The following is a 72,089-nucleotide window of genomic DNA, read 5'->3' as shown; positions in this document are numbered from 1 at the left end:
AAACTGCCTTTGCCAAGAATGTATGGAGAGTCTATTACTGCTCATTTTAGTGCTTCTATTGAGTCAAATAAGGTCAATTTTACTTGCTACATGAAGATGTGTTGAGCATAACAGATTAATTACATGCACTGTGCCATGTATGTAAGGGCGATCAGAATATTCAGCTGACATAGTACCAGGACTTTATACTTCACTCAGTGGAAATTGTGTTTACATAAATTAACAACTTTGAGTAAATCGGTTCTAGGATGATTATACCCGTTTAGCAGATTAGAATAGTGAATCCAGAGATATTAGATGAAGTCAAATGAATCAGGAAAGATTATTATTGAGACGTAAGATTTTTGGATCTTTCTCTAGTGCTTCTACCACTATCATGTATCGGCTATCACTGATGCTCTGCTAGTAACCATTCTTTCCTCCTTCCCTCCTGTCTGTGCTGTACTGAAACTCCATGTGGTTCTATCAAGAGGCAGTATAACTCCGTGATAAAGAACACTGAATTTAAATCCTGTTGTCTACCAGTTATCAGCTGTGTGAGCTTGGGCAAATCACTTTCTCTCTCTGTGCTTTGTCTTTTGTCAATGGGGAAACTGATTGGATCTACCTCATAGAGGTAAACGACATGATCCCGATAAAGCATTTTGAGTGGTCCGTGACTCTTTTTTTTTTTTTTTTTAATGTTTATTTTTGAGACAGAGAGAGACAGAGCATGAACGGGGGAGGAGCAGAGAGAGAGAGGGAGACACAGAATCCCAAGCAGGCTCCAGGCTCTGAGCTGTCAGCACAGAGCCCTACGCGGGGCTCGAACTCACGGACCATGAGATCCTGACTTGAGCTGAAGTCAGACGTTCAACCGACTGAGCCACCCAGACGCCCCAGTCCGTGGCTCTTAAACAGGATGAAACAATTGAGCATCATTAGCATAAGCTACTGTCCTTCCCATTCCTCCTTTCCTTGCTCTCTTCATCCCACAAACACTTACAGAATGCCTGTGTGGAACCAGGTAGATACTGAATTAGACATTAGAAATATGAGACCCAGAATTTCAAGTTAGGCTTTCAGTTACCATCTACGCTACTAGCGTTAGAAAAGACCCAGCCACAGACATCAGGGAGCTCAGTGAGCAGAGAATTTACTGTCACTGATGCCTTGGTGTTGTATTTTCCCCAGTGGAAGTAACCATTCATTCATTAACAAATGTTTGAGTATACACACTCTAATCAGTATACAGTGCTAAGTGCTAAGGAGTTTAAAAATAAAGGTGAACCAGGTATGGATTTTACCTCCAAACAACTGAACCTCATTTAGTAAATAAGAAATATACTAAGTAAATGATGGAAGGCAGAGAACACAAGCTACAAAGAGGGGAAAAATTCTTTTATAGTTCATTCTCACAGTTAGTAAGACAATCATTCAACATTAATTGGACACAAAACAGTTCTTGTAATACAATCTCATTTTTTTTTTTTAATTTATTTTTGGGACAGAGAGAGACAGAGCATAAACGGGGGAGGGGCAGAGAGAGAGGGAGACACAGAATCGGAAACAGGCTCCAGGCTCTGAGCCATCAGCCCAGAGCCTGACGCGGGGCTCGAACTCACGGACTGCGAGATCGTGACCTGGCTGAAGTCGGGCGCTTAACCGACTGCGCCACCCAGGCGCCCCTACAATCTCATTTTTTAAACACTATACGAGCATAGAAAATTATCTACAAAAACAACCTGGGGTGAGTGGGATGACAGGTGTTTTTCTTCCCTTCCTTTCTTTGTATGGTATTATAGTAAAATATTTTAATTAGAAAAAGTTTTATTGAAAAAAATTATTAAGTGTCTTCCAACTTTTCTTGAGAAAGCTCAAGTATCCTTCAGGCAGGAAAGTTTAGTGAAAAATGAATGGGGCAGTCAGGCGACTTTGCTTGACCTTGAACAATTGACTTCATTTCTTAATAACTTCAGTTTGTTGTCCATTAGATAAGGATAATAATAACTGCATTACTTTGATTACAAGGATGTTAAAAAGATACAGTAAAAAATAGTCAATAGGAAAGTTCTGTAGATTCTATTGAAAGTGGGAGGTTATATAAACTAAGGCTGTTGAATGGATAATGCAAACAAATGACATAAGACTTTTGTCATTGGTAAAACAAAAGTCATGACTCTATATTAGCACACATTCCATGTTAGCACCTAGTGGTGAACACTGCTTGGAATAAGCCTCTTGGATTCTTATTTCTGGATCCTCTCAGCACCTGGGACCATGCTTTGTATATGATAAAGATTCAGTTATTATTATTGATAGACACGGCTCTTAGAAATTACAGTAATATACAGGAGTTTTGTCACGTAAATTTTTAAATTTCTGTTGTATAAAAGTAAATTTGTATTTCAATCAGTTTGAAATAATTTAGTTACCAATTATTCACTCCACTCCTATACCTGAGTATTCACTGGGCACCACATTTCTCTCTTCATTTTTTTCTTTTCCTGACTACAGAACAGACTACGCTGAAAAGTATATAATTCTCAACAGTCACAATTTTAAAAGCCAAAATCAGTGGCCTGAAAACTCACCTTGATTTCATTCTGATTCTCTTTTTCCCCCATATGACAATTTTTAAATGGCCTTGTGCATGGCACATTGCTGAAAACTCCTTACCTGTTTGTTGAACTGACCGGAATTCAAATTCTTAGAGCCAGAACTTGAAGTTAGACTTTCAATTACTAGTTATATGGCCAATACTTTGGGGTTCAGGTAATACACGGAAATCCTTATTTCTTTCTCTAACAAATGAAGCTAATAATTCAAGCCATTTATTTAATTTGAAAAGATGTGATGTGGATTCCATTTCAGCTGCTATTAAACACTTTGGTATTTCTGGGGCGCCTGGGTGGCGCAGTCGGTTAGGCATCCGACTTCAGCCAGGTCACGATCTCGCGGTCCGTGAGTTCGAGCCCCGCGTCGGGCTCTGGGCTGATGGCTCAGAGCCTGGAGCCTGTTTCTGATTCTGTGTCTCCCTCTCTCTCTGCCCCTCCCCCGTTCATGCTCTGTCTCTCTCTGTCCCAAAAATAAATAAAAAACGTTGAAAAAAATAAAAATAAAAAAAATAAACACTCTGGTATTTCAGATGGTGGAAGAGGTAATAGCACAAAATGTGATAACCATGGATTAGAACTTTGCCCCTAGGTTTCCCTATCAATCAGCTCTAGGGAAGAATAAAAAAAAAAAAAATTGCAGAGTCTCAACTTTCCCATCTGAGTGTTCTCTGTCTGGTCATCATTTACATATAAACCTAGAATATTTTTTTATAGATCCCTTGTCTCTTCTACATTGAAGTTAAGAGCCTAGACAAGGAAAGGAAGGTAAGAGCTGAACAAAAGGACAATCTATAAAAATAAGCATTTGTACTTAGAAAATACAAGAATAAAAGAGATTATTGATGTATTTATTTAAAGAACTTGAAATGCTTTGCTTCTTGTACTAAATACCATTGCTAACCCTTTACTATTCTTGAAAAAGACGGTAAAAAGAGCAGCATGTTAAACTTTCAGAGCTCTCCTAATAAAACAGAGCATTTAACTGAAGTAGAAGATGCTAATTTCTTGAGTGATTTGCTTAGAAAATTCAAACTGTCTTGAAAGGGTCTCTTGAAGTTGTCCTGACGTATTCATGGAGAACCGGGTGTAGAAGTGGGACATTGTGCCTGTCGTGAGAGGATGTTCCTGCTCACAGGGCAGTTGGGGGCTCTAAAGGAAAGGATAAACTTGTTTCTTATCCTCACCTTATTTTTTTAAAGATTTTATTTTTAAGCAATCTCTACACCCAACGTGGGGATAGAACTCACAGCCCCGAGATCAAGAGCCACATGCTCCTTCGACTAAGCCAGTCAGGCGTCCCATCCTTATCTTATTAACATTCAATTCACAGTACAAATTCCACTTACAGCCTTTCAAAGACCCTAGCATACACAGAGAGATAGAGTAATGGGGAACTCCTTGGTTAATTTCCTATACAAATAATAGCAGAGAATCATTTTCCTATGGTGAGCTCATGTGTGTCAAGAAAACAAGCTATAAAGGCAGCAGAACAATTATCAGTAATAGCAAGTAAGTCTAGAGGTGAGTATTTGCAGAATTAGAGCTCAATACAAACCTCCCTAGGTCTGCTATATATCTACCAAGAAAACTAAGGACACAGCAGGAACACTTGAGGATTTGGTAACTATGGCACAAGGGAAAGTTTTGATCACTCCCCTCAGCACCCCACCCCCACCCTGTCCCCACCTTTCCCATCTCAATAATAGAAGGTCTTTATCAACTCCACTTAAAACCATCATACAAATGGAAAATAATTGTTATATTGCAAGATTTCTTCCATATGAATACTTTCATTTTAGAATTAAAAAAAATATATATATAGGCAAGTTGATCCAAAGTGTATAATTGTGTGACAACTTTTACAGAAGGAAGCCAATGTAAAATAAGAGAAAAGTCCATCTTGAAAACTCATGTGAGCAGTCTTCTGTTTTATTTGACATTTCCATTTAATTAAAGAATTACTGCTGTAGACAGGGATGATGCAAACTTCAACACCTAAAAATGCTAGAAATTATTAATTGTCAATGATGGTTAAGAATCAATGTGTTGTTTTACTTAGTTGTTCCGATCAAGACTACCATCATTTTACCTATGGCTGTCAATTTTTATCATGAACAAAAATATACAACCTCCTTGATGGAGATGGTTCAATCTTTGAAAATTCAGCAAGCACTTTGGGATCGTTAGTACCTGTGCCTTTATGATAAGTATAGTCATCATTGTCTGGATTCACAAGTTCAGAAGATATCAAATAAATGGGTGGAATCTTAATTACTATTGACCTAATGACATGCTCTGGACATTTTTTTTTTAATCCCTAATATTAGCTGGTTTACTTTTCACTTGTCTTTAGTAAAAGAGGATTTCAAAAAAATTAAGATGAAATTATATTGGTGTTTGGGGTTACTGGGATCTTGATTATAGATTAAATTCCAGATTCTGAAGTAGTGAAAGAAGAGGGAATAGAGATTCCAGTTGTTTGCCAGTAACTCACCACACAACCTGAGTGATTCCCTTAAACTCTCTGAATATCAGATTCCTCACCAATTAAAAGAGGAAGATCGACAAAAGTGACCTCCTTAGAACTTTCAAATTCTATAATGTTATGATTGTTAGAATGCAGAAGGACAATTGTGAAAGTTTTTTTTAATGGAAATAAATAATAAAATAAAACAAAATAAAATAAAATAAAATGGAATTTAGTGGAAACATGGATAAATTTAGGTCAGGAACCTAGATTCTAGCTGAGTGACTGAGTCAAATTAAAACCTTTCTGAAGGAGGAGGGAGTATAAAGAAATTAAGGTTTTAAAAGCTGAATAATTTGATGCAAGCCCCTTTTAACCTTTCTGGATCTCACTGTTCCTATCTGAAATATTAAAGTGATTGACTAAACAATCTCTAGAATCTTCTAACTCTAAATTTCAATGTTTCTTTATCAATGTTACTAAAATGTTTGGTCATTTCTATTTTCTAGATTTACTGTATTATTATGGTGGTTAAATCACCATTTTCTCCACCAATCATTGTAAAGACTGATTAATTAGCAGTAAATCCTTTCTGATCTATTCATCACTCTTCAAAATAATTACTATGGTCCAGGTGTTCATTGCCAGGATAGCCAAATCTTGTTGAAGAACCATTTCATTCATTTATATTCATTGAGTTTCATTCAGTAGTCATTGAGTGTCTCTGCCTTCGTAAAAGATGACTAAGTTTTTTGACTAAAACATATTCCACTTTAAAAAAACAAAAACACTTACCTTCTCTGTGCTTCTTTAACTATAAAATTGTGACCACAGATACTTACCTCCATTAAAGAAGGGCTTTGATGACTCATGACATTTGTAAGGTGCATTGAGGTCCTTGATGGAAGGCACTCCATCTGTTGCAGAGTGTAATTAACATTATGAGTTTACCAAAAGAAACATAAGAGTCATTGTTAAAGAGCATCATGGGGGCAGTCTCCTCCTTTAGTCATAAGACACCTCTGATGTGGAAGGAGGTAATAATTTATAATAGCTACTAAAAGTAACTTGGACATGAAAAGAGTTAGTTGTTTTTAAACTCAACACAGTCTTTTTATTAATTAGAGAAGCAGCCATGGCAATGTATCCAACATGTTTTATTTTTGAACTAATAAGAAAAACAATTAAGTACCATGCTCTAGAGGACATGTTGGCGTCTATGAATGCCAAAGAAGGTAATATAATATTCATATGAATTAAGCAAGCTATTCTTTAGGGAGTTCAGTTGCTACAGAGCTGGGAAATTCCTGTTCCTTTGCTCAAGAATGGAGAGATACTGCCTCTGCCATCTTTTATATGTGTTTTAATTCTACAACACATTGCAGCAATGTTGAGAGAGAGGGTATCCACTTCGGGGCTCTAAGCCTGATTGGTTGGCAAAGCCGAGTGAAAGGTTTCCCTAATCTCAGCACCTCTTCTAGGAGGCAGGACAAGTTCTGGGCAAGTCTCAAGTCTCAAGGATCCAGAGAATGGCTGTCAAGTAGTTCCTTCTGATAAGCCCAACAGCAGTGTGCACATTTAGGTACTTAATAAAGATTCTTGGTAATGTTGATGCTGCTGAAGATGGTGTTACCGATGGGAGTGTATGACTTGGAGGCGAGAGGTGGTTGTACTTACCATCAACCACGGTTGACAATTCAGTACCTCTCTCTCACCTTTGATAAAAGAAGGAGGGAAGGAAGAAAGAAAATTGCTCTTCTTATTCCAGAGAATTTAGAGATAAAAATAGATGAAAAGAATTCATTGATAAGCTTCTTGAGAAATTAAATTCATATTTATCAATGTATTGTTCAAAAGCAGAACTCAGAGTAATAAGATGAAAATAATAATAGAAAATAATAGAGAATAATAGAGTATACATGTCCATTTGGTATTTGCCATGTTTCTGGCATTCTTCTATGTTGCTATTAAAAGAATATGATTCTACTTTTAATAAAATGAAACCATTGAGGCATTTGGGGAAGGGCAGGAAGGGTGAATAGGTAAAGCACAGGAGATTTTTAGGGTAGGAAAATAATTCTATATATTTCTGTAATGGTTACATGGCATTTGTCAAAACCATTAGAACTGAATAACACAGAGTGAAACTTAATATAAACTTTGAATTTTAATTAATAATGATACATCAATATTGGCTCATCACTCGTAAAAAATGTACCACTCTAATGCAAAATGTTAATAATAGGAGGAACTTCAGGGACAGAGGAGAGAGAAAATAATGGAAACTCGGTACTTTGTGCTCAATTTTTCTGAAAACCTAAAATTGCTTTTAAAAATAAAGTCTATCACTTTAAAGAAATTTAGATCATTGTCTATTTCAAAAAAGAAGAAAAAGCTTTCATGTTGCTATAAGCAAATTCAATTTAAACAAAAGGAAGTCAGGGAGGTTATATTTTTGAAAATACTAATGATACCCCCTTATTAGAAAAACAGCACATCTGGAAAAAGTGTTGAAGGCCAAACAGCCAAATTCTGCCATCAGGAAGTATGTCAGGGTCCAGCTGATCAAGAATGGTAAAAAAAAAAAAAAAAAAAAAAAAATCACAAGCTTTGTGCCCAATTATGGTTGTTTGAATTTTTATCAAGGAAAATGATGAGGTTCTGGTTGCTGGATTTGGTTGCAAAGGCATACTGTTGGTGATATTCCTGGAGTTCACTTTAAGGTTGTCAAAGTAGGCAATGTCTCTCTTTTGGCCTTAGACAAAGGCAAAAAGGAAAGACCAAGATCATAAGTTTTGATGACGAAAACATGACAATAAATTTTCATATACAAAAAAAAAAAAAAAAAAAAAGAAAAACCCTTTAACTTGTAAGTGCACAAAACATTTTCAAAAGAAGCAACACTAACTTGGAGTTCTTAGTTTACTCTGAACCGGAGAGCGGGGGAAGGGCAGAGAGAGAAGGAGAGAGAGAATCCCAAGCAGGCTGCATGCTGTCAGCCCAGAGCTCAACACAGGGCTTGATCCCACAAACGATGAGATCATGCCCTGAGCCAAAATCAAGAGTTGGACGCTTAACCAACTGAGCCAACTAGGCACCCCTGAAATATTGATTTTTAAGGTAAAGAACAGTGGTGATCACTATGAAACTCACATCTATATTCCTCAATCCAGAACCAAAGATAAAATATTTCACATCATATAAGACTACTATATTTTTGACCAATGTACATAGCACATAAACAGGGAGGTAGCTAGATCACACAGACAACTAAATTCTATGTTCTAAATTTTTTGAACATCCCATTCTGGGAATCTCATAAACCAAGACTTAAATGTCATGGGAAAGTGGAAGTGAATACACTGTTCTTTAAGGTAAGTCATCTGGAATCAAATGGTTATGGTATAGTAATAATATTTCATATTTACGTAATGCCTTTATGTCCTGAGTCATCTAACTAATGGGTAGTTCAATTAAGTCATAAAAGACAATGCTGGTTACAAGGAACCATTGTGTTAAGATTTGAGGATTACCAGGGTCTAATCTTACAAACTCCATAAGGACTAAATCTACATTTGAAGAAACACTCTCATGGTCCTTCTTTAGACATCATTGTCTTTTGAGGCTGCAGGGTGACATCGCAGCAATCACTCAGAGCATTGTGGTGTGGCTAACCCAGGAAAAAATTTTAAATAGGCAAAATTGACTTTGGAATACCTCCAGGGATAACTGGATAATAATTATTCTCCAGGAATAATTTCCTTCATTCTTAGAAACAGGTTCTTGGTACCCCCCAATGAGCCAGGGATTTTTCTGTTCTGCCCCTAAAACATTTGCTGCTTCTTGCCTCACCCCTGGTTGATTGCTTGAAAGACAGGGACTAACTCATGGTGGCCTACATAGCCCTACTGCTCCACCAATACTACCCATGTATCCACTCATACTTGATCCACTCCATTTTTTTTTCCTTATACTCATTCACTTAATCATGTATACACTCAGTGTTGAGTGCCTATGATAAACTTGATACCAGGCCAGGGCTCCAGAATATTGCGAACACTAAGAGAGAGTTGATCCCTCCAGTCATGGAGTTTACAGTCTATCTAGACAAACATTAAACACATATTATTCCAATGAGTATTTAATTAAAAAACTGAACGGTGCTACAAAGGAAAATATAGAGTTGTGAGAATGTATAAAATAGAGGGACTTAACCTGAAGATGTCAGAAGATGTCTAAGAGCTGGCCAGGAGAAGGTTAAAGCTATGATGTTTTTTATTTGGTCTAGCCTATCATCAACATGCTGAAACCTGCCAGTCTTACATCTCTGCTTTAGGACAAACTCCCTATTCCTTTTAAAATGCAATTAGCTAATCTGATTCATCACAGTATTGATATGTTGTGGAAGAAACTCCTGAAGATACCTTCAAAAGAATCTCATCTCTGACCAACCCCATATGTTTATGTCAAAGGAGATATCCAGCTTCTCTGGTGTCCATAGACCAGTATCTCTGAGGGAATGTGAGGTCAATTATGATGGGAAAGCTGATGAATGAGCTAACTTAGACAAAGTGGTTTATGCTGCCTCCTTTACCTTTATCTGGACTGGAACCGACAGTGAGCCTGAGGTAGATGTCACCAAGAAAAAGGTGGACATCACTGGTGTTTCTCTGATCTCACAACCTAAGAAAACCCTTAGAAAAGTCAAAAATAACCCATCAATGGTGGTGACCCCTTAGGTCAACTTCTGTAAGGTCATCACAGAGGGACCTTATAGTTATCTCTTAGCCTTGGGCTACCTAATGAGATAATCTTTATTGGAGCCATAAGGGTCCAAATGGTTCCAACGTGATATCAATCAGCTAGCAAGTAGGACTTATCCAGGCAAAACTGTGAGGTAGTTTAACTCCAATGACCCCTATAATGTCCTATGTCTCCCCATTCTAAAACACCCCATATCACAGGCAACTGCCCACTTGGCGATACCTGTTTGATGTTCAAAACTCTACCTTGTTATGGCCCATTCATCAAAATCAAATCCATACCTAATCAAAATTCTCTGCTCCAGTCTTTCCCAAACCTACTATGGCTATGGTACAATTAGGCGACCCACCAATTAAGAAGTCAGCCAGTAACATATATATTGAATGACTGGATTCATTGTAGCCCAGTATTCTGGCACAAACTATCTTCCCTTATCTTTACACTTTGACTTTTCTAAGCCTATTTTCTCTGTTGCTAAAATGAAGGAGTTGAACTTCAAGATGAGCTTTGAGTTCCTTTTCATCTCCTATAATCTATTCATATAAATGGGTCATAAAGGTATAATCAAACATTATTATTCCCACTGATAGGTTTCTCCTTCCAGGAATTATAATGTTTATAAGTCTACAACTCTTTCCAACTCTGTGTCAGCTAGCAAGGTATTTCATGGTCTGCGTTGTCCCACCACCCTCTTTACTAGAAACTTCTCCCATCACTAGAACTCTGCTTCTTCTCTAAGCTCTTCCAACTCATCTTGTTTTTCCAGGACTCAAAGATGTGCATTCTGTCTTTTGCTTTTACCTTACATATATGTACTTATAAACATTATTGAGAATTGTTTTGTGGGGCACCTGCGTGGCTCAGTTGGTTAAGCGTCCCACTTCAGCTCAGGTCATGTTCCCACGGTTTGTGAGTTCGAGCCCCGCATCAGTCTCTGTGCTGACAGCTCAGAGCCTGGAGCCCGCTTCAGATTCTGTGTCTCCCTCTCTCTGCCTCTACCCTGCTTGCTCTCTGTCTCTCTTTTTCTCTCTGTCAAAGATAAATAAACATTAAAAAGTATATTTTTTTAAAGAATTGTTTTGTGACATTGTATGTATATGGAATACTGTGTATTGATTTGTTATTTGCTTTTGGGGGGCAACATATTTTCTGACTTCATCAATGCTAACAATGTGTACAGCCACTTCATAAATTTAAGCTTCCATTTCCAATATTTGAGTATACCATAAATTGGTGATTTATTCATTTACGGAATATACATTTAGGCTATTTCCAATTTTGTGCCTTTAGCACCACAAGAACAATCTTCTTAAATGTTTCTTTGGCCATGTGCGAGAGACTCTCTCAAAAGTATTTGCCTAAGCATGGAACTACCGGTCACAGATTGTATATATCTTCAAATTTACTGGATATTTGCAAGTCAAATGGCTAAGAATTAGTATGCAGAATGTATAAAGAATTCCTAAAAATGTATAAGAAAAAAATGATCTAATATGAAATGAACAAATGATACAAACAGGCAGCTGAATAAAGAGAAACCTACCTTGGCCAATAAATATCAGAACTATGTTCAACTTAGTAATAGCCAGAAAAGAAACATTAAAACAAGCAAACTCAAAAAGTGGGTTACCATTTCATATATCTCAAAGCAGCGGAAATGTTAATGCCTGAAAAAATAGGATACTGGCTCAGGAGTAAAAGGAGTCATCCTCTGGTATGATAATGAAATAACTTACACTCTCTGGGACTTTGTTATTTCACCCATCAAATGAGGATGATCTCTAAGAATCCTGAAAGACCTACCATTTCCCTCACTTTCTTTCTGTTCAATTAAATTTGATTCTACTAGCACTGGATTCAAGAATGAAAGAGACATATTTGCCTCACCTGATGAGTTGGAGCCTGTTAGTATTGATGGCTCCTGTTTTGATGAATTCATTTGTTCTTTTTTTATCGAAATATTTATTAACTACATAGTACATATTGGACATTTGGCAAGTCATTGTCCTCCTGGTGGGGGAAGGGTGAAAAATAGAAACTCCTAAAGAGACCATCGTGCACAGAGATAAATGTATGATGTGCTGGAGTATAGAGGGGCAATAGGGAGTGCTATAACTTGGAGCTGAAACATTAGAGAAGGATTCCTAAGCACAGCCTCATAGAAACAAGACTTGAGGTTCAGTGCATCATCCACATGTGAGGAGTTAAGATAACCAGGTAAAAGGCAACAATCAGAATGAGGGAAGATGGAGAAGTAAATCTGAAGTGTGGCATCTGAAGTGTGGCATTAAGAGGTGAAGGGTAAAGAGTTAAGGCCATGAGGGAATCAGAGTTCAAGGATGTACGGACTTTGTAAACTATGTTAGAAGGTTTGGCTTTTATGCTAAGAGCAAGAGGGAGCCATTGATGGCTTTAAGGCAGATTTTAAGACTGGCAGATTTGAGTTATAGTTTAGAGAGATCAGTTTCCGGGGCTGAAGGCAAAGAGCCCAGCTAATAAGCCAGGCAGGAAATGGTGCAGAGTCATGGACTGCATGTGCCAGAGAAGGTGGAGTGAAATGGGTAGATCTAAGAGATTTTGGAGAGGAAGAGTCGATAGGGCCTGGTTTGATTAGATGTGGGAAGTAAGGGAAGAGAAAGAATCGGAAGGACTCTCAGGTTTATGGCTTGAACAAATGTGGTAAAGGTGATATTATTCACTGAGATGCAGGTCACAGGTCACAGGACAGAAGGGGGTCAACAGGACATTGAAGAGCAGCTGTCTAGTAATTAGTCGGATATGTGACTCCAAACCCTAATGAGCAGTGTTGCCTTGAGATTGCATTTGTGAGTACTTATTATATAGTAAGCAATTGAAACTCTACCAGTAGATAATGTTATCTCACTAGAACATCTAGAATGAGAAGAAAGAGCAAAAGAGATTGAGAACAAGTTGTCACAAGGGTAGGAGGAAAAACCAGGAGAGGGCAGTTTTACACACACATACACACACGATAGAGATCCACAGAGTTTTCTAAATATAGTTATCTATTCTTAAAAGCGGGTCTTAGCAACAAGAACTTTTCAGGGAAGTCGCATGATGGTTCGTGGACTTACCCTATCCCAGAGTTGGCTTTGAGAGATCAGTTTATGACTATACTGGGGCATTAGGGCAACTTATGGAGAATTAGCCTTGCAGTTTCTGCAGCAGCCCTCCCCCCCCCCCCACCCTCCCCACCCCGAGGAGCATCTGCCCCGGTTCAAAGCATCATTTCTGGCTTCACCATGCTTGTCATTCACACCTTCAAGGTCCCAGTGGGGAAGGCAACCCTCAATCAACTCGTTCTGCCAAACGAGCATTAATAGAGAGCTGCCAGATGGTGTCCTAGAGTGAGGTAAGGAATGTATCCTGTTGACATCAGCGGGAACTCCCAAGACACAATACGATGGTGCATTTAGGAATTTAGCCAAAACCATGGGGAGATGTCTCCAGTTTTTAGGGGGAAGGACCTAAATGGTCAAGTGACCATTACTCTGGGACTTTATTCACGGTGTAAGCAGAGCAGATCGTGCCAGCATTGCTAGTTCGGAGCCTTTCCAAAGAAACGTGGAGCCCGGTAAGTGTTCCTCTGCTTCTTTAACCCCTTCCTGGCACAAAAACAGACACATAGACCAATGGAATAGAATAGAAACCCCAGAACTAGACCCACAAACGTATGGCCAACTCATCTTTGACAAAGCAGGAAAGAACATCCAATGGAAAAAAGACAGTCTCTTTAACAAATGGTGCTGGGAGAACTGGACAGCAACATGTAGAAGGTTGAAACTAGACCACTTTCTCACACCATTTACAAAAATAAACTCAAAATGGATAAAGGACCTGAATGTGAGACAGGAAACCATCAAAACCTTAGAGGAGAAAGCAGGAAAAGACCTCTCTGACCTCAGCTGCAGCAATCTCTTACTCGACACATCCCCAAAGGCAAGGGAATTAAAAGCAAAAGTGAATTACTGGGACCTTATGAAGATAAAAAGCTTCTGCACAGCAAAGGAAACAACCAACAAAACTAAAAGGCAACCAACGGAATGGGAAAAGATATTCGCAAATGACATATCGGACAAAGGGCTAGTATCCAAAATCTATAAAGAGCTCACCAAACTCCGCACCCGAAAAACAAATAACCCAGTGAAGAAATGGACAGAAAACATGAATAGACACTTCTCTAAAGAAGACATCCGGATGGCCAACAGGCACAGGAAAAGATGTTCAGCGTCGCTCCTTATCAGGGAAATACAAATCAAAACCACACTCAGATATCACCTCACGCCAGTCAGAGTGGCCAAAATGAACAAATCAGGAGACTATAGATGCTGGCAAGGATGTGGAGAAACGGGAACCCTCTTGCACTGTTGGTGGGAATGCAAACTGGTGCAGCCGCTCTGGAAAGCAGTGTGGAGGTTCCTCAGAAAATTAAAAATTGACCTACCCTATGACCCAGCAATAGCACTGCTAGGAATTTATCCAAGGGATACAGGAGCACTGATGCATAGGGCCACTTGTACCCCAATGTTCATAGCAGCACTCTTAACAATAGCCAAATTATGGAAAGAGCCTAAATGTCCATCAACTGATGAATGGATAAAGAAATTGTGGTTTATATACACAATGGAGTACTACGTGGCAATGAGAAAAAATGAAATATGGCCTTTTGTAGCAACGTGGATGGAACTGGAGAGTGTGATGCTAAGTGAAATAAGCCATACAGAGAAAGACAGATACCATATGGTTTCACTCTTATATGGATCCTGAGAAACTCAACAGAAACCCATGGAGGAGGGGAAGGAAAAAAAAAAAAAAGAGGTTAGAGTGGGAGACAGCCAAAGCATAAGAGACTGTTAAAAACTGAGAACTGAGGGTTGATGGGGGGTGGGAGGGAGGGGAGGGTGGGTGATGGGTATTGAGGAGGGCACCTTTTGGGATGAGCACTGGGTGTTGTATGGAAACCAATTTGTCAATAAATTTCATATAAAAAAAAAAAATAACCCCTTCCAAGCCACGATGTGGCCATGTGTTCTCAAACGGGTACCATTTTATGCTGTTAGTCCGTCGGCTACTCACCAGCCAAGCACACATGCCATTGTTCAAATAAAGGCCTTAACATCACAGCTTTAATTATTTAAGAACAACAACAACGACAAAACCAATTTTTGTTTGCTGTCTCTTTACTACAAACTGGACAAATCACAAAGGCGGACGCATATGGCTACTTCAAATCTGTCCCAGTGAAGTCCGTAGCACCGTAGCAAGACGTGGATGGCAGGGTGATGAAGAACATGAGCTTCGAGGGAACAGGAAGCAGAGACCCTGATGTCCTATAAATATTTCCAAAGCAATAAAAGAGAGAGAGAAAGGGAGAGAGAGAGAAAACACACAATGACAATGTATGTCAAAACAGTGGAGTCAAAGTGTATATTTCAAAAGGTTAAGAGGAAGAAAAGGGCAGGCACTGTATATAGAAATTCTCAGTCATGTTTTCAAATCACTCGCGGGATAGAGGTGCTGAAAGACCTGTAGGCCGGGGATTTATGCATAATCGGATCATTCAAAAACACAGAAATGGCTGCCAGAGCAAAGTACAATGTTCACTTTTGAAATCACAAAAAAAGCTTTGTTTTAAGCAGGCTGAATTGACTGAAGTTTAGTTTCAGTGAAGCATGTTTTTGCTTTGGGTGTCATTATTTAGTTTGGCATCCTTGCCAAGGAAACCTTTTTCTTACTTCGACTGTTGTTTTTCTTCTGCTGCTACAACTGTGAAAGTGGAGGCAAGATCTCGATGCTACATATTTAAATGAGAGCTGGCTCCCTGTTTACCTTTGATTCTGTTGAAGGGAGTGGGGGAGCATGGGGTCTTGATTGCTTGCCAGGACTTGTAAAGCTGATAGATGTGTGCCTTGTCTCTTGAATAATCTGGAAAATCAAGTTTAGCTGGTTTGATCAAAGGGTTTGCAAGTCAGTTGAGAACACTCGCATGCAATAACTATAGATACTGTATACATCTACCAGCCAAAGGCCAAGAAGCTAATAGCTTTGCCAGAGATAAAGGATTATGTATGTTATGCTTGTGAATTCCAAAGGAAGGAATTCTCCATTCTAATATCGATGGCGAAGGTTTGTACTGGTGAGACAGTCAGACAAACAAAATACTCTAAATCTTAGAGACTTAAGTCATGATGAAAAACTTTTAAAATCCTGCTGCTATCTGCCCACTTAAATCCGGTGTGGAGTGAGGGAATAAACCACACACTTCCTACTGACGGTTCAAGAGAGAGGAGGGTACTTTTAAATAGTTGCAAGTTGAGGTTTCCTCATGTTTTTTGGAGTCCTTTCTCTTCTGACGCTTCCAGCCGCAACACCTGTAGAGACCACGGTGACAGAGATCAGGACAGAAAGGGACTGGCAGGCATTCTCTTTCAGGCATCCTCCTTTGGGGCAAATTGGTCACGTGGGAGAAGCTTGATTTCTCTGTCAAGAAGTGATTCCCGACACCAGAAAACTGCATGTGGTGATGTGAGAAATTAGAACAACTTACACCAAAAAGGATTCGTCAGATCACTACATCTGGTCTGTCCTGTGCCTTAACCATCCGACCAGGTCTCAAGTATATTTCAAGTCCCACGCTTTGATTTTGACTTAATTCGCTTAAAAGACACCAAGCATCCCCCTCGGCAAAATTACAGACTGACCGTACTGACTACACCTTCGGCCGGTATTTCCCATTTTTTAAGATAATACTAAGTAATTTTCTAAAAAGTGAACCACTCATTGCCCTCATGCGAGTGAAGACTATAGTGGATCCCTGCAAGAGACAGCATTTTGACTGATTACGATTTCCTAATACAGACACTGTTTCAGTTACTACTGTGAAGGCCCATGAAACGACTGTTGGGGAAAGCTTTAAAAACAGACACACACACTTGGCACACTGACCTGGCATTAAGCTAAATTACAGGTACAGTGGTGACATATGTAAACGAATCTGCCAGTACAAGTTACCAAATGTTACGTGCAGTACACGATAATAGGCAATGCATTATTCGAGTTTTGTACTAATTAAAGAACTACTTTGTTGCTAAGAATCGGTGTATTAAAAACATACATTCTTATTAACTGCGTTCCCAAGAGTTAGAAAGATGAGAGGTGGATCTCAGGTTTCAAGGACCTATTATTAGGTTCTCAAAGTATTTTCTTAATCGCATGCATTTTTGAAGAGAAAGCTCTGAGTCCATATCACATAAACAAGGTCTGATTGTGGGGTTTTAAATGGCTATCTTGGGGTTTTCTTCTTTCCACGTTGTTTTTCCTTTTCACTCCACCAAATTTCATTTCTCGGAATCAGAACCTGAACCAAAGTTAAACATCATAAAGAAATTCGCTCAGTAAAACAGGACTTTTATTGGCTGAAAAGCATTTTTACAGTGTAATCTGCATTTTTGTAAGTCCTTGTGGAAAATCCCCTCTGATTGAGTGGTGCTTAAAACTTAAAAACACACATTGCCCATGAAGCTTTCATAATTTGACAGAAGGGGACAGAGGGGAAAAAACTGGTATATCTGACCCACCAGTCTGTTATCACCAAAGAACAAAAAGACTGCTTTTAAGGACCACCCCGCGACCTGGGCGGACCCTGGGTCACCCAGGCCGGCCCCTGGATCTTGGGGCGATGCCTGCTCTCTGCCCAGCAGTGAAACAACGACAGAGCCGACAGCTTTCCCATCTCTGCTCTGAGGACTCCTTCCCAGATTCTGTGTCTCCCCACCATTTCTTCCCTGTCGCACTGCCTGGGTTTTGGCTCGTATTCTCTCCATCTTCTCAAGGCTCCCCAGTGTTCACTCTCACCCCCATCCAAGTTTCTCCGTTAACACATTTTGTTTTTTACTGCTCAAGGCTCGGTTCTTTGAATAACTTCATCAGAGAGGTTCTCTTAAGCCCCCCCCTCCCCCCTTCCTTTTCTCTCAACCTCAAATGGCTGAGACACAAAAGCCCCCTGTCCATTTCCCTGATAGCACATTATCCCCTTAATCCATACTCTAGACCTTCCCTTTCTCTTGTTTTCTGGCTCATGCATGCTAGAGACTCGGCCACATGAGAGGGGATCCAGTGTCGCTCTCATTTGCACTTTGACAGGCTTTCTAGAGTGGATGAGAATGAGGTGAAATCACAGCTGATTTGCCAGAAAGTATGTACTCCCATGATAGCACAGAACATAGGAACATTCTGAATCATGTGTGCATGGTGGAAAAAGGTTGAGAGCCATCGCCCGCCCGTTTTTACTAGATTCCCTATTTTCAATTCTTTGCTCTTATTGAAGATGGTTTTCCTGGTCTTCTGTTTTCAGGTCCTTCTTGGTTCCTCTGAGGCTCTTGATGGCCTTCCGTCAAGTGATTTCTGATCTCCTCCCTGCTAAAACAAAAGAAAACTAAGCACACCCACCACTTGCTCCCATCCCATCCCTCTCTTTTCAGTTGGTCCCTCTCTTCTCTCGCTCACCCCAATTTCTTCTCTTCCTTTGACCACTTCCAATCTTCATCCTGTCCCATTATTTTCAAAACTGCTTAGAGATCTCTGACAGTCTCATAATCAAATTCCCTGTGTCCTTTTTTTTTTTTTTTTTTGCCATCTTCATCATCATCCCTAGAGATTAATGCTTTTCATAAATACGGATTGGCATGAACAGTAATGTCTCCTCTTGACGTTGCTGCCTGGGTTCTCCCTGCTTTCATTCCCATAGCATCATCGATTCATGTTCAGTTTTCTTTCCTCAATAGCCTTCTGCCTCTATGCTCATCACTCTAGCACCTTCCTCTATGAACATTCCTCCTCCCTCTGTTCCTGACCCTAGCCCCACCTTCTTGAACTTTGTCAAGAGGTTTTCATTTCCAAATTGCTTTCTTCACTCTCTTTCATCCCCCCTTCCTCTCTTGCAGGTTCTGCTCCATGCATCCCCTTTCCTCCCAAGCTCTCCTCCTTTCTCCTCTTATTTAGAATCCAACACGGAAAAATCCATCCTAACTGCAGACTTATCAACACTCGGAACAGCAAGAGACAAAAGCAAAGATGTAACTTTTTTTTCTCTTTAGAAAAAACCCTTTCTGAAGAGCTTCCCCAATACAGTTGGCAGCAAAAGAATTTTTTTTCTTGAAATTGTCACTTAGAGTAACTTGTGACACTTCACAATCGTTTTTTTTTTTTTCCAGAGACACACCAACTATGTCTTCCAGAACATCTGCCCTTACAGATTTGCCCTTTTTCTGAGTGATTCCTCAGTGATTTGGCATTGGGTGGAGGACCAATGGCTCCTTTCAACACACACTTGGGTCTATCTCATAGCAGGATCTATTCACTCATGAATTGACTTGCTCTTGAAAGCTAATTGTCAATTTTCACATAAGCAACGTCTTTCTAATAATAACTATAATCCATAGCTTCCTAAGTAGTATATGCCCCAATTAGGCATTCCGTTATCTTACTAAAATACTGACTCAGAATTTTTTAGAAAAGGTTCATGTTGTTTTATATTAAAACATGTTTAAAATTTTTCCAATAAAAACTTTGAGCCCCTCACCAAACGACACACTTTATTTTTAGTCAGACATATCTGGAGTGTAAGTTAAAGACTTAAGTCCACAGCTAGTACGGGGTTTAAAAAATAAAACAGGAATGTCTTACAGACTTCTGAAACTTAACGTGTTCTAAACTGAGTCATTATTTTTCCCCTAAATTTAATCCAATTCTAAGACCATTTCTATGCAAATTCTTCCCATATCTTTACCTTAAACCCTATGTTCTTCCTGAGCCACAGATGGGGATTCTAGCTGCCTACTGCCCACCTCCACCTAAAACTACCCTTGCAAACAGTGAATCCAAAATGAAGCCCACCTTCCAATCTGCTCCTCATATGGATGTAGCTTACAAGAACTCCAAGCGTGGTCTGATCCACATGCTATGGAGGTACCAAGAATGGAGACACATATGCCCTCCAGGAGGTGGAGGAAGGCTTCACCTGGATATGGTTTTTAGGGCTGAGTCTTAAAGAAAGAACAGAAAATCCCTGGCAGGTAATTTAGGCATGACAAAAGAACACGACTGAGACAAAAATCACAAGACCCACAAGGTCCCTGGTTCATTTCCATTCCCACTGTGTATACTCTGGTTCCTGTCTCCATCAAGGCTTCACTCGGCTCTGGCCTCTACCTCAGTTCCAGTATCTTTCCTCTCCCACAGAGGTCCATCTCTATCCATGCCCCCTCTATCAGGACTCCATGCTCGAGTCAAACTTAAATACTTTCCATCATAGTGCTCCTCTACTTGGAAAGCCCTTTGTTCCCTCTCTGTCTGGAGAAGTTCTACGCACCATTCATCTCTGTGAACCCCTCCTGAATCCTCTGGGCAAAACGAATGGCACTTTCTTTTATACTCTTGTTTGCAGCATTTGTCACAGCCAGACCTATGTTAGGTTTAGTTGTGTTCTCATCCATCTCCTCCACTGGACTGTAAACTCCTTGAGAACAGGGACCATGTCTTACTTATCTGTGCCTCTCTAGTGGTGCCTAACACAGGGCTTTGCATGTGGTAGGTTCTCCATTATTACCTATTGAATTGAACTGAGTAAATGGTTACCGAACGAAAAAAATAACACATAATTCCATCTATATAATTAGAGCTAAGCTGATACAGGTGGGTACTATGCAATTCTTTTTGTTTCCAAGTCTCAACTTGCGGTTGAATCATTTGTAGATTTCCTGACAGATTATTTTTTATATTACTAGGATTTAGTGGTATAAAAATATGATCTAACAATTTGACTTACTGTAAAAGTAGTTCCTTAATTTTGTAATCTATGTACAGTAAAGGTTGTAGCTGTGCATTATTCTTCTATGTTAATAAGCAAAACAATTAGTTTTAGGGTGAGGCGTTTTTTTCCCTCTTGCCTCTTGATGTCAGCCCTTTAAACTCAAAAGAAACTATTTTATTCCTACATAAGGTGATAAAAATTACACTACAGAGGAATCTTGTGCTGCATTTATTTTATGGCCCCACTAAAACAAACGTTCAACAGTCTGCATGTAAACTGAATGTTTTGGTACAGATGGTCATATCTTGCACTAAATCTTCAACAACTTAAACTTTTCTGCCGTGAGTAAAGCCATAATAATAATATTGTTTCTGTGTGACTGTAGCTGATTGGAAGTGAGTAAAATATTAGGGAAGTTTGATTTACCTTGGCCCGTTTCCGTGGTGGGGACGGTGACAACCTGACTTCTCAGCTCTTCTGTTTGGGGACATCTTAATAGGTTGGAGCCACTTGAACCAATGGGACATTTTTAGCCACTTAACTCTGACTGTAGCCTTACAGGTAAATCCTTTGTTGTGCCTGAGCCACGTAGAGTGATTTCACTTAGATCAGCCCTATGACTATGTGAAGACCTGGCTAATATTTATCTTCACATTCTATGTTATGGTAAATGCTTTTTATACTTCGAAAGAAATCACATGCAACTAGTTCCAAGCAGAAATCTAAAAGATTGATAAGCAAGTCTTCCTTAAGTAAACATCGATTAAAATATGGACTTTAGTTTGGAAATCCTTTCTCTGTTTCAAAGATTGAAGAGGGTCCTTTTGCTCATTGAATTATGCCAAAAAATAATGATCAAAATGCCTGGCAAACTAACCTAAGAATTTAATACATTCAAGTGAAGAACTATGCTACAGACTTTAAAAATATGATTCGGATGTTTCAATCACAGTGTACTGATTTTAATCAAAACTATTGTCCCCTATTAATCCTGTCCTATATATCTGACATAAGTCTTAATCTACTCTGCTTGAAATATCAAATATTTTAGTTTACCAATAAAAATAATGTTGTCATTAAAAACAATCTTCTTCAAGTATATCTTCTGTGCCTGGGGTTAATCCTGATGTGTTCAAAAATCAAAGAAAAGAGCAAGGGAAAAACAATAGGAAGTGTCAGTCGAGAGGCAGTATTGACAGGGCCACAGATTTGAGTGTGGGGAGTATGGGCAAAAGCTAAAAATGGTGGACTGCAGAGTGATGGAAAAAAATCACTGGCTTTGCAAGTGGTAGAACTGGGTTTGAGTCTTTGCTCTGCATCCCACTGAGTTCAGCACCCAAGTCTGTGCTAAGCCTTCAAGCAAATGACGTGAGCTCCATGAACTTCCACTTAAGAGATTCAGCACTTATAAAGTATTTTAAAAATGCAAGATGATAAAATTGTTATTAACAATGTTATTAATGATCATATTAAAATATGCTCGTGTTCAAAATCCTCCAGGGACCTCTCTTTGTGCTTACAATAAAATCTAAACCCATCATGATCTACAAACAATGACAAGATCTGGGACCTGCCCACTCTTCAGCATCATTTCTGTCTTTCCCTTTTCTTCAGCCATACTGACCCCCTTCCCTACACTGCACATATTCCAAGCTGAAGTGGGTCATCTGTACTTTATATTCCCTCTGCAATCGATCTCTCCTTCAATCTCTCCCTCTCTTTCAATCTCTCTCCCTCTCTCAATCTCTCTCTCTCTTTCCCCGCCTCCCCCTCAACAGCAACTAGAAAAATCTTCAGATCTCATCTCAAACATCTTAGAAAGGCTTTCTTTAACCACTTTATTTAAAGTGTGATCCCAATGCTTCCCTGGCTAACATATCCTATTTATATCCACAGTACTTACTACAATCTGAAATGACTTTGCTTAGTTATTTTTTCTGTTGTTGTTATCTATTGGCTCCTGTATCATCAATTTACTACTCTACTGCATCATTCTCACTGAATAACTCTCATTGAACAACAAAACAAAACTTCCTGACTTTGTATCTTTTTTTCAATGGTTGCTTCCCTTTCCTGCAAAACACACTGAAAGGGTTCTGTGCTTCTTAGCTCTATTTTCTTCTCTCTTGTTCTTCTTTCGACTTACTTCAGTCAGGCCTTCATCCCCCACCATTCCATGAAACTGCTCTTATCAGTGTCACTAATGACCCCACATCACCAAGTCCAATGGACAGTTCTCAACCACCATCTTCCTCTGATCAATAGCACTTGACGACATTGCCTCCTCCATAACATGCTTTCTCTCCTTGGCCACCTAGACTTTATTTGTTCTTAGTTCTCCTATACCCTCACAGACTGGTCCCCATCTCCTTTGCTAGATCTCCCCCACCTTGAAGTTGTAAAGCTGGGCTCAATCTTCAGAAGACCCTTCTATCTACACTCACTCCAGAAGTCACCTTATTCAGTCCAATGGCTTTAGTGCTATCTCTGTGCTTTTGCATTAGCATCAGATCCCTTCTCCTGAGGAAGTCTTAATTTTCTAGAAAGGCTCTATCACCCACAAATAGTTGTTTCTAAGCCTAATGTTATTTGGCAAAGAACAACCTTATTATTTAGGCAGTCAATAGTGTGGTTCCCTACTCTTGTAGAAACACAGATTTTTAAAATGTAATAAAGATCTCAGTGAGCACTTAGCCTCTCTTTGTTATTTTACACAAGGCACTTGAGATACTGAGAAATCAAATGACGTGTCATAAGATACACAATCACACAGATCTGAGACTGGAATCCAAGCTTTCTGATTCTTCTGATTCCTAAAGCAATGTTCCTCTGATATCCAACCGTGTCCAGGTTCTTACACGAAAATGTGTGCCTCAACATCAAGTATCACAGAACTTCAAAGCTAGCCGTGACCTTAAGCATCATCATTTCAGCTGTATTCCTTTGTAAATGGGAAATGATTGCATAGGACCCCACTGCCATTTAAGGCAGAAGAAACATCTCCTATTGCCAGTTACAGACTTGGACCTTCAGGCACAAAGAACGAGTAAATGACAGCTTTCTTAAAATACAGTCCTTGCTCTTAAGCCACTATTGATCTAAAGTCTGCCTTCTCTTTTATTTGTCTTTCTTCATCATCCCAGGGTATTTTTCTCTTCTCATTCATTATTAGTAAGGGTTATTTCATCTGCTATTCTTTTGAAGCCTTGCCATTCTGAAATGTCACATGTAATCGTATTTATTTTGGCTTGACCAGCAGATTCTCTTCACGATGGCCAGTCCCACCCTAACATTTTGTTCGCTTGGTTGAGTTGTCAACCTAGGATGTTTGATGATACAATGCTGACATATTGCCTATTTATAGTCTGTCATGTCACTTTCTAATTGGTTGGTTTGAAAATAACAATTTCTTACTCTCTGGATCACTTCCACTGTTTCAATGTTCTTTCTGGGCAATGCCACTGATTGTTGACTGACATTGAAACACTCTGAGCTGTTGTACTCTACTAGGCTTTGTTTCTCTCTTTGTTTCTTCCTAATCTCTCACAGCTCCACCCGATCAGGAAATGCCAAGTTTCCCTGCCTTCACAATGTAGGACCGTCCATCACTGAAAGCAACCTTGTTCCCTAGTCCCATTTTACCTTGAATTTGCCATTGTACTTGTTAATTTATCTGAAAATTCTTTGATGAGGTGCCGACATCTTCATGACTTACGGCGGGTTAATATAGTTGGCCAGGCCTTTGCTCACCCTACGGTATTGGACGTGATGTTTGTTGTTCTTTTACTACTCTAAAGATGGCCAAAATACCATGATTCTTTCCTAGAACTTCCCTCATTTTCCTTGTGTGGCCTCCTGTTTTTTCAGTTTCAATTTGGAGATAATTCCCAGTTTCATTTTCAAATTTCATTTTTTTCCAAGGCCAATGCAAGTCCCAGTTCAAAATACTTATTTCTATACCCACCAGTTTTTCCTTTCTTCTTATCTAATAAGTAGGGATATGCCAGTTCCTTGCCTTTTTCCCATTCTATCATCTCTCTGAGATGATCCCCTCTTCCTCATGTTTAAGTTCCCCCATCGAATTGTTCTGTCTCTTCTACCTTCCAAAAGCATCTTGAAAGCCTATCTGCTTTCCTGCTGCCTACAGTTTGCTTCTTTTGATGGCCAAACTTCTCACCTGTCGCCTTCTACCCTTTCTGCCTTGATCTCACCTCACCTTGGACTCCCAACCCATACTGTTTCTGAAACAGCCTATTGAAAAGTTAGGGATGGCATCTGTATCGATAACTGCAGTCTCAGTCCATCTGGTAGGCACCTTTGTGGTGTCACCTGCAGGTCAGACCCGGCACACCAGGCTGCATCTCCCTCCTCTATGGTGTATTTTTACTACATCCCTTGGATTCTCCTTCTACCCCTGCTGGTTTTTCACCTGCCTTCTTTGCAGGTTCCTTTCTTGCTCCTCTAGATTCTACCAGCGGTAGCCCTGCCCTCTGAGCCTCTTTAACTGTACCTCAGCAATTTTATTTTACATCCTAACTGGGAAACAATGTATCAAAAACCAAGCCCCACCTTTCCCCTCTGAAAACTGGCTGCCCCCTCATACTTTTCTATTAAAAAGATCACCATTTCCTGAGTCAGAGAATCATAAACTTTCAGAAGTCTCTATGTACATTTCCCCTTACCTTTAGTCCCTTAATCCATTTTCAATCAGACATGAAGTCCTATTTTTCTTCTGCGCAAAAGCTTTTAAATCTAACCCTCTCTTGCTGTTGTTTTCAATCCCTGTTATTGCCATTATAATTTGGATATTTAATTGCTCATGATAGATTTAATGTAATAGCTTCCTAAGCACTGTACTTGCCTGTAACTCCATCCCCCTCCCCAGTCCTTTTTTACCACAGTCATTTTTTTACATTATTATCCTAACATGCTTTTTTATGGCAGCTTTCATGATGTCACTGAACACATCAAAACCCATCCCTGGTTACCTATGGACACACATGGTTGACATTCCTTCATTTGCCATTCACTAAATAGCACTTTACCAAGCAATCTATGCATTATGTCAGTACATGTGCACACACACACACACACACACCTCTAAGGAATAACCATTATTAGCCACATCTTATAAAGAGGAAATTGACGATTAGCAAGATGCTTTCTTGCCCAAAGAAAATTGGTGAGAACTGTTCTAGGATTCAAACCCAAGACTCAGAAGCGGCTCTTAATATCTAAGATAGATTGTCTTTACCCTTGGACACCAACCTACTTTTTGGACTGCAATTCTCTATTTCTCCTTTCCACAAAAACAAACTGTCATGTCTCTATCTTTGTATTCCCTTCCTCTCCATCTATACCAACTCTATGGAACCCATCCTAAACCGCTTGGACCCACATAACTTTCTTTCCCTCTTGGACATTTACTGTTACCATCATCCCTTTGGTTTTCAACCATAAGTTGCTTGGTGTCTTGCAATGTTGGCTTGTATTGCTATCCCACTCTAGTCTGTCAGATAATGTATATTGATGTATATGTCTCATCAACTACATTGGAAGGAAAGAACCATTTCTTATATGTTTTTGGACTCACTTCTCAACTTTTTTGACCCCAACTCAATAATTTGCTCACAGCATATGTTTCTTACATGGGTGATGATACAATTTTGCTTAATGCCTACTATATGCATCACAGTGTATGTTCTTTCTTTTTTTAAAATTTACTGTTATTTTGTGGGTTATTGACAGGCATTTATGCACCTCATTTATGGTAAATAGTTTAGCTTTTGATGATGTTTATATTTCTTTATTTTTTTCAGCTTTATTGAGGTTTACTAGGCAAATAAAAATTGTATACATTTAAGGTATACAATGTGATGTTTTGATATGCAAATAATTGTGAAATAATTACCACAAGCAAGCTAATTAACATATCTAGTTATCAACTCACGTAGTTACATCTTTGTGTGTGGGGGGAGAACAATCACGATCAACTCTCTCGGCAAATTTTGAGTATACAATACAGTATTATTCACTATAGCCACCATGCTGACTGCTAGATATCAAGAACTTATTCATTCCTTATACTCAACCTTTGTACCCTTTGACCAGCATCTCCCCTATTTTCTCCAGCAATCTGGTCTTCACAGATGATAGGACTCCTTCATTTGTAATCTTGTGGCTCAAGAGAGTATAAATTTGAAACTGTAAATATTTCCTATGGAAGGCACAAGGTGGGAAACATCCAAATAATATGTTAATTCCACACCAAGCATACCAGATCTGATTTGCTATCCTCTAAATTTTATAATCTAAAAAATGTACTACTATTATTGTATCTTTCAATTTAGATCTCCCTTTTTCCCTAATGTGAAAGTAAGAAGAAATGAAGTCTGTTACAAGCATTAAAAACTTATTGGGGTGAAAAGAAATCACAGTAGACAGAGAAGTAAAATAAATATGCAGTATTTTATCTCTTTTCATTTTCCTTTGATCGGTTTCAATAAAATTTGTTATTTCAGAGGGGGAATCAGCTACAAAGAAATTCTGAATGATGATAAAGCAGTGTCTTGGAGGTGACTGAAAAAGAAGCTGTGTCCAGGGGCTATAGTCAACTAAACCGAACACCCCCAGTAAATATTACCTGAAAATATTTCTCTTTTTTCCAGCTTTATTGGTATAATTGACAAATACAATTGTGTTTATTTAAAGCATACAACATGATGATTTGGTAAACATATACATTGTGAAGCGATTATCACGATCAAGCTAATTAACACATCCACCATCTCATGTAGTTACCTTTGTGTGTGTTTGTGCACCGAAAATGCTGAAAACCTGCTTTCTCGGCAAATTTCAAGTATATAATACAGTATTGTTAACTACAGTCACCATGCTGTACATTAGATCTTCAAAACCTACTCATAACTGAAAGACTGTACCCTTTACAAACAAATCCCCATTCCCACCCCCCCAACACACACACACACCCCCCTCAGCCATGGGCAACCACCATTCTACTCTATGAGTTCGATTTTTTTTTTTCTTTTTGCATTCCACGTATAAGTGATACCATGCGGTATTTGTCCTTCAATGTCTGGCTAATTTCATTTAGTATAATGCCCTTCGGGTTCATCCATGATATCATGGATTTCCAAATGGCAGGTCTTTTTCCTTTTTTATAGCTAGAAAATAGTCAATTTTATACTACATTTTCTTTGTCCATTCATCTGTCAATGGACACTTAAGTTATTTCCATGTCTTGGCTATTGTGAATAATGCTGTGATGAACCTGGGAGTGCAGATATCTCTTTAAGATAGATATCATTCCACTGGGTATATACCCAAAAGTGGGATTGCTAGATCATATAGTGGTTCTATTTTTAATTTTTTGAGGAACCTCTGTACTATTTTCCACAGTGGATGTACCAATTTACATTCCCACCAGTGCACTAGGGTTCCCTTGTTTCCATATCCTTGCCAACACTTATCTCTTGTTTTTTTAATAATAGCCATTCTAACAGGTATGTGGTGATACCTCATTGTGGTTTTAATTCACATTTACTAATGATTATTGATGTTGAATATCTTTTCACGTATCTGTTGGTCATTATATATGTCTTTTTTGGAAAATTGTCTACTCGGGTCATTTTGAAATCAGACTATTTGATTTTTAGCTATTGAGTTGTGGGAGTTCCTTATATATATTGGATACCAACCCCTTATCTAATAGTTTGCAAATATTTTCTCCCATTCCATAGGTTCCCTCTTCATTTCTGTTGACTATTTCTTCTGTGAAGAAGCTTTTCACTCTGATATAGTCCCACTTGTTTATTTTTGCTTCTGTTGCCTTTGCTTTTGGTGTCAAATATCTGTGTTCTTTTGCAGCTCGTTGAGCTTCCTTCAAACAATGATTTTGAATTCCTTATCCAGGAAGCTGTAGGTTTCATTCCTTTGAGGTCAGTTACTGAAAAGTTATTGTGTTCATATGGTCATGTCTTGTTTCCTTGATTTTTCATGTTTCTTGCTGATGTCTGTACATTTGTTTGAGTAGTTGCCACTTTCCAACTTTATGAATTGGTTTTGGTAAGTAAAGACCTTCACCTGCAGGTGAAGTGTGAGGATGCTGTCTGGGTTGTTTGTAGCAGTTCCCACTCTGGGAAAGGCCCAGTGGTGTAGTCTCTGTGCAGATCTGTCAGCTAATGTCAGTGCTGGCAATGACTGCAAAGTCCTCAATGTTAAAACTGTGGGTGTCCACAGAAGGAGCTAGGGCGGTTGGGGTCTTTGGTTATGAAAGCTGCTGGAGACCAACTGATCTCTTTTTCTCCTACAGTGAATGTCAGGGCCTCAGGGAATCCCTGTAGGGGCTGGGTCTGGCTCACTGACACCATAGCTGTGGTGGTGGCACTGGTATCTGATGCATGGGTATCCACAGAGCAGCCACAGAGCTGGGGTTTGGAGTGCAAGTGCACATGAAGTGACAGCAACTCCAGGATCTGGAGCACTGGCTGACCTCCAGCAGGGGTAACTCTGATGCCTGACATTGAGCCACTGTTTGGAGTGCCTGTGCACAAACAGCAGCTACAGAGCTGGAGTCGTGAAACGGGGGTGCCTGTGCAGCAGCTGTGGCTCCAGGATCCAACGTGTGCACAGGGTTTTGAGGCGCAGCCCAGGTCCCAGAGTGGTAAAAGAGCGGCTCGTTTTAGAGAACATACCGCAGCAACTCCTTCTCTGGGGAATTTTCAACTGTGGCGGTTGCTGGTTACCTCAGCGCCAAAAACTGCCAGTGTCCTTTGAAGAGCAGGCCACTGGGGTCTGTGCCAACAAATACCACCAGGTTCTCCTCTGTGAAAGCTGTGGGGAGTCTGGCTGCTGTGGGGCCTCAGTTGCGGGGCTGCCCAGAGTCCTCTGCAGAGCAGGCCACCAGGGCCATTATGGTACGTGCTGTGCAACTGATATTGATTACCCCATCTTCTTGGTCCCTAGCCACCTCCGGATATCTCAGCTAAGCTCATCTCTCAGTGATCCTTTCTGTGCGGTTATTATCCTTTTTTCTTTTTCTTTTCCTTTTTTGTTTTGGCTCCATCGTGTTGCTCTAAGTCCTTGGTTGGACTCTTGAGCCCTCCCAAGGCTATTTTCTTTTGTGGATAGCTGCCTAATGTTGTTCTTTAGGGGGCAGGGAGGGAGGGGGGATGAAGGCTGGTATCTCCTACTCCATCTTGCCGACACCAACTACAAAAATCTTTCTTTCAACACAGTTTAATCTATTGATTGGTTAAGAAATTGTCTAACCAAAAGAGTGAAGTAGTCATATCTTCCAACTGCCTTTATTTCATTACCACTCTTTCCTCACTCATTCATTCACTCACTCAACTCTGTCCCAATTTCTCTATCCTCTCTATTGTACTCACTTCTAGACTTCCTCTTTGTTTACTTGAATTTCTCCACAACTACCCACCTGGTCTCCCTGCTTCCAGCCTTCTCCATTCAAATCAAACCTCCATAGAGCCCCAAGAAAGACATATCTAAGATATATGACTGAAAACTTCACGTCCTGACATGCAAACCTCCCATGATTTTGCCTTACCTTCCTGAAGTTTCTTAGAATGAAGTTTAAAGTCTCGAAGTTGGCACACAAAACACTTTGCCATCTGACTCTTGCTTTTCTCTCCAGCTTCATTGCCCCACACTTAAACTCTTCCTCTTCATGCTTTGGCTTTTAATATTTAGGAGAGTAGCAGGTCTTTGTATGTCATTGCCCTTTATGATGCCATAGTTGGAATCAAAATGCAATACTATATGCAACCTGTAAAGCACAATCAAATGTTAGAGCCTGTAAGAGTTTCCATAGGTAAGTGGATGAACCCACGATATGTGGTGCTGCCTGTTAACACTGCAGTTACCTGAGTCTGCTATTTCCCATGAACCTTATTCCCCTGTATAAATCTTTCCCTTAGAAAAGAAAGGCGCCTGGCTCACAGCAAAGTAGCTAGCATGAGATCAACAAGCTCTTTAGGGATTTGCCCATCTCTACAGGACAGAGAACAAATTCCTACTGTTTGTCAGGTTTCTGTGAATTTATAAAAACAAGTTTCCCAGACATTAAGGTACAAAACTCAGATGTAGTGGTAGAAAAACATCACAGTACAAAAAGGCATTCAATTCTCTTGGAAACACTGTGCTTATTAAAGGCATAAACACTAGGTACAGAAAGTTCAGTAATCCTTTTCCTAAGGGCAATAATAGTTTTTACATTACAAAATCAAATGGTTGCTCTTTATTTGAGGGCTGAAAATAAAGTGCCAGTTTGGAGAGGAAGCAAAGTGCAACCAAGTCAAAAGCTCGCATCTGAATGGAAGGTCAATCCTTTTCCAGTCTCGGTAGCCTTCATCCAAATGTACTTATAACCTTTACTTTTACTTCTGCCAGGTCGTATATCTTTATCATTGGTTGAGATTCTGGCATAATCACAGAAAACCATCCACTCATTTAATCCTTGGCTATGCTGGTTATCCATGCATGTCCTAAAGGGAAGCCAGAACTCTGCACCCAATTTAGCACCATGGTGAGACTTTTCCACAGAACTACAGCCCCTCTATGTTCATACAACAAGTATAATATTGATAAGCAATAAAATTACACCTGACAACTACTTCCTCAGGAAAGAAAAGGGAAAGGAAGTAAAGAGACCATGTTTTGAATTACTTTAAATAGGTGATCTCCTGTATAAATTATACTGAAAGGCAGTTATTTTCTGAAAGCAGTGGATTACTGCCACCATATCGCAGCTTAGCACACCAAACCCAGAAATGAAGTGTTTTGCCCAAGCTCATGCAGTAAGCAAGAGAACCAGGATATAAACTGATATTCAGAGAATATGTTCTTTCCCTTCCATGCCAGCTGCTTCCCAGAAACAGAGCGTAGACCTATTGTGATGCAGTTAATTTCTGACAAACCAGAAATCTAAATATGGAAAGCAATTCTCAGCGACTCCTATGGTGTCCTTATATCTTGGATAATGAGATGGATCCTGCAGAGAGTAGGTTCCATATCTCATGATTTCCATTTCTGCTCCCAAATGAACATCACTACAAAGATATTGACCCTCTAATTTCTAGATTTTGGGGTTTTTTTTAAAAGGTGTTGATAACTTAACAAATATCACCAGGACAAGTAGAGGCAATGATGGGAAGATATCAAGGTATAGAAAAGAGATTACCTTAAAAGTAAAGCTACCCTTACTTCTCCATTACACAATATCTTTCACCTCAAATTAAATCCTCTTTTTCCGCATTGCATTGTGATGAACAGTGAGATGGAAGGAATTAGTCTGGCATTATCGCTGCTGATATTACAAGTTTGGACTACAATCCACAGTAGCATCCATCAAGAAGTCAACAACTACTGATAAATTCAAAAGTCAATATTTCATGGCACCAAAGTTTGATGTATCATTGGCCTTCCGTTGTTACTTAGATATTTCTCCCCCTACGGCCCTCTCCAAACATTCATCCATTCAACAAAGCATCCATTGTATATGCCACATTATGCTAGGAAATATAAAAGACACATACACTGGGCTGTGCCTCCAAAATCAACCACGTGTTACATCTCCCCAGTGTCACTACAACACAAGTACAGCTGGAACACTATCACAGCCTTCTGACTGGTCTCTGAAGTCTTTTGAAGATGAAATCAAACTCTAACATGCCCCTACTTATGATCTCCCAATGACTGTCCATTGTAATTACAACAAAAATAAAGGGCTTTTCCCCTTACAACACCTGCATCATGCGCCCTCTGGTATACCCAGCCACCCTGGAACTTGACCCTGTATATTCCCTTTGCCTGGAGTGCTCTTGCCCCAAGTATGCACACGTCTGGCTGCTCTTCTATCATTTAGGATCACCTGAAATGCTACCTTCTCAGAGAGAACTCTCCTGAAGATTCTATCTTAAGTTAAAATAAACTCTCTATAATATTTTCACCTTTAAATATTCTCTTGAGCATTTATTACCATACAAAACAATTTTTTAATTATTTAGCATTTATTTCCATCACTTGAATATCAATCCCTTGAGGACAGGGAACTTATTCATTTTATTCACCACGGATCCTAGGGCCCACAGAGAATCTGGTTCTACAAGGTGCTCAAGAAATACACATGTTTACAGCATACAATTCAATTATTTTCTTTGTGTGTATTCAGAGTCATCTACCCATTACCATAATCAATTTTAGAACATTTTCATTATCCCCCCAAATAAATCCTATACCTGTTAACAGTCATTCCCCATTGTCCCCCATCCCCAACCATAAACTTTAAAAACAAAAACAATGGTATTTAGAAACTAAGAAAAATAATGTGTAGGGAGAACAAAAAGCAAAAACTAAAAGAAGAAACAGCAACTGCCAGGGAGGGATAGGAAAACAAGCTAATTCATATGTGGATGGAGATAAATAAATGGTTACACTGTACTCTCCAAATCCATATTGCAGCAAAAGCATCCTTGTGATTCTAGCACCAACGTGAGCTCACTTCTCTAAATGACAGCCCTGCTCTTGTAAGGAGGGGAAACACAGAGATAGTAGTTAAAGAATAAGATATCATGACCTGTTTAAACACAACTTGCCAGAATGTGATAAAAACGAAGCTAAATCACCACACTGTTGATCACAATTCTGTTGATTAGACCCACAGAATATTCCATAAGTTAAACAGTTACTAAGATATCAACATTTATAAGTTGAGAGGTTTTTTTTTCCCATGGCCCAAAAGGAGCTTCCATTCCTGATTTTCTACAATGTTAAAATGAATTATACAACATTTTCCATCATATTGGCAAGAATAATGTCTTCTAAAATTCAAACATCTGAGAAGCCTTCTTATTTTCACACCATCTTCTCCCACATCTGATTCAATAATTCAAGAAAGGTCACTCTTGGACAAAGGGTCACAGAATGCTGTTCCGGCATCTTGGCCTTCTACCCTCACATGTTTAGGGAACACGCTGAAGTTAATGCTAGCCCGCCCAAGTTGAAAGTTATGACTCAAATTTTGCCAGCTGCAGTCAAACTCTCCTTCATCTAAACTTTTGCCATTTCAAGACCACAGACATCTAACTGGAGATAAGACAAGGAAAACCACCTAGAAGTCAACTTTCTCTGAGCTTGACTTTCTCAAGTTTTGAGATTCCTGCTACTGGTTCAAAAGGAAGAAACATGTGTGTATGGCTGGAAAAATCGACACAATACTGGAGACATGTGTGTAGGATACCAATTGTTAAGGAGGGCTCCCGTAAGACTATGTTGCTAGGTGGTTAATAAATAAAAACAAACAAGAGTAACTGCAGAGGTGCTGAGTCTGAACATGACTTCTTGAACAGGTAAATCAATAAAATGCCAGTTAGTGAGGTAAGAAGAATGAGATTAAACATGCAAAGTTTACTTGTGTTTTTTTAAAAGAAGTAATTACACAAAGACAGGTGCAGTAAGAAGTCACTGGTGTAGAAAATGTAGAAAATCTTCCTAGGGAGATGACAGGAAGTTTGTTTTCAAGGTGGAGTTAAAAGGAAAGGGTTGAGCCATTGACACAACCATCCATGTATTTGTTCCTCTGAAGTTGGCTCTGTGGAATGGCCGTAGGCCCCCGGTACACAAACCAGCTATTTGTAGAAAACTGTACTTTAGAGACTGAAGCAAATTTCTCACAGCTTCCTACGAGGTGCCAGGACAACAAATCTGTGAACAAACAAAATGTTGCTTGGGTTACTACATGCAAACTGGAAGATTCACAGTGGTATGCAATGATGTTGCCTTAGACAGCTCCTCACTGGCTGCCGGGAGAAACCAACTCCCAAGGCACTCTGGTATTCAAAACGTTGCCCCAGTCACATCCCAACAACTTGTCCAGAGGTAACTACTGCTACTCCCTGGTCCAAAACAAATTGTTTTAGTCTGTCCAAACTTGTGAGTTCACTATCACCTCCCCCAATCTCAAAATACACACTGCACTTGCCCGTCCGGAATGTCTTCCTTGCATCTCTCCACCTTTCTAGCCCAGCTCCTTCGTGGGACTCTCTAGCTCACTACAGTTGAAAGGAACCTCTCTTTCTTCCTATAACCTTCAGGTTATAGGTTGGCCATGGTCTGGCGAGAGCATGCCTATATAGTTTTTTATCACAATGTGTCTTATCTGTTGGACCTAGCTATAAACTCCTTAAAGACAGAGACTGAGAATCATTCATTCTTGTTTTTATTCTCGCACGTAGTGGGGGCCTAACACATAGTCAGTGTTCAACAAATATTTGGGGACAGCTGTGGGAAAAGAAAAGACCCTGTATGGGGGAACCGACAGCCACTATAATAAATGCAATGTAGCAGCTGATACTGTTCTCTCTGCAACAGGAGGCTCTGTTTCGCCCAGGCGTTCAGTGAGCCAAGCTGACACAGCTCTGCCATCTTCAACAAATGGCTTCCAAGGTCAGTTCAATGACTTCCATCCCTGCCAGTAGGAAGAGAAGAAAAAGTAGAGACCCAGTGCCAGAGACTTTCCCTCAGGAAATGAGTGAGAAGTTGCACACATAAATTTTAAGCACATTTCTTTGCCTAAAACCTAGCTGCCAAGCTTGTCAAGAACTGCAGTCCTGAGGTGGGCAGCCATGTCCCAGCCACCGCCCTGTCACCAGAAAAGAAGGGGGAAAGAGGTTTCAACACATTCTGGGCACCTTTCCCACCTGCACACTAGTGAACGTTTTATCCAATGACAAAGGGTGTCTTCTATGCTGGAATCGGGCTTTTTAGGAAATGTCAACCTCCTGTCATCCAAGGGTAAATCCCAACTCTCCCTGTCCAGCTCTCACCATGGAGTGACCCAGAATCACATTTTAGGACTACGTACCGAGCAAGAGTAGCTCTCCCTCTCTCTACCCTCTTAGCAAGGGAGGAAACCCCTATCCTCTAACCTCTCCATTGTGAGCCATGTGAAAGATGACTCCTGCCCACCAGCTCACATTCTATCTGCTATCTCATCAAGGCTCTGGGGTGAGTGAGGAGTCCCCCTGCTGCTGACTATCAAAGACATTGGAGGGCCCACTCGTATCACCAGAGTCACACATACCTACTAAGTTTTATAGTAAATGTGCCCAGTGGCTCCAGTCCACTTACAGATATTTAGATGCTATCCGCATAATATCTAATTTTAATTCAATTCTAAAACATTTATTGATCATATATTATGACCAAAGCACTGTGTAGATAGCGAGATTTTTTAATGCTACAATGCCTGCCCTGAAGTTGTTCAGAATCCCGTGAGGGAGACGGATATCCGCAACCAACTCTATTACAAAATGCAACTGGGCAAGTCTCACCAGAGGTACGAGCAAAGTGACATGAGACCGTGACCAAAAGAGTAATCAATTCTCACCAGATGGCCAAAAAAGACTTCAAACATATTTATATAAAAAGGTTTCCTGGGGGAGAGAGATGTCACTTGAACAGGACCTCAAGGGATGAGGAGAATACTAACAAGTGGCAGAGACAGAGAGCAGCATGCCAGGTGGAGCATGAGCAAAGGCACCGAGGTGCAAGAGTGGAATGGGCTGTGCTCTTTGTCCCAGGGGGCTGGAAGGGCGCAAAGAGGACGACTTGAGCATGAAGTAGTTATGGAGGGATGGCTCCGAATGTGTGCAAACCTGAGCCAATAGGACTAGCCGTGACCCAGGATTTCTGAGAAGGGCCGCAGCTTGATTGATTCCAAGTAGAAGGAAGACAACTCTGCTGATGGTGACAAGAGGAGGTAGCGAGGTGAGGAAGACCAGCAGACACTCATAATGACCATTTATGGAGCACTAACTATCCAAGCGACATGCCAAGTATTTTACTAGCCTGCTCCTATTTAAGAGGAAGTCCTATTATTTCCCCCACATTTCAGCTGGGTAGTAACAGAAGTGGTACACTAAGTGCAAAGGTCTGTTCTAACTGCAGAGCCTGAGTGCTTTGCCATAGTAACCATCACACTCAGTCCTGTCGATGTGACAGGACTCCAGCCTAGAGACACAGAGGGACTACAGGAGGGCAAGCACCGTGGAGGGAGGGCACTGAACAGATGTCAGAGGGGAATCAAAAGAAGAATCAGGGCTGTGACTTGAAGGTGTATGAGACTGGAAGGAGGGCAGGATGATAAGCTCTGCTTAGACCCATGGAGTTCTGAGTGGCTAACAGAAAAAAATCATAGGGGCTCTTGGGTGGCTCAGTTGGGTAAGCATCCCACTCCTGATTTTGGCTCAGGTCCTGATCTCACGATTCCTGAGATGGAGCCCCAAGTCAGGCTCTGTGCTGACAATGCAGATCCTGTTTGGGATTCTCTCTCTCTCTCTGCCCCTCCCCCGCTCATGTGCACGCTCTCTCTCAAAATAAAGAAAACTTTTTTTTTAAATAAAAAATAAAAAATAAAAAGAAAAATGACTGAAACCACAAACTACCCCCGAGAGCTAGGTCCTGGGGAGTAAGGAGAAACAGGCATGGAGTCGTAAGTTACAGCATTCATATTTGTTGATCCTGAAAATTGAGCAGCATGTGAACAAACCAGACCAAAAAAGCAAGAGGCTGCCTGGTTGAACGCTAATGCACTGATTTGGAGGAAAAATTCAACTTGATTGACTGGCCTGCATTATACTGATAGCAGTAAATCCCTTTGGCCAAACAGAACTTGATTTAGCCTTAAAGGTATGCTATGTATTATCTCTTTGCATACCAAAATATTCATATATCATGGGAAAGTATAAAAAATTATGTTTTTCCTTTCAAAGAGTGGAATGTAAAATACCCAGCAAATCCTCCTGGATGGCGCCTGAGTGAATGTATTCCTTGTTATTTCATTTAAGCTGCTAAATATCTATTAGAGTAAAATTATGGGCTCTTTGAATGTGGAGTTTCCACTTGTAGCTTCCTGAGCACTGAGCCTGAGCCCTCTGTTTTATAAGGCAGATCTGCCTCGCGACAGTGATTGCCTAGCAAGTGGCCAATGGTCCCTACGAGAAGTTGTTTCCTTTACATCTTAAACCAGAGGGATTTATAGAACCAAAACCACAGCCCAGAGCTTGGATGGACATAATGACAAACCAAAGCCATCCACTGATGTTACACTTTCTTTGGAAGACCTCAAGACGCTGGCAATTAAAACTATCTAAGCATGTCACTCTGTGACCTTCACTTTCATGAAGGTGCTGCTCTCTCCAGAAATGACCTACCTACTTTACAAAGTCAGGATGACTCCTTTCTCTGTGAGCTCTTTCCACTTACCTACAGGGTGTATTTCAAGTTTTTCAGGTGAGCCGCCTTTGTCCTTTGCTGAGCAATGAATGGAAGTGGAGGGTGGGGTATAACTCAATGCTTAAAAAAAAAACCCAAAAAACAAAAACAAAAAAACCCCTCTTCCCTTTATTCAGCTATACGAACTTTCTCACCGCATATAATGAACAAATGAACAAATGCAAGTAAGACGTTAAGATCGGCAGCTTTATCAAAGCACGCTCTGTCAGGTTGTGGGGGAGGATATTTGCCAAATCAGAACACATAAACTTTTAGTATAGAAACCAGAATATGAATTAAGCTCATATCACTCAAAAAGAGCTGAATGCATCTGAAACCAAAGTACACTGTCAGCCACCTCCACTTGCTCCAGGCGCTGATGCCTTGATTAGCTATGCAAGAAGCTACCTGCTATTTTAGAATTATATGAAGTCACCTCAGGGTATCTACAAGCTTCTCACGCACAAGATACTGACTTTTTTCCTCCTTCTTCTTGGCTTAGAGCACAGTTGTTGCTACATCCAAGTAAGTACTATATCATGGATTGTTACTGCCTAAGCTGTCATTAAGGCAGCTCGCCTTCTCAGAACAATCAGCCTGCAAACAATAATGGTTTGTTGTTAAACCCCCCTGAGACTAAAAGACACCTCGTATTTTTTTTTCAGGTAGACAGTGCTCCCCTAAACGATTCGGAATCTGAAAGCTTCATTTTGAAAGAGGAATTTTTTTTTTTTTAATAATAGAGAACACTCCTTCCACCCTATTTTTGAAAAATAACTTACCTTCTCTCCTGAAATAGTAACTAAATTTATAGGAACGAAAGAAGAGCTCACGTGATAGGTAGCTAACCAACGAAGCCGCCAGTGTACGTAGTATTTATTCCAGGTACCACGCAGTTCAACATGTTTCTACCTGAGGTACATAGATTCTGTTTTGATACTGGGCTGCTCAAAAACATTTTTAGGTGAAAATGGGATCACGAAAGTGAAGGATTGACAACCCCGGTCTCCAAAAGCCAAGGTTAATAAGGGCTTTTGTATGGTTTCCTAAATAAATACATTAACACAGTCAACCTTTGACCTGTAATGCCCTTAATCTCTCAGCCCCAAGCTTCTCTCCAGAAGGGTGTTAACAATTTTGCCAAACCAAGCAGTGCCAAAGAGTGCTGAGCACTATGGGCTAGACCGAAACCACCTTAATCACTCACCTTTCCTCCTGCCAGATTTCCAGAGTGTAACTAGTCAAACTGTTCTTAGATTTCTCAGGCTTAATCTTCCCCACAAAATTTGAGTGTTTCACATAAAAAGGAAAAGCACTGGATTTCTGCTGCTGCTCATTTAGCCCAGACGCCCTTCCCAGCTCGACCTCCGGGTCGCATCGTCAGAATGTTCCGAATCCTAGCGCCCACCTGCTCTAAACCCAGATTGTAATCCCTTTCAACTAGACCCGTGTTTTCTCCTCACTGCTGTTAGCACGTATGGCCAGTGAGTCCAATCTTCCTCGAGGCCTTAATAAAACTTCCCTTACTGCACATGCAATTATTAAGCGTGCAATTTATATTTCCAGGTGCACAAATTTCTCATGCAAATCTCTTTGACCTGAAGTAACCGAATGCTCCTTAGAAACATGAGTCGACCGCTTACTCAACAGATCCTCAGGAAATGTCATCAACCACATCTCATTCTCCCCAACTTCAAATCACCATGGCTTACTTACACATATCTGAAACCAAGGCTAACTTCTCAGGGCCTATCATGGGTGAACTGAACCACAGCTACGCACCAGGTTTAGCTTTTGTTTCTGTGGCTTATACAAGTAAAGAAGGTGACTAAAATCCAAGCGTCCCACTCCTGCGACACAAAGACTATTCGGCTGCTGCATGGTTCTGACCAAGGCTGTTCTCATCACATATGCTGCAAAAAAAAAAAAAAAAAAAAAAAAAGAGACGGGGTGTTGGGGGGGGGGGCGAAGGGGGGGGGGAATCTGAAACAGTGATTGCTGTCTTTCAAAACTAAGCCAGATGCTTTAAAGCACAACTCCCAAATCAAACTTCCAAATGATTAGTGAACATTTAGGGGAGGGAGAGGAGGAACCCGAGAGTCCTCCCCTGTGAAGTTGTTGAGTATCTCTGGGTGTGGCCCAGGGACCCCCACAGGAAGTTGAGTGTCCCAGAAAGATGACAGTTATGACCCTTGACCTTCTATTCCCGGCTCAACGAGGATTAGTTCACTTCAGCATGCAGGAAAATTGAGGGCACTTTTCTAGTGCTAATTCTGAGGCACAGAAGCCACCAATGGAAGGTCCATGAGCACTTCCTCTATTAATATTACCTCAGCTCCAGGAAACAATAGATGACTGCGCTTGAAAGGCTCCCCTTGTCCCTGGAATCAAAGAGAACACTTTGTCATTGGCTAATTACTTATTTATTCATTCAACAAATATTTATTCACAGTATACTAGGTTCTTGGGTACATGCATCATTACACTGGAAACACACTACAGCAGGAAAGCCTGGCTAAATAAATGCCAGTTTCCTTCTTTCTTCTCTCAGGGTAAATACATTCTAATTGAAAACAATGAACTGACAGGCGATCCTTTGAGGACTGCCTTTAACTGAATTCAAGCTATAACATGAAGGCTTGGGGGAGGCTCCAAAGTGTTGATTCCTTGTTCAAATTACCTCATTTCCAAGTGGATACTGATAACCGGAGTTACGGCAGGACGGCCTTCTGTACGTGAGAAGTAAAGCTCCTTGTACTATCTGAAGGTTCCTTGCAGGATTTCTTGACACAGAATGTCGTTAAATTTAAAAACAAATCATAACAGTTTTTTTTTTTTCTCCTCAGTCTCCAGGTGTAATTTGGCCCATGTAAATTGTTTTTTCTTAATAATGTAAAGAGTGACATGATAGATTTGATAAGTAGCATTTTATTATAAAATCAACAGGTAATAATTACCTAGGTGACTCATGATGAGGTGTAGAGGTGTTCTTAGCCTATCTGAAAAGGAAGAAAAGTTCATTAAAGTTCAAGTGTACAGAACACAAATCTGGAGGCCTGGGCTTTTAAAAATTGCCCAATTTCACAAAGTATATGTTCCCTTAAAATCTGATTCTCACCAAGAGTTTGTGAATGCACAACTTAAATTAGTCATGTGAAGGGGAGCGGATTAGTTACAAGATGGGAACCCTGCCATTCTCCTCTGTTTACCACAGACCAACAGGGGTTGAGTTACAACTGCTTATTATTTCTGAAGATGTACTGTTACATAAACACGAACATGAAATTCTCAAAATGGACCCTACCTAAGAACAATGACCCTTAGAAGTGTCACTAAGAAGTAAGCCTTATGCCAGTCATGCAGATTCTCATCGTTCCCCGTAGCTGCCTCTAACATAAGATGTCACTCCCGTAGTTCACACGGAGTGGGAGGATCTAAAGGCTGATGGGAGAATACAGGGTCATTAGGTGAACATGCTAGCAAAAGTCCTCTCTGAAATGGATTGAGTATCTTTAATCCTGTATTCTGGCCTCCGATGATTTATGGCTCTTATTTTCTTTTCTCTCTTTTCCTTGTAAGGCTTGCCAAAGTAGACTTTAACTCTGCCTTGAAGCAGGCAAACACGGAGTTCTGTCTTCCTTGATGAATCGGATTCTTGCCAAAGTGAAAGCTTCAATGACAAAATTATTCTCCAAAGAAGGGACAAGGTGATGGTCTAAAAGACTGAAGAAATACCACTGAGTATTCGACTATTAGAGTTTAGAAAAGTAAGAGCTAGGCCATGATCCTCCCTCCATGCCCCATTTCTGACCCCTATCCTGCCCCAATTCCAGCCCAGTTGTAGTAAACAAAACAAAACAAAACAACCCTGCATGTATGTTAAAACTGATTTGATTTGATTCATTTTTAGGCAGGACATTAGAAGCTCTGCCCCATCATCCTTTGGTTGTCTCACTTTAAATGACAAGGAGCTGCCTGGTTGCATCCTCTAATCCTTCACCTTCCTCAACCATAAATGCTTTAGCTCTATGCCAGATTGTGAAGTAGGTAAAACGTACTTCTGGCACCCTATCACATTCATTCGTGAGCTCTTCTCCATCCCCAGCCACCCCCAGCCCTCCAGAGCTCCATGCCACTCAGGCTTCCTCATCTTAGGATGCAGATATGATAAACAAATATATTCGAAACTGCAAGAGACCTTATTTTTCTCATTCTTCTCATGCCTACAATTATAAATAGAAGCTTCCTAATTTCTCTCTTCACCCCAGACCTTTACCCCGAGTTGCAGAGCTACATGTTCAACAGTTTATTGGACATTTTCACTGGTATATCCAACAAATACCTTCCTTTAGAAATATAGTTTTCTGTGGGAATGCAAGCTGGTGCAGCCACTCTGGGAAATAGTATGGAGGTTCCTCAAAAAACTAAAAATAGAACTACCCTACGACCCAGCAATTGCACTACTAGGCATTTATCCACGCGATACAGGTGTGCTGTTTCGAAGGGACACATGCACCCTCACGTGATTTGTACTAGTTTACAGCAGCACTATCAACAATAGCCAAAGTATGGAAAGAGCCCAAATGTCCATCGATGGATGATGGATAAAGAAGATGTGGTATATATATGCAATGGAGTATTACTCAGCAATCAAAAAGAATGAAATCTCGCCATTTGCAACTACATGGATGGAACTGGAGGGTGTTATGCTAAGTGAAATTAGTCAGAGAAAGACAAAAATCATATGACTTCACTCATATGAGGACTTTAAGAGACAAAACAGATGAACATAAGGGAAGGGAAACAAAAATAATATAAAAACAGGGAGGGGGACAAAACAGAAGAGACTCATAGATATGGAGAACAAACTGAGGGTTACTGGAGGGGTTGTGGGAGGGAGGGATGAGCTAAATGGGTAAGGGGCACTAAGGAATCTACTCCTGAAATCATTGTTGCGCTATATGCTAATTTGGATGTAAATTTTTTTTTAAATACAAAATAAAACAAGTTGAAAATTATATATTTTTTTTTTCTGTATTAATTAGTGGGGCATTTTTCCTTCCCATGACCCAAATCAATAGCCATAAAGTTGTACTACACACTATTTTTTCCTTTACCAACAAAGTAGTTTTCAATTTCTGTCTATCCTACCTTTTATTCAATTCATTAACAAGTATTTATGGAGTGCCTACTCTGTGCCAGGAATTTTTTTTTTCTTTTTCTTTCTTTCTTTATGAGAGAGAGAGAGAATCCCAAGCAGGCTCCATGCTCAGCATGGAGCCCGACATGGGGCTGGATCCCACGACCATGAGATCATGACCCAAGCCAAAAATCAAGAGTCAAACTCAACCGACTGAGCCACCCAGGTGCCCCTATGCCAGGAATTTTTCTAGGCTCTTGAGATATACCAGGAAACAAAATAGGAAAATATTCCTGCTCTCCTGGAGTTTACATTTGAGTCTGGGGAGACTAGCCCATTAATAACAATGGTGATAATGATGATGACAATGACGATGATGATAAATACATAAACTTAAACAGTGTCTTAGAAGATGAGAAGTGCAATGGAAATTTCTTTTAGGTAGAACAGCGCTAAGAGGAATGCAAGTTCCAGTACAGATGAGCATCAGGCAGTGGGGGGTAAAATTGTTAAAGAGTGTAAGTCAGCCTCATTGAAATGATATTCAAACATGAGAACATAATGGTATCTGGAGAAAGACTGTTCCTAGCAGAAGAAATAGCCAGTGCACAGGTTCTACAATGGGAATGTTCCTGATATGTTCAGGGAACAGCAAGGAGGTCAACATGGCTGGAGGAAGTGAGAAGTGGGAAAGTGTGCAAGGGGGGACCACAGGGGGACTGTGGGCCAGATGGTGGCTGTTCTTCACCAATGTAAGAACTTGGGGCTTCACCCTAAGACTAATGGCAGTATACTGTAGAGTTTTAATTTTTTGCTTATAATTATTCTGGCTACTGCACTGAAAATTGACTCTGAGGGACCAAGAATAGAAGCAAAAAGACCAATTAGGAAGTTATTATAATAATCCAAGTGAGAGATAGTGATGAATTGAGTCAAAGTGGTTTTAACAGAGGTTATAGGAAGTGACCAGATTCTACATATATTTTGAAGGAAGGTCCAACAAGATTTCTTTTTTTCCTTTTGGTCTTGTTCTTCTTTCTCTTTTTGTTTTGAAATAATTTAAGATTTACAGAAATGTTGCCCCAAAAATATCGTTCCCAAATATTCTTCACTCAGCTTCCCCGAATGTTTACAATTTATATAACAGCTATGTGATGTTTATAACAGGAAATTAACATTATATAATACTGATACAGAACCATTAACTAAATTATAAATGTAATTCAACTTTCTACAGTTTTCTCCCAATGTCCTTTTTCTATTCCAGGATCTATTCTAGGATCCCACACTGACTGCATTTACTCAAATAAGTAAGGATCAATATTAGCACATACTTAAGGATTTATAGAACAAAAATAGGGACTCAAGTCCTTGTGATCCAGATGAGTACCTTTACCACTGTTCCATGCTGAAAAACAAGGTAGACAATCTACAACAAGTAGAAGAGAGAAAAGTGCTCAGGTAAACTCTGGGTGGAAAAAATCACTAGCCTCTGTGCTTTCACCACCTGAAGGGACTCCTAGGTGGTTCCAGTATTATATTATTCTGAATTTCCATTTTGGCACTCTAATTTAAAAGAAAACTTCAACTGGATCATTAAAATGAGGGATCCATGCTGTAGATACCTATGACTTTTTTTCCTTAGGTCAGTGTTACAAACTTGCTTGTTTTCAATGTTTTCTCTTTAACAACATTGCACTTTTAACTCCCTTGGGTGAGGGGCTAAGAAGAAAGACAGAAGCAATGACACCAATGCTCAGCGTTCATTCCCTATATAGGGAGCAATAGAACTGGAACCCAAAGAATGAGAACCTTTCGGTAATTAGTTTCGTTTGGTTGAGTCTGGGTTCCTATGCCCCACTTTACAGAGAAAAGAGATCACTAGAAAAGAAGTGCATAGCACAGCTTGAACCTGTGCATCAAGAAAGCAGTGTCTGAAGTAAATCCCAGGCTATATGCATTTGGGGTTCAATCAGCTATACCTTCTATAATCTACATTTAGTTGGCTGCACAAAGAGATTCTTATCTGTAATCATGACCTGGGGGCACTGCAAGATAATCATTAAATGTATTCACTAAACTGTACTTACTAGGGCAGAAAATTGGAAAAACATACCTCAGAAAGATTTTCAAACAAAGGTTGAAATTTAAAAATGGTTTTCTACTTCATCTTCAGTTAATTAAAAAAATTTTGCTCTGTCACACCACCACAGTTTGTAATAGAATAGAACATAAAATGAAAACCATTTGTCTCTATATGATTCATTTTAGCAAACACTCGTTCAGTGCAGGTATTTTGTTACCTACCAGCAGTGTATGAAAATAAATATGAAATAGCCCTACCATTTAGAACACGCTTAGCAAACTACAGTCCGCAGTCCAATCTTGTGTTTGTGTGGGCTAAGAACTAAGAATAGTTGTCAGATTTTTTTAATGGTTGGTGGTGGTGGGGGGGGGGGTGGCAAAAGAAGAAAAATATTTGTGACGTGTAAAAATTACATGAAATTCAAATTTCTGTTTGTAAGTAAAGTTTTATAGAAATTCAGCCACACTCGTTTCCTCTATAATTTATCTATGAACGCTTTCACATTAAGATGGCTGAATTGAGTAGTTAACACAGAGACAACTGTGGCCTGCAGTCTTCTACAGAAAAAATTTGCCAACCGTTGCTTGAGAAGCTCACCATCTATCGTGGGATAGGGTTACACATATACACTTAGTTTTCATAACACATTTAGTGCTGTGACAGAGGTATAAGAAGAGTGGGAAATTCCTTCTACCTGTAGAAGTCAGAATTTAAGGAGAAAGAAGGCAACGGAGAGTGATGAAAAGGCAAGGACACAGAGGATGGAAGCACACCATAGGGACAGAGAATAACAAACCCATATTGTGTCTGGGAGAAGTTGTGTAAGTAGAAGTGGAGAAAGAAGTGGGAGATGAGATTAAGAAAGTACCTGAAATCAGATTAGGATTTCTAATCCACTCAAAGATTGTCTCCCTGTAGATGGTCATTAAAGATTGTAAAAGCAGAAGTACTTGATCAGATCTGTGTTTTAGACAGATAACTCTAGCAGAAGGGTGGAGACAGGAGAGGGACTGAAATCCTGAGAGAGTAGAGGCAGAGAACCAGATAAGGGCTATTGCAACAACCCAGATGAGAGATGATGATCTGACTCAAGACAATCTATCATCCAAGGGCAGGGTGGAGTCCAGAGGTGCAATAGCATTTCAGACCCACTGAATTGGTGACTGACTGGATTTGAAAAAGAGAGGGGAGGATACTTGACTGAATTTCTGAGCTGCGCAAAATCAATCAATGAATGTCTTGAAGCAAAATAGAAAACCAAGAGGAAAAAGTAACTATAACAGAAACAATCAAAGCTTTCCCACATCTCCTTTCGGTGAGAATAAGATAACAAGCTCTGTCTGGGGTACCTCAGGCTTGAGGTGCCTATGGATATCCAGGTAGAGTGGAATATGGCTGAGTCAGCTTGATGACCTCTGAAGGTCAGCAGCAAAGAGGCACTGGATGAACCTACGAAGTGCATAAGAGTATTCCAGTCAATTTTACTTTAGAATATCATACCCAGATGCCTTTTTCCTTGTTAAACTATAAAATAATCCTGTTTAATTGAATAGGCACTACATATCCTTACAGCCTGGGTTCCTTGCCCCATTGGAAAGATTAAGCAACCACCCCACTGCTACAGCCTATTCAAAGCCATAAACATATTAGGTAAGAAACAAAGAAAGAAGGACATTAATTATATTCAATTCAATTATATTCATTAATTATATTCATCTTTAAGTGATTTAACATCTTCTGCTATAGTACTACAATAAAGCAAAGTTATGGTTATCTTAGTATTTAAACATTAACACCAATATCAAATTTTAAATTGAGTTAAAAAAATAAAATGAGTATATATGTAGGACATAGAACCTATAATTTGCTTTAAATATGATGTTAAACATTTGGCAAACAGAAACAAATAAAAATACTTGATTGCATTGCAACTCTAAGCGCAAAGACCTGTCTATCCTACTGTTACTGGAAAGTGAATCCGAATTCCACTTGCCCAGGGCCAAGTTGCTTGGGTGTGGGTCATCCACAAGGTAAAACCACAAGGCATAAGACTGGTAGGATTTGGTTTCCTTCTTCCTTAGTATCACAGTGGGGGGCGTTTGGGAAACACAGCGTTATGAAATGTGAAACATATTTTGATACAGTGGACTCCCTCGTCTTTAATCCAATAAGGTATCTTGTACATTTTCAAGAGAGGGGTACTCTTGGTTGCATTTTCTAAACTTATTTGATCACAAAGTAATTTTATCAAAGTATCTAACAGAACTAGTCCACCATGGAAGCCATATTAGGAAACAATCTATTAGTTACCTCCAAGAGCTATATACTTCTTTGTAGGCAACTTTACCCACTACCATCATTCAATAACGACTTATTTGCTGATTATGAGCAAATTTATATCTCTAGTTGAGTTCTTTGTCTCTTGAACTCCAGACAAGTGTCTAATAAGCATCACCACTTGTTCTGGAAGCACTGAAAAAATCTGTATGTCAAAAATTGACACCAACATTTCCATCTATGTTTCTCTCCACCAAACACACGCATGGGCACACTCACACTCACATTCATATTAACATATAATCTTCTGAGTACTCACAATCTCAGGAAATAGTATTTACATATGGCCAGTTGATTAAACAAGAAATCTGGAAGAAATCTTTGAGTTATTTTCTCCTTCACCATCAATACCCATTCATAAAAGCCTGATGTGATTACTTCTGAAATATCCCCATGACGTAGACAGAGGTTACAGGGCATTGAAACACCCACGATATGTGCATTCTATTTTATATAAGTTATACTTCAACAAATACAAATATTTCAGTCTTTTGATACCAAATAATTCAAGTACCTTTAAATCAGAAAAGATAAGTTAGTTACTGATTCTCAAATGTAAATCATTGCTGAAGTAATCATTTTGATTAATGAATTGAATGAATCACCTAAAATTCTGCTGTTATGAATCAGTGATCTTCTCATGGTTGTAAGTGCCAATAAAACTCAAACAAGTCAGATCAGTACATGCCTAATAAAAAGCAAGCCCTCATGTAAACCTCAACACTGCTAGGTAAGATTCGCCAGACAAATATTTCATCTCCAAGTCAAAGCTAGAGTTTGCTCAAGGACCTCAACATGGTGTCCCCCTAGCTGCCTTTTCACCAGTTTAAGAAAGAAAGAACTAGGAATTACAGATAGAATTTCACCCCCACATCAAATCCTGTTATATATTTGGCAAAATACCCTTGTAGACTATCTTAAGGCCATAAAAAAAAAAAAGGCCCTTTTTGTTACAAATTTATTTTATTTAAAAAAAATTTTTTAATGTTTATATTTATTTTGGGGACAGAGAGACACAGAGCGGAGGAGGGGCAGAGAGAGTGGGAGACACAGAATCTGAAGCAGGCTCCAGGCTCTGAACTGTCAGCACAGAGCCCGACGAGGGTCTCAAACCCACGATCTGCGAGATCATGACCTGAGCAGAAGTCAGACACTTAACCGACTGAGCCACCCAAGCGCCCCTTTATTTATTTTTTTTTATCTACATCTTCAATCCTGATATTGACACACATATAGGGGAGAAAATCCATAACATTTCCAAAAGAACCTAATATTTTTCCTTCACTCTGAATTCCTCCAGAGCCAAATATATTCAAGAACCCGAAAGGCAAAATATAATTTTGATATTGGTTTTAAAGGCTGTAACAAAAACCAAAATAAGAGTAGTTTAAACAAGCTATAAATTTATTGAATTTCCTCATGTAGGAGCCTCCATGGAAGCTTCCAGGGCAGGTAAGCATGGGTACTCCAGAGTCCTGAGAATACAGGATTTTTCATCTACTGGCTTTGCCAACTTTATCAGGCAGCTTCCATCTCTTGTTCAATGGCAAATTTAACCCTTACCATCTGCGATGGTTAATTTTTATGTACCAACTTGACTGTGCCATAAGGTACCCAGATATTTGGTCAAACATTGTTTTGAGTATGTGTGGGGGGGGGGGGGGGGGAGGGGGGGTGTTGAAAAAGGTTAACATTTACATCAGTAGACTGATAAACCAGATAGCTGTCCCTTTTGTGAGTGGCTCTCACCCAATCACTAAAGGCCTGAACAGAACAAAAAGGCTGACCCAAATGAGAACAAATTGCTCTCTACCTGACACCTGAGTCTTCACTCAGGGACATCAGTCTTCTCCTGCCTTCAGACTCAGACTCAGACTGGAACTTACACTCTTAGCTATCCTGGTTCGCAGGCCTTCAGACTGGAACTGGAACATCACCATCAGCTTCCCCAGGTCTCCAGTTTGCCAACTGTAGAACTTGAGGCATCTCGGTCTCCACAATCCAATTATTTATAATAACTCTCTCTCTCTCCCTCTTCCCTCCCACCCCTGCACGTGCACGTACACACACACACACACACACACACACACACAGAAACCCTTTTAGATTCTGTTTCTCCGGAGAACCCAACCAATACAGACTTTGATACTAAGAATGGTTCTCTAGGAATAGAATTTTAAGAATGAGTTCTCTGAATTGTTTCTGGGGTTTCTGGAATGGACCCTCTAATATGATTAGATTTAAAGATGCTAATTACTCTATTTCTAGTAGTAGAGAGGGCACTGATAGTCCATGGATTGATCTGGTAATAGCAACACACTAAATATCTCCACTGGACACTTCTAATCAACTAGTGTAAGAAGCTAGGAGCTGGGTCACCATGTATATGAAACTTTTCAACATTTTTGGAAAACTAACAAGTTTAATGAGATTACCTTGTTGCTCCTAATGTCACTGGACAAAGTCGTAAAATAAAAGGATGAGCTCAGGGATTAGAATTCCTAGCTCAAGTGCTGCATACATTACCTGAGATCTTCTATGTGTGCCCTAGAGAGAACTGTATCTTCTGTAGCCACAGGGTCAAGATTGCTGAAAATCTAGTGTAGGATCTTATCCTGTGACTAGCTGAATTACAATGCAAGCCCAACTCCCAGCCTCATAAAGTGCCTACTGTTTAGTGACAGTATTGGATGGGATCCTGTAAGTTGGAACGGCTATGTGTGAGTCAACCCTGATAAAGCTGGAAATGTTGAGTCCCTAAATTCTGAAAAGTCTTCTTTGAGGGAATTAACCCAGTCTGAGGGAATTAACCCTGCATTGCCCGAGGAAACTGAAATGGTCTCATCTGATGGAGGTGCTATAAAAGACAATCCTGATTCTCCTCCGAACCCACCCCTACCACTCCTTTTTGTTTCTAGACCTCTAACTGAACTGAAGTCACAGCAGGTCCCTAGAGGTGAGGTAAAAAGTGTGACCCATGAGGAGGTCTGCTCTACTCCAGAAGTATTTGAGTTTTCGACTTTATACGGATTTCTAAATGAGGGACCTATGTAGGAACAGATGTTGAGGGTGTGGGGTAACAGTGGAAATTGAGCCAAATTCATTGATACAGACTCACTAAGATTCTGCAATTAATTAGATTAATTAGATTCTGCAATTCTGCAATTAGATTCTGCAATTAATGTTGCAGCTCAGGGAGTTAAGAAGAGCTCTAACAGTTTCATTGGTTGACTAAAACATAGACCGAGAGGTGGCCCACAGTGAGTGATTTAGAAATGACAGATCTGCCTTGGCTTAATGTAAAGGAAGGGATTCAGAGATGTGGGGAGAGTGGAACGTTAGAATGAATTTGTCATTTAAGGCCTACTCTCCCACATCAGAAGCCTAGAAAGCATACTTTTTATCACAACTGTGGAAACGAAATTTGTGAGGAGAGCCCCAGCATCCTTGAAAAGCTCTGTGATCACTCACTCTTTTCTGTAGGCCAGACCTTAGTAGGGACTAGGTCACTGACTTGGGAAACCTAGATACAATGGAAGTAATTGGAACCCCGGGCTGGCAGGGCCAGGTGGCAGCATTCAGCCTCCAGGCGCAAGGTGGGCATGGCAACTGTAAGAGACAGCAGAGTAAAAGCAGCAATCAGGATAGTCTGACCTGTACATCACTATGGCACTGGCTATTTGATCGTAGTATTTCTAGAGGTGAAATAGACAAGAAGTCTACTAAATTCTTCCTTGATCTGTATAAGGAATTGATCTGTTGGAATTGATCCTTGATCTGCACTGCCAAAAACTTATACTGTTCATTTTTCTCCTAGCCTTCCCTAAAGGGATCTCGGGCCTTTTACCAAGGTAACTGTTTTATGGGGAGTACTGGACACTGGCTCTGAATCGACACTAATTCTGAGACTCAAAACATGACTATGGCCTACCATCATAGAAGGGGCTTATGGAGAAAAATCAAAGGAGGCTTATCTCATAGTGGGCCTTGTGAGTCTCTAAACCCATCCTGCGGTTCTTTCACCAGTTCCAGAATGCATAATTGTAATAGATACACTTATTAACTGGCAGAATCCCCGCACTTGTTCCCTGTTCTGTGGAGTGAGGGTTATTAGGGTGGAAAAGACCAAATGGAGGCCAATACAGCTCTCTCTGCCTAGGAAAATAGTATGCGAAATGCAATACTGCCTTTCTGGAGAGATTGTAGAGGCCAGTAATACCCTCAAGGACGTGAAGGATGCAGAAGTGGTGGTTTCTATCCCACACCCATTCAACTCACCTACGTGGTCTGTGCAGAAGACAGAAGGCTATTGGAGAATGATGGCGGATTATCATAAGCTTAACCAGGCAGCGACTCCAGTTGTAGCTACTGTACCAGGTATGGTTTCACTGCTTCAGTAAGTTAACACACTTTCTGGTCACTGGGATGCAGATACGCTCTTTTTTTCCAATTCCTATTAATAAAGACCACCAACAGCAGTTTACCCCCAGCTTCAGCTCCAAGGCCAACAATATACTTTTACTGCCCTGTCTCTAAGGTGTATCAGCTCTCCAGGCTTACGTCAGAATTTAGCTCTTGGTGACTGGCCTTTTTCTGGCTTATCTTCATCTTCTTGATGTGTCCTCACATGGTGGGAAAAAAAGCTATCTAGTACTCTGTCCTCTTCTTAGAAGGGCGCTGATCTCATTCCTCCACCCTCATGAGCTAATTATCTCCCAAGACCCCCACCTACAAATATCATCACATTGGGATTAGGGTTTCAACATGTGAATTTTGGGGGGAACACAAACATTAAGTCCATTGCACGGTTTTAATTTTTTTAAGTTTTAAATGTTTATTTATTTATTTTGAGTGGGGAGGGGCAGAGAGAGAGAAAGAGAAAATCTCAAGCAGGCTTTGCACTGACAGCACAGAATTTGATGTGGGGCTCAATCTCAGGAACCACAAGATCATGATCTGAGCCAAAATCAACAGTCGGATGCTCAACTGACTGAGCCACCCAGGTGCCCCATTGCACTGTTTTAAATAGTAACCTTTTCATTTCAATTTCTGATTGCTCGTTGCTATTATACAGAAATAAAACACATATTTATGTGTCGATCTGGTATCTTTTAACTTTGCTAAACTCATTCAGTTCTGGTAGCTTATTTGTGGATCCATTGGATATTCTACATAGACAATCATATTTTCTGTGAATAAAAACAGCATTACTTCTTCCTTTCTAATCAGAATGGCTTTTATTACTTTTTTCTTAACTTTATTGAATCACCAATTGAATCTCCAATACAATTTTATTAGAAATCATAAGGGCAGACATCTTTATGTCTTGCTCCCAATCATAGAAGGAAAGTATTCAGTCTTATACTATTAAATATGATGTTTGCTATGGGGTTTTTGTAGATTGAGAAAATCCTCTTTTTTTATTTTTAATTTTTAATTTTAGAGACAGAGAGAGTGAGAGTAGCAGAGAAGGGCAGAGGGAAAGAGAGAGAGAATCCTAAGCAGGCTCCATGTTCAGTGCTCAGGGCAAAGCCTGACACGGGGCTCAGTCCCATGACCCTAGGATCATGATTTGAGTGGAAATCAAGGGTTGGATGCTCAACTGATTGAGCCATTCAGACACCCCCTATTTTTAATTTGTTGAGAGTTTGTCATGAATGGGTGTTGGATTTTGCCAAATGCTTTTTCTTCATATATTTTGACAATCATATGCTCTTTCTTTTTAGTTTACTAATATGGTAAATTACACTGACTGATTTTTTTAATGTTGAAGCCAACCTTGCATTCCTGGGATAAACCTCATTTGGTTATGATGTATTATATTTTTTATACACTGTTAGATTTAAAATTACTAAAATTTTGTTTAGGATTTTTGCATCTATTTTCATGAGAGATTGTGGTCTATAGTTTTCTTTTTATATAACGTGTGGTTTTTAGAATTAGAATAACCTGGACTCATAAAATGAATTGGAAAATATTCACTCCTCTGCAATTTTCTGAAAAATTTGTTTTGAATTGGTATTCTTTCTTAAATATTTAGTGGAAAACACCAATGAAACTGTCTGGGCCTGTAATTTTCTTTATAGGGAGATTTTTAACTACAAATTCAATTATTTAAGTTGACATAAAGTTATTCAGGGTAACTATTTCTTCTTGAGTTTTGTTAGTTTGTGTCTTTCAAAGAATGAGAATATTTAATCTAAATTGCAAATTTATTGGCATAAAGTTATATTTCTACTATCTGTAAACTCTCTACCGATGTACCTTTCTCATTCTTGATATCGGTAATTTATGCCATCTCTGATCAGCATAGCTAGAGATTTATCAAATTTTTTTTTTAATCTCAAAAAAACAGGTTTGGGTGTAATTGATTTTCTCTCTTGTTTTTCTGTTTTCTAGATCATTTATTTCCACTCTGATCTTTAGTATTTCTTTTCTTCTTCTTACTTAATATATAATTTGCTCTTGTTTTTCTAGGTTCTTAAGATGGAAGCTGAGGTCACTGATTTAAGAGCTATCTTCTTATCTCAAAGAGGCATTTAGTGCTATAATTTCCGCCTAAATACTGCTTTAATGTCACCCCATGAATTCTGACATGCTGCGTTTGCATTTTCACTCAGCTCAAAGCAACTTCTAATTTCCTTTTTGATTTCTTCTTTGACCCATATTTACAAGCATGTTATTTAGTTTCCAAATATTTGAGTGTTTTCTGGAGAGCTTTCTGTTATTGCTGGTAGATATTGTGAGTTATACCTTCTTTGATATTTTTGTTTTCCCAAAATTATTCCCAATCTTTTTTTCCGGGACACAGTTTGCTCCTATCAGATTTTCTTTTAAGATTTGTTATGTGGGCTTGAAGCAGTGCTCAAGCTAGGGCTAATTGTTCCCTGGTATGATGGAAGGTCTTTCCGTGTCCTCTGCCTAATCCTGCATGAATCATGAGGTTTTTCCAGTCTGGCTAGTGGGAATAGGCACTACTCACAGTCGCATGGAAGCCCCACACACTGTCACCTCTAATCCTCTCAGGTGGTTCTTTCTTTCCCCAGCCAAGAGTCATTTCCTGGTTAGTACTCAGTTGTGTACTTAAGTTTGATTTTAATGGACTTGTAAAGATCTTTGTGTCCACCAACTTGGCAAAACATGATCTTCAAATACATATGGAGTATTTCTAAAAACTGACCGTGTAATTTGACCGTAAAGCAAATGTCACACTGAGTTTCAAAGAATTAGTAAACCGAAAGGAAACAAAAAATACATTTAAGAATTTGAAAACAATTTTTAAAATAAGGCATGCAAAATCTATAAAATATCAACAACATTTTTCATAGAACTAGAACAAAATAATATTAAAATTGGTATGGAACCACAAAAGACCCTGAATAGCTAAGGCAATCTTGAGAAAGAACTCAGCTGGGGGTATCACAATCCCCAATTTCAAGATACACTACAAAACTGCAGTAATCGAAAGATTATGGTGTTGGCACAAAAATAAGACACATGGATCAACAGAACAGAACAGAGAGCCCAGAAATAAACCCTTGTTTGTATGGTCAATTCATCTATGACAAAGAGCCGTGAGGAAAAGGCTGCCTCTTCACTATATCCTGTACACCTGACTCACGAGCGCTTTCCTGCCTTAGCGCAGAGCCTGACATGAGGCTCCATCCCCCTACGTGTCACTCAGTCTCAACTGTGAGGTCAGGACCTGCACTGAAATCAAGAGCTGGATGCTTAACTGACTGAGCCACCCAGGCGCCCCTGACAACTATACTTTTAAGCCAAAATGAATTTGTAATTAACATGATTCTATTCTAATGGAAATAGTTAACATGACAGCTTGGTTTACATCAACTCTTGGCTGGAAAAATAGGTCACTATTTAAACTCTATTTCCTTCCAAACAAAGTATTGTGAGGCTGCTTCATTAACTTTTTATTAGGTTAAAAACATATTATTCATTTAAAAAAAAATACATAATTAAGTCTTTTGTAAAAATTCTAACAAGCTTTAAATATTGAAAATTGAAGAAGAAAAAAAAGACAGAGCCTTTCACGTAATGAACTTATTTTACAAGTTTATACACATTCACTTTGGCAAACGTTTCACCTTCCTTTCAGAGGAAATGCTGCCACTTGTAAGCATGGGGGCTTCATGGGCAAGAGAGTTTCTAGGTTGCTTGATATAAACAAGACCACATTTAGCTCAGTTCATAGGTTAAGGTGAACACAGCATGAAGGCAGGTGGGATAAAGGAGGCCACCGCCTAGCTGTGCCTGGAGACACAGTATCATATGGGGCATGTCTGGGAGTTAAGGTTCAATGACTAGCTTGGCTGCTTACCAGATGCTTCACCACGGACACACTCCTTAACTGTACTATACCTCAGTTTCCCTATCTGTAAAATGAGATAATAATAGTTCCTCTTGCATAAAGTATTGGACAACCACCTGACACAGACACATAGATCCTTTAGCATCATGTGTAATATGGTGAACACAATACATGTCTGCCATTTTTATTAACAATTTCATCAGAATCATCTTGTAAAGCGGTCTGGACCTGGCAGATGGTCACATGATAGGTACCACAGAAATGGGTCAGATCTGATTAGCTGTGTCTCTCATATTCTATGTGACACATGCCTAGTATCCCTGACTATGTTTGATTAAAATGGCCACACGGATATACTTAAAGCACTATGTGTTCAAATAGCATGATGTTTTTCACAATATTCTTTCTCTAAAAACTCTTCATTATGATGGGGTAAAATTCCTCTTAGTGTAACCTGGTCTAGAAGGTGATAGCATGAGGGGAAGACTGTTATTTGACACCCGCTGTCCCCAATTCAGCATCCTTCTGCTGAGACTGCCCCTGGCTCACCACTGTGAGGGTCAGCTGGGAAATTCACACAAGCACAAGAACATGGGAAATAAAATGCATCTTGTCTGGAAGCCTTGATAGATACAGTACAAAACAGCAAAGTATTCCAAATTAAAATCTCAGCACGAGTGAACTATATATGAAGAAATGCAGATGATCAAGCTAACAAACTATAGAGGCAATAGTGATCCAAGAAAAATTCCTTCCTTCCCCTCCTAGAGAAAGTATCTCAATGCCAGAGCACTTCTTTCCCACCCTCATCACCACCACACACACTTCTCCAGAAGAAGGACCAGCCCAAGACTTTGTGTGAGAGGTGGGGGGACAGAGGGAGCTGCAGCACTGTGGCAGAGAACTCCTTGTAAAGATTAAACACAGCAATTCGGCCCGCTCCTGACCCTGCTGGGAGCAAAAAGTCAGGAGGGCGGGGAATGGAGACTGATTATAAATATATATATGTGTGTGTACACATATACACACATACATACAAGTATACAAATATACATACAAGTATACAAATATATATACAAGTAAAATATATACACGAATAGAGAGGGAACTCAAAATGCCTGACGTTTTCAAAGATTTTTTAAGAATCAAACCTTCCACCTACCAATAAACCCTGTCACTGAAGTAAATACTAAATTGCAATTTGAAAAACATGCATTCTCACGTGTGGCTCCCTAAGCTTTTATCTGCCCATTTTCCATCTCTTTAGAGATGTGCTCTGCTTTTTAAAAATATTCCACACCAACCAAAGGAAATGGGTTCAGGGTGGCTGATGAAATGCCTATGGCTAGCCACAGTCTTCAACATCTCAGGTGCCTAATGACTAATCTATTCTTAGATGTATTTAACATATCTACCCACCTCAAAATCAATCACTTTAGCCACTGAGCAGTGGTAGCTGAGAAGTGGTGTCGTGGAGTGCTCTGGAAGAGAGACATCACTACTCCAAGAGGTTATTTTTGCTCTGCCAGGACTTTCATCCAGAGGACAGTAGGCTGAGTGTTGTCACAGAGAACATACAGGTATGACAGATAAGCAAAGGGGAGGAGCACATACATCAGACTAGAGGAAACTTGGGTAGTGGGATGGGTCAGAAGAAAACTCATGAGCTAAGAGTCACGCGGAAGCTATCAACTCCAATCCTGACCCACAAATTGCTCCTTTTAATGCCCTCCCTCCTGTCTAGTCTCTGAGGAATCACTCCCCATTTCCAGAAGCTCCTCAAATACTGCCTTCCACCTATCATTACAGCCTGTAAAATACTGTTTTCACTTCCTAAACTTCCAGGTCTAGATTAAGAAGCTTCTTGAGGCACCTGGGTGGCTCAGTTAGTTAAGTATCTGACTTCAGTTCAGGTCATGATCTCACGGCTTGTGAGTTCGAGCCCCGCATCAGGCTCTGTGCTGACAGCTCAGAGCCTGGAGCCTGCTTCTGATTCTGTGTCTTCCTCTCTCTCTCTGCCCCTCTCCTCCTCACTCTCTGTCTCTCAAAAATGAATAAACATTAAAAATTAAAAAAAAAAAGTTTCTCCCTCCCACATGCACTATTACCATGTGCCAGGCTCTGCATTAGCTGGGATTATGATAAAAAATCCTAGTAAAGACTTACATGATGTATATGCACAATGTCCTGATAAATCAATATGTAAATTTCAATTACTGGAGGAAGCAAATGTGTATCTTACAATTTAAAGTTCTATCTTTAGGGGCACCTGGGTGGCTCAGTCGGTTGAGCACCTGACTTCGGCTCAGGTCATGATCTCATGGTTCGTGGGCTCAAGCCCTGCATCAGGCTCTGTGGTGACAGCTCGGAGCCTGGAGCCTACTTCAGATTCTGTATCCCTCTTTCTCTGCCCCTCCCCTGCTCACTCTCTCTCTCTCACTCTCTCAAAAATAAATGAACATTTAAAAAAATTGTTTTTAATAAATAAATAAAGTTCTATCTCAATTGTTGATTTCTTGCTAAGGTGACAAAAATAGTATTTCAGAAGTTTCAGAACCATAACAAGTCATAAAAGATTAGAAATTTCCCAAAATAAAACCACCTTGGCCCAACATCCATTAACATGTGGCCATCTACTTAAGAATTCAAGCGAACTCCAAGTCTTGGCTTTAGTATCTTCTTACAAGTAAGTCAAACAAGAACTTATTTTCATTCCAACTTTTTGATGCTTTTAAAGAAGCATGTTCAACTCTGTTTAGATGAATAAGATAAAAGGTCATAAGCATCTTTGCTAAAAACTCCATTTTCTCAAAACATATGGCATGATGGAAACAATGTCATTGTAGTTAGGCCTCAGAACATTTTTCTTAGCACAATTTCCAGAAACCTAGGTGTAATGAGAAAGAAGTGTTATTCGTTAGGTTTTCTTTGGACATTTTACCAAAAGCCTTGTTTTCTTTTCCTCATTCACAGTTTACATGGGTGGTGGGGTGGGGGTTTTGAGGGACAGCATAGCAATTCCTTAAGCATTTATCTGGTCTCATGCTTGCCCCTGGGTGATGGATGACATTCTTCTCAATACGTTTTTGCATAATTATAAAGGCTGTTGCTAATTGTTTTCAGGATCTTCCGTATCTGCTTTGTTTTTATCAGGAATATCTGGTTCACCTAGAAGAATCAACAGTGTACGTGTCTTTCATTTACCCCAGAATTTTACACTGCAAAAGCTACTGCTCTCTTGATTCCCAGAATGTGTTCTTTAATGGTTGTGTTTTGTTGTGTTTTGTTTTTGAGACAGAGAGAGGCAGAGCATGCGCAGGGGAGGGGCAGAGAGAGGCGGAGACACAGAATCTGAAGCAGGCTCCAGGCTCTGAGCTGTCAGCACAGAGTCCGATGTGGGGCTTGAACTCACGGAGTGTGAGATCATGACCTGAGCTGAAGTCAGACGCTCAACCGACTGAGCCACCCAGGCGCCCCCTCAGAACGCATTCTAATAGTGTGCAGAGTTTATGCCTAATATTCAGACAAAGATTAGATTGTATAAACTGTATAAATTAATTTCAGGGGGTTCAGAGTTCTATTTGATTAGGAATCCTATTGCACAGGCTTAGTGCTTCAAAACATGGACATCCTCCCCCCACCACCCACCACAGAAAATTCTCCCAACAATAAGCCCTTAGCATATACTCAGAAATAAAAGATGCAAATTGGGAGAGTCCATTATTTAAAACAAATAAGTCTAAAAATCTACGGGCATATTTTAATTATAATCATGGAAAATGTTTTATTAAAAATTTAAAGATACACTCATTCAGAGAGCTATTATTAAGAAAGAAAGAAAGAAAGAAAGAAAGAAAGAAGCATTGGCGAGGATGTGGAGAAATTAGAACACTTGTCCATTGTTGGCAGGAATGTAAAATGGTGCAGCTGCTATGGAAAACAGTTTGGAGACTCCTCAAAAAGTTAAATATAGAACTACCACAGGACCCAGCAATTCCACTTCTGGGTATATACTCAAAAGAATTGAAAGCAGGAACTCAGATGCACACTAATGTTCATGGCAGCATTATTCATGAACTATGACCAAAAGGTGGAAATAACCCAAAGGTTCCTCAATAAGGGGATGAATAAACAAAATATGGCATCTATACACAATGAAATATTATTCAGCCTTAAAAAGTAATAGAAATCTGGTACACGCGCCACATGGATGAATCACGAAAACATGCTAAGTGAAACAAGCCAGCCTCAAAAAAGACAAATATTGCATGACTCTGCTTATATGAGGTACCTATAATAATCAAATTCATAGAGATAGAAAATAGATTACAGGTTGTCAGATATTGGGGAGAGAGAGGAACGGGAAGTTACTCTTTAATGGATACAGAGTTTCTGAGATGAAAAAAGGTGCTGGAACTGAATAGTGGTTGAGGATTGCACAACAGTGCCACTGAGTTGCACACTTAAAAATGGTTGAAGTGGGGAGTGCCTGGGTGGCTCGGTCGGTTAAGCGTCCAACTTTGGCTCAGGTCATGATCTCCCGGTTTGTGAGTTCAAGCCCTGCATCAGGCTCTCTGCGGTCAGCACAGAGCCCTCCTCAGGTCCTCTGTCCCCACCTCTCTCTGCCCTTCCCCACCACCTCAAAAAAATAAATAAACATTTAAAAAAGTAGCTGAGGTGGTAAATTTTATGTTATGTATGTTTTATACAATCAAAAAATTAAACGGCTTTTAAGATTTTAAGAAATGCAATACAACTTATTTAAAACCAAGCAAAATGCCACATACCTGCTAATCTCTTCCTCTGTTGCACAGAAAAAGGACACAAAGAAAGTAGGCTGGAGAACCCCACTGGACGAGATAGGCAAACCTATGCCATGAACTCCAAAAGGGCCGAAACATCTCAGATCAGTCAAAACCATAGCAATGTCACACAGGAAAAACATTTTTTGTTGACCAAACATTTCACTTTCCAGACAATCGGTGCATTCTCTTGAATATACAACCTAATAATTAAGACATTTATGCTGTTGCTCTGAGACATAAATTATTTCACCTTATCTTTTCCCCTCACAGTGATTCAGTTAGGAACACTACAGTCCATTTATTAAACTCTTTTTTTCTCATCACATAAACATACAAATCCAACCACGCAAATACAGTTTGCAGAAAAGTAACAAATCCTAGAGCCATGCATACTACCTATGTAATCTTGGATAATTCCACCTCCCTGAAACCTTGATTTCCTGATCTGTAAAATGAAAATAAATACGCTGAGACCACAGAATCAACCTAAGAATGAATGAGAAAATGTGAAAGTACCACCTCCGGCATGTCATGAGGATCTAAATGATTTTTCAGTACATGAATGAGTGAATATAAATGAAACAACTGGAAGAAAATGGGGAAAGAGGAGCGTTAGGACTTTCCTCAAGTAACCATACCCACACGCAGGTCGTCAACACATGATTTATCTGATCTGTGGGAGCTTTTATGCAAAATGGGTGTGGAGATTTACAAGATTGGGCCTGAAGTGAACTGATGCACTCAGACATACTATATGTTGTACTAATTCTAAAATAATCAGAGCAAAAATAAACAAAATGACACCCGTAAAATACACAGACAAGATGATACAGGAGAAACCACATATAATTGGATAATAACCACCACAACTGTGAATAGCGTGCAATTGTGAATCACAAAACATTTGTTTGCTATGGTTTCTTTCTTTCTTTCTTTCTTTCTTTCTTTTTTTGTCCCTTTCATGGAAAAAAAAAAGTTGGTTTTTCTTCAAAATAAAAACATTGGTTTGTGGGTTTGGAGTGATTTTTTTTTTTCACTCTTTGTGTAAGAAGGTCAGAGTGACTATCAACCCAAGTATGAAAGGGTAACAGTTTTCCGGCTCTGGAAATTCGATTGTTGAACAAAAGAAAAAAAGAGACCACCTTGTATCACTGAAGACAAAATAAAGAAAACATTACATGTTTCCAACTTGCATGTCGTTAGGAATTTTGATCACTTTGGCACTCGTGTTAGAGAAAACATTGTTAATGTCTGTTGTTTTCCTGATACTTTAAAAGTTATTTCTTATATCCAAATAAGAAAGGAACATATCTCCCCTGAAAAGAATTATTAATACAGAGGCAAACAATCTGTTGGATTGTTTTATGGTAACTTGACTAAACTCTGATGGTTCTATAATTTAAGCTACATGAAAATTAAGGTTGCATAATGGTAATGACAATGTGAGCAGTGCCAAAGAAACAATATTTTGCTCGGAACCATGGCAATGTCACAGTCGTCACACGTATGGAACAAACCTCCTGAACCTTAGGTCATATTTACCTCATCAGGTAAAAGTCAGAAGGGATGACGGCAGGTCATTCTAGCATGGGAGTAAATGAATTTATTTTTAACTCACTTCCCACTCCTCTAAATATTTAATTTTGTTCTGACCACTAAATTACGTTTTCTCAATAATCTGTGTGTGGCGGTTTTTTTAAAAACTATATTTGCAGTGATAGATCACTTCAGTTCATTCTGAAGTGATGAAATAGCTTCATTTTCTCTGTGTGTAAATGTCATCGACCTTAGATTAGACTCTGGAGGAAATAAATATTTCTTGCCTGATTTCTACAAGAGTTTTTCACAAAACCAATTCACCCATATCCACTCAAGATAAATATTAAAAGGTAAAATCTACTTCGATCAGAAAGTACACAGACCATCAGGTTCAACAATGTGATTTAAATGGCTAAAGTTATAACCCTGTTTATCTATCTAAAAGTGAAGAGAAAGATTTATTTTTAGATGACAGCCTAAGAGAAAATTCTTAAAGAACGTTTCTCTTTTAAGCAACTCTTTTAACGAAAAGATGGAAGAAACATTCAGGATTTCATATATATGTGTAAGGCTTTGTCATTAAATGAAGATGGGAAAAGAAAAATACTTGTAGGGGCACCTGGCTGGCTCAGTGAGTACAGTCTGGAACTCTTGATCTCAGGGTTGTAAGTTTGGTGTAGAGATTGCTTAAAATCTTAAAAAAAAAAAAAAATACTTGTAATATAATTCTTAAGGCAATACTTAAAGAAGAGTAGAATCAAGGGTGTCTGGGTGGCTCAGTCGGTTAAGTGTCCGACTCTTGATTTAGGCTCAGGTCAAGATCTCACAGTTGGTGGGATCGAACCCCATGTCAGGACCTGTGCTGACAGCGCAGAGCCTGCTTGAGATTCTCTCTCTCCCCCTCTCTAAACTCTTCCCCCACTCTCTTTCTCTCCCTCTGTCTCAAAAATAAATAAATATTTTTTTAAAAAAAATAGAAGAGTAGAAATCAGTTAACTGAAGTGTTTAGAAAAGGAAGCAGGTTCACATTCTCAGAGAGTGATGCTCTGACTGGGATACTCGTTATAAATCTTTCTCATTCACGAAATTTCTTAATGGAGACAGTTCGACACAATGGGGTCAAGCTGCATCAGAGAAGAAACCAATAATAAAACTAGGAGTAGTAATAATATCTTGCATTTACATAACTACTTCTTTTCCCGTAGTAGAAAAATCAAAATTATTTAATTTATTTGGGCTTGAAGTGATGATAGCACTTAATAGTAATAATATTCATGAGGGTATAACATACAGAGTTGTCAAATTACTGTGTTGTGTGCCTGAAACGAACATAACATTGTGTGTTAACCATGCTTCAAATAAAAGATGAAAGAAGAGCTAATATAATAATGAGGAAAGGGGTGACTTCTTAGCAAGTACAACGTTTTTTAAGATATTTTTTTTTAACGTTTATTTATTTTTGAGACAGAGAGAGACAGAGCATGAACGGGGGAGGGGCAGAGAGAGAGGGAGACACAGAATCCTAAACGGGCTCCAGGCTCCAAGCCGTCAGCCCAGAGCCCTATGGGGCTCGAACTCACGGACCGCGAGATCGTGACCTGAGCTGAAGTCGGCCGCTTAACCGACGGCGCCACCCAGGCGCCCCTAAGGTATTTTTAATTAAGAGGTAGAAATTACTAGTATTCTACCTCTTTGAAAAACTAAAAGAGAGATAAACTGATGTAATAGCAGAATAGATCTCTTCTTTGAAAGAAAGAATGCTCTAATGAAAAACTTCACAGTGGAAGAGATCCTTAAGTCATGGAGAAGGTATGGACTCCTCTCTCCTGTAGCCAAGAAGAGAGACTTTAGCTAGCTAAAGACTGGGTCTCAATCGGGACATTTGGAAATGTCTGGTGGCCTTGGTGATTGTCACTATCGGGGCAGAGGGGTTCAGGGTCTTCCAGCATCCAGTGGATAGAAGAGGCCAGGGATGCAACTAAACATCCCATAATGCACAAGATAGCTCCTGCCCCGCCCCCCACAAGAAAGAGTATCCAGCCTCAAAAATCAATAGCACTGAGGTTATGATGCTTTTAATTAGACTGGTATAGGACAGCAGTGAGTAAACTTTTCTAAAAAGGTCCAGATAACACATATTTTAGGCTTTGCTGCCTTCACAATCTCTGTTACAACTATTCAACTGCTCCTATAGCACAAAAGCAGCTACAGGCAAACACAAATGGGTGCAGCCCTATGCTAATAAAATTTTATTTATAAAAACAAGATGGTAGGACCCATTTGGTCCTCCTGCCTTAGTTTGCTGACTCCTGGTATAAATCCTTTCTCCCGCATGGAATGCTTTGATTCTCATTTCTGGAACTGGAAAGAACTCTAATACCAGAATGACTTTTTGACAGTAGAAGTTTAACTTTAGGAATCGCATTCAATGAGATAAAATCTCTAATTTTAGCAAAAAAAATCAAATCTGTACAATGGCAGTAACAAATTTTTACAAATTTACTCTCTGCTTTGAAAGGAAATAATTTTTCCACTGATTTTATAAACATAGATTTAAAGATTGACAATTTGGTCCCCATTCCCCAGCCCCATACCCCCAAAATTGGCAAATGAACGAACAAAAGTAGATACGTGCACTGGCTCTCTAAGCCAAAAATGTGTATTCTATAGGTTATGATACCATGAAAAGTCCTCAGATAGATTCAGGGTCTTCTAAGTTTGCTGAAAGTCCATGTAAATTATTGTGAGTATGGATATACGTGCATTCTCATGACGGCCTAGAGCTTTTGAAAATTTAAGGTCCGCCAACTAAACCAGGCAAGGTAATTCCGAAAGAATGTTTTCAAGAGTGGACTACTTCTCCAAGGCTGCCAGGGTAATTGGAAACTACTGCCCAATCGCAGACTCAATTCTGCATCTTTGACAGACTGAACCGGTTGTCACAGATGACCACATAGTTTCTGATCAACTACGTGAAACTTGGACACCAATTTGTGTCACACTCAATTTGGTCAGATGGCAAAGGTCCATTTCTGAATCTAATGTCTTGGTACCTGTTTAGGACTTAATGCTTTTTTACTGCCTTGTTCCAAAAAATATCTACAAAGGCCTTCGAAGGTAAGTATGTATAGTGATATAATGTACCTGTTCAAGAGATGAGAAAGAGAGCAAAGGGAAACCATACAGGGACCTAAAATGGAGCCAATAATAGAAATGTTTCTAGACAAACTCCTCCACGTATTCTACCAGACATGTCAGTTGATTTGTCCGTGCTTCTGTTTCCTAATCTTCAGAACTGAAATTGATGATTTCTACATGGCATTTTTCTTATAGTCAGGATTTAGCAGCGGTGTAGTAATCAGTCAACAAACGTTTACTGAATCTCCTTTGTGAATATAGCATTTTATTAGGTGGCATGATGAGTCAGAAATAAGAGTTTCACCCACTGAATCATTAACCTCACTTCCTGTATTAAGTGTGCTCTTCTGGGAGGTTCTTCTGTCATCTGGTTCCACAGTAATCGGCTTATGAAATCAGACTTAAATTATACCCTAACTAAAGACAATTCATAAAAAGCTCCTTGGAATGAGAAAGCAAAGGACGAGGAAGTAGTGATAAATGGGAGAAAGAATGGAAGAAACAGTGAACACTTTGATTAAAGTGATCAAAGTGATTAAAGTGATTAAAAGTTTTTTAAAAAAACTTTTTTTTTTAACGACAACCACAATGACTTGGAAACACTGTTTCTCTTAGATACTACAGAACATTCGATTTGAAGAGTAACGTGAGAAATAGATCTACAGTGGCAACGCAATTCTGCAAACTTTCAACACATGTTATTGGAGTCATCAACACGGGGGAAGATAAACAATATCCTTTTCCTAGGGGAAAGAGTTTAAGGGAAATCAGGCAAGAAGAAAGAAGAAAGAGTTTCTCTTTTAAGTCTTAAACTGTCGAGATAACACAGTACCTGATTGTGCTGAAACACGTACTTCCAATATTATGTAGTTCCTAATTAAGGTGCTCTATTGAGTTGAAAGCTTGAGTGTGTTTGGTTGGGGAGTGTTGGGCCGCACCATACTAAGTCAGAATCTGAATATTCTACTTTTCTTCTTTTTGCTTTCGTTGCATAAAGTTGAATTGCTGAATCATCATGATGCTCATGGAGTATATAGGCATTCTTTAAATTATGGAACATAGCTGCATCGTCCTGCTGCACAACAGGAAAGTAGAACGCTCCAAGCAATGAACGCTTAGTCTCTATTTTTATGGTTGTTACCATGTAGTCACAAACAAAAATTGATGATGAAAGAATTAAGTTAATCTATCTCATGCAATATCATTAGTCACTTCCTAGGTTCTGGAGCTCCCTAAAGCAAAGAGAGAATAAAATTTCAAAATATTACATTGCGAGTCGGTTTTATAGATATCAAGTTTGTACAGGCACATAAATCAGAATCTATTCAAAGTAAGGAGCAGATGTTTGAATTATTCCAACAAAGTAAAATCATCTTCTCTCTTACATGCTACAAATCGACCGCCTTTTCATAACTATGAAAGCTGTGAAAAGGATTAGGATTCCTCATTTAGGTGATTTATATTCCCTTTGAGATTTTCACCCGACAGTGGTAGGACCTGAGGACACCATGTTATTTCTATAACCATGACTGTGTGTGGCAAACAATCCCACTCTATACTGAGGCGGGAGTAGGCAAAAACCAACCCCGGTGAATTTTTTAAATTGTGACCATCTTCCTTCTCAGCATTTTATTCGAAGTTATCCTTCCAGCCAAAATAAGAACGTGGGGGAGAGGAAAAAAAAATTAATAATGTGAAAGAATTCAAGGAGGCCACAGAAGAGGCCTTCATTTGAGATTATTTTTCAGCAAGGCTTTTTTTTTTTTTTTTTTTTTTTTAGTTTTGTATGTGGCCTCTTTACAAGAATTGACTTGCAGACATTCACACAGTTCAGGCACATTAAGACAAATTATTGTTAAGATTAAACTGAGTCTGTCTGAAAGATTTACTATGCATAAGTGATACTATTGCCAAAGAGTTCTTTCCCAATACTTCTTACAGCATAAATGTTTATCTATTTTGTATACACCTTATAACAAGAGATCAGAGAGAGTCGAGCTTGTGCCTGTTATTTTTATGTGGACCACAACTCCCAATACACTCTGTGTACAGTGAAGCCTTAACAATTAACAATAAACTCAGGCTTTCCCACCATGCAGTCTGCAGGCATATGTCACAGAATCACCACCACATCAATAAGGCTCCCTTATTTTGAGTTACTTTCAAGATGAATCCTTCTTAACTGAATCACAATTAAAAGAAAAACAAACAAACCTTGATAAAAAATCTCCAACATCAAAAACAACACTAACCTAAACTGCCTTAACTTTTGTGTTCTAATGAAATATTAGAATTACACTCCAGTTGAACCTCAACTCTCTAAATTAATATATAGTAATGAAGGATTAAACATTTAACAAGGATATTTTGGAAGCTAACTTGCATAATTATCTCAGATATTACCAAAATAATAAAGCAATAAATGTTTGAGCAGCAGAACAGATATTTCATAAATTATTGATTCAGTAAAACTGCTAAAATTACGGGGGGGATGGGAGAATAACATTACTCTAACACCAGGAAAAGAATATGACTCTGGAAAATTTTTTTAGAAATGTAAGGAAATTACAGGGACATCTGGGTGGCTCAATCGGTTGAGCATCTGACTTCGGCTTAGGTCATGACCTCATGGTTCCTGAGCTCAAGCCCTCGGTTGAGCCCTGTGCTGAACAGCTCGGAGTCTGGAGACTGCTTTGGATTCTGTGTCTCCCTCTGTCTCTGTCTCTCCCCCACTCATGTTCTGCCTCTCTCTCAAAACTAAATAAACATTTTAAAAAAAAGAAAAAAGAAAAAGAATAAGGTCTGGGGAGCCTGGATGCCTCAGTCAGGTAAGCGTCAGACTTCAGCTGAGATTAGGACCTCACTGCTTGTGAGTTCGAGACCCGCATGAGGCTCTGTGCTGACAGCTCAGAGCCTGGAGACTGCTTCGGATTCTGTCTCCCTCTCTCTCTGCCCCTCCCCCACTTGCACTCGCGCGCTCTCTCTCTCTCTCTCTCTCTCAAAATAATAAACATTAAAAAATTGCAAATACAAGGAAATTACAAAATGTCAACGTACAGTAGTCTCCTTATCCATGCTTTCAGTTACCTGTGATCAACTACAGTCTGGAAGCACATGATCCTTCTTCTGACATACAGTCAAAAGGTCCATAGCAGCTGCAATGCTACGTCACATGCCTACGTGATTTACCTCACTTCATCTCATCACGTAGGCATCTTATTATCTCACATTACCATCGTCATAAGGATGAATACAGTATAAGATATTTTGAGGAAGAGACCACATAACTTTATTACACTGTATTGTCACAATTGTTTATTTTACGATTAGTTATTATTGCTAACCTCTTACTGTGCCTAATTTATAAATTGCACTGTATCATAGATATGTACACACAGGAAAATATGTATATAGGGGTTGGTACCATCCACAACTTCAGACATCGTTCCGCAGGGGTATTGGAACACATCCCCACACATAAGGGGACACCACTGCACTTCTCAACTGGAATAGCTCCATAGAGATTCACACTATCTTTCACACATTATCTAACTGTGTGCATCACGAGAGCTGGAATTGTCTTTTTAAATCTCTGTATCCCTACTGCCAGCTCCATCTCAGACACATAATAGCTCTTCAGAAATTATTTAATAACAAAGTAATAAATGGATGAATGAATATTTGGGGGGGCAACCAAAATAACAGGCTTCATTTATGAAAATGCTACATACAGTAGCAGTAGAATATACACTCTGATGTTCTCTTTCCACCTCAGGTATAATAGCTGATTTGGTCAGTTCCAACTGTACCCTTCCACCAAGGGCGTGCTCGTCAGATTGACCAGACGGGACTGGGCTGCAATGTGTGGCCAAAGCTAACTAGACCTGGCCCTACGAACTTTGTCTCCTCTGGAGCTTTGGGGCTATTGGCTTTGTTAGGGCAGGTCGGAGTTGGTCTTCCTCTGGGTGCTGTCTTTTTTGGGCTCCAGGGGTGGTGCTGTGATCTCCCCTTTCTGGCAGGGCCAGAACTCCAAGCTCTTTCTGCACACCCTTCCCCCGGCCTGCTTCATCCTAGCCCATTCTGCTCCCAATTCTACAGCACCTGCTCTCAGCTGCTCTCTGCACAAGAGGAACAGCTCAGCCCTCAGCCATGGACTCCTGGGTGACCCCAGGAAGGACTCCTGGGATCCCTTCGCTCTCTCATTTCTGTTGCCCTGACTCATGGATTCCAGCCATGTCAGCTTTTTGAAACTCTGATCTGTGTCTCCTCCGAAACTCAATGGAATGACCATGTTCAGCTCAGACCCCAACTCTCTGCAACACAATAAGGAAATTATCCCTAACAGAATGGGTGATTACAAGCTATACCTCTTAAGTTTTCTTCCCTAATAGTTGACTGACTCAAATCAGGCATTGGATATGTTTCACCCAATTTCACAGTTGTTTCTAGTGGGAAGGTTAGTTCAGTGCCAGGTACTCCGTCATGACTAGAAATACACTGGTTTGAATGGAATGGAATGGAGTATTATAGAATGGAATGGATTGGAATGAAAAGAATAGAATACAATAGAAAATACGGCCGCGTGTCTCCAGTAAAAGCAAATACTCTTTTGTGTAACTTTGATTTCAGTTAAATATATCTATGTTTATATATCTCTCTATATATTTATAGATATATATACTTTGACATCCAGTGAAAATAAAAAATATTTTTTAAGGTTTTTATTTTTTACATGTTTATTTATTTTTGAGAGAGACAGAGCATGAGCAGGGGAGGGCAGAGGGAGAGGGAGACACAGAATCCGAAGCAGGTTCCAGGCTTCAAACTGTCAGCACAGAGCCCGACGTGGGGCTTGAACTCACCAACTGTGAGATCCTGACCTGAGCTGAAGTCAGACACTTGCCCGACTGAGCCACGCAGGTGCCCCAATAAAAAAATATTTTCCTTGTCATTCATAGTCAAAAAAATTTTTGAAAGTCATTGAATCAGACCAAACCCCATGACCTTGATTTCTTTAATATAGAGTTGAATTCATCTCAGACACAATGTCAGCTCAGGAAAATGAAATGTTTATCCATACTCTCCACAGAAATATTACAAAGTACTTGGACAAACTGACTTATTCTAGGTGTAAAAGAAAGGGGTTTTATGTGGGAAAATAAACCCACCGCTCTCTTTTTGAAATATCCTCCAATGACTATCATCTACCCTTGTACCCCTTACACTTTAACAAGCACATGAATCACCTGCAGGTCTTGTTGACATGGAGATTCTGACTCAGTAAGTCCAGGTTCGAGCTTGAGGTTCCGCATTTCTGACAGGCTCCTGGGAGATGCCAGTGCTCCTGTTCCACAGGACACAGAGTGGTAAGAATCTAGAGCAGAGGCCAGCAAAACCTTTTTTGTAGAGAGCCAAGCAGCACATATTTGAGGCTTTTAAGCCACATGCAGTTTTTTTTTTTTTAATTTTTTTTTTTCAACGTTTATTTATTTTTGGGACAGAGAGAGACAGAGCATGAACGGGGGAGGGGCAGAGAGAGAGGGAGACACAGAATGGGAAACAGGCTCCAGGCTCTGAGCCATCAGCCCAGAGCCCGACGCGGGGCTCGAACTCACGGACCGCGAGGCTCGAACACACGGACCGCGAGATCGTGACCTGGCTGAAGTCGGACGCTTAACCGACTGCGCCACCCAGGCGCCCCAAGCCACATGCAGTTTTTGTCTCTCTTCCTCCTTTTCCTCTTCCTTCTTCTAAAGGAATTTCTTGAGAAAACTTTTTTTCATTTCCTCAGAAATAAATAAACGTTAAAAAAAATTTTGTAACGTTTATTTATTTTTGAAAGAGAGAGAGAGAGAGTGCAAGCGGAGGAGGGGCAGAGAGAGAGGGAGACAGGGACTGTGAAGCCGGCTCCAGGCTCTGAGCTATCAGCACACAACTTGACGCGGGGCTCGAACCCCACCAACTGCGAGCCGCAGTTGGGCGCTTAATCAACAGAGCCACCCAGGCGCCTCCAAAGCAATTTCTTTTAAATTTCTTAGTTCATCGGCCCTACAAAACTGGGCACTGGCCTACAGGTCATAGTTTGCTAAGGCTGATCTACAGCAGTCCTGGCCGGTAGAAACACAATGCAAGCCACTTAAGTAACTTTAAATTTTCAAGTAGCCACATTTAAAAGGAACAAGGGTGGGGTGCCTGGGTGGCCCAGTCGGTTGAGCGTCCAGCTTTGGCTCAGGTCATGATCTCGTGGTTCTTGAGCCTGGAGCCCGGAGCCCAGAGCCCGCTTTGGATTCTGTGTCTCCTTCTCTCTCTGCCCTTCCACTTGTGCTCTTTCTCCCTCTCTCTCTCAAAAATAAATAAACATTTAAAATAATAATAAAAGAATAAAAGGAACAAGTGTAATTAATTTGAATGATCCAAATAGCAACAATAAGATTTTCAATATATAATCAATATAAAACTTATTCATTGGGTATTTTACTTTTCTTTTCAGACTAAGTCTTTGAAAATGAAAGTGTATTTTATGCTTAGAGCCTATTTTGATTTGGACTAACTGCATTTCCAATGCTCAGTAGCCACATGTGGCCACTGGCGATACCATATGGGACAGTGCAGATTTAGAAGAAAAAGTTCAAAATTGTTTCTTCGGCATATGTGCACCTTATGATCTTCCCCCGCTTACCTTTCTAGTTTCTTGACCTTTCTAGTTTCTTGTCCTATCTCTGAGTCACACTGCACTTGTTCCATTC

General features: G+C 39.7%; 2 long non-coding RNA genes across 2 annotated transcripts; both read right to left on the bottom strand.

The window, feature by feature from the left end:
* Positions 1–15,010: 15,010 nt before the first annotated feature.
* LOC122483464 lies at positions 15,011–32,989 on the bottom strand. The gene is made up of 3 exons (XR_006297403.1): positions 30,246–32,989; positions 15,679–18,264; positions 15,011–15,179 (listed from the first exon to the last, which is right to left on the bottom strand). It is a non-coding gene; the product is annotated as an uncharacterized LOC122483464 (long non-coding RNA).
* A 4,064-nt stretch (positions 32,990–37,053) lies between these two features.
* LOC122483456 lies at positions 37,054–42,406 on the bottom strand. Its single transcript, XR_006297402.1, has 3 exons — positions 40,650–42,406; positions 40,300–40,350; positions 37,054–39,882 (listed from the first exon to the last, which is right to left on the bottom strand). It is a non-coding gene; the product is annotated as an uncharacterized LOC122483456 (long non-coding RNA).
* Positions 42,407–72,089: the final 29,683 nt, after the last annotated feature.

This window comes from Prionailurus bengalensis, chromosome A1 (assembly GCF_016509475.1).
Source record: "Prionailurus bengalensis isolate Pbe53 chromosome A1, Fcat_Pben_1.1_paternal_pri, whole genome shotgun sequence".
In the NCBI taxonomy this organism is placed as follows: domain Eukaryota; kingdom Metazoa; phylum Chordata; class Mammalia; order Carnivora; family Felidae; genus Prionailurus; species Prionailurus bengalensis.
This window is presented reverse-complemented; position numbering and strand designations above follow the sequence as displayed.